The 72,089-nt window shown below is 44.2% G+C and overlaps 3 protein-coding genes across 4 annotated transcripts in view; all 3 read left to right on the top strand.

Moving 5' to 3' along the window:
- The window catches only part of LOC106607581 (acyl-CoA:lysophosphatidylglycerol acyltransferase 1), a 104,731-nt gene extending 93,329 nt beyond the window's left edge, over positions 1 to 11,402 (top strand). For both annotated transcript variants that reach the window (XM_045720686.1, XM_045720687.1), the window contains exons 7-8: positions 7,643 to 7,749; positions 7,999 to 11,402. In XM_045720686.1, the coding sequence (XP_045576642.1) occupies positions 7,643 to 7,749; positions 7,999 to 8,150 (259 nt within the window). In that variant the 3' untranslated portion in view covers positions 8,151 to 11,402. The remainder of the gene's footprint in view (positions 1 to 7,642; positions 7,750 to 7,998) is intronic.
- Positions 11,403 to 17,880: 6,478 nt separating this feature from the next.
- Positions 17,881 to 25,501, top strand: LOC106607573 (serine/threonine-protein kinase Nek2). Its single transcript, XM_014204643.2, has 9 exons — positions 17,881 to 18,269; positions 19,594 to 19,811; positions 21,627 to 21,867; positions 22,407 to 22,489; positions 22,581 to 22,707; positions 22,929 to 23,160; positions 23,544 to 23,598; positions 23,814 to 23,890; positions 24,201 to 25,501. Exons 1-9 carry the CDS (start codon positions 18,174 to 18,176, stop codon positions 24,410 to 24,412), a joined length of 1,341 nt encoding a protein of 446 aa, XP_014060118.1. The 5' UTR covers positions 17,881 to 18,173; the 3' UTR covers positions 24,413 to 25,501.
- A 4,385-nt stretch (positions 25,502 to 29,886) lies between these two features.
- On the top strand, positions 29,887 to 35,205 carry LOC106607574 (zinc transporter 1-like). Its single transcript, XM_014204645.2, is given in 3 exon segments — positions 29,887 to 30,815; positions 33,438 to 33,479; positions 33,482 to 35,205. Coding segments are annotated over 3 exon segments (1,524 nt in total). The 5' UTR covers positions 29,887 to 30,226; the 3' UTR covers positions 34,375 to 35,205.
- Positions 35,206 to 72,089: the final 36,884 nt, after the last annotated feature.

Genomic DNA, 72,089 nt, shown 5'->3' with positions numbered 1-72,089 from the left:
GAGCAGACACATGCACATTTGTGGCCTGCTGGAGGTCATTTTGCAGGGCTCTGGCAGTGCTTCTCCTGCTCCTCCTTGCACAAAGGCGGAGGTAGCGGTTCTTCTACTGGGTTGTTGCCCTCCTACGGCCTCCTCCACGTCTCCTGATGTACTGGCCTGTCTCCTGGTAGCGCCTCCATGCTCTGGACACTACGCTGACAGACACAGCAAACCTTCTTGCCACAGCTCGCATTGATGTGCCATCCTGGATGAGCTGCACTACCTGAGCCACTTGTGTGGGTTGTAGACTCCGTCTCATGCTACCACTAGAGTGAAAGCACCGCCAGCATTCAAAAGTGACCAAAACATCAGCCAGGAAGCACAGGAACTGAGAAGTGGTCTGTGGTCCCCACCTGCAGAACCACTCCTTTATTGGGGGTGTCTTGCTAATTCCCTATAATTTCCACCTGTTGTCTATTCCATTTGCACAACAGCATGTGAAATTTATTGACAATCAGTGTTGCTTCCTAAGTGGACAGTTTGATTTCACAGAAGTGTGATTGACTTGGAATTACATAGTGTTGTTTAAGTGTTCCCTTTATTTTTTTGAGCAGTGTGTGTGTGTGTGTGTGTGTGTGTGTGTGTGTGTGTGTGTGTGTGTGTGTGTGTGTATATATGTGTGTATGTATATATATATGTGTATGTGTGTGTATATATATGTATATATATGTGTGTGTGTGTGTGTGTGTGTGTATATATATATATAGGTGTATATATGTCTTCACAAGGTTTTCTTACACTGTTGCTGGTATTTTGGCCCATTCCTCCATGCAGATCTCCTCTAGAGCAGTGATGTTTTTGGGCTGTCGCTGGGCAACACGGACTTTCAACTCCTTCCAAAGATTTTCTATGGGGTTGAGATCTGGAGACTGGCTAGGCCACTCCAGGACCTTGAAATGCTTCTTACGAAGCCACTCCTTCGTTGCCCGGGCGGTGTGTTTGGGATCATTGTCATGCTGAAAGACACAGCCACGTTTCATCTTCAATGCCCTTGCTGATGGAAGGAGGTTTTCACTCAAAATCTCACGATACATGGCCCCATTAATTCTTTCCTTTACACGGATCAGTCGTCCTGGTCCCTTTGCAGAAAAACAGCCCCAAAGCATGATGTTTCCACCCCCATGCTTCACAGTAGGTATGGTGTTCTTTGGATGCAACTCAGCATTCTTTGTCCTCCAAACACGATGAGCTGAGTTTTTACCAAAAAGTTATATTTTGGTTTCATCTGACCATATGACATTCTCCCAATTTTCTTCTGGATCATCCAAATGCTCTCTAGCGAACTTCAGACGGGCCTGGACATGTACTGGCTTAAGCAGGGGGACACGTCTGGCACTGCAGGATTTGAGTCCCTGGCGGTGTAGTGTGTTACTGATGGTAGGCTTTGTTACTTTGGTCCCAGCTCTCTGCAGGTCATTCACTAGGTCCCCCCGTGTGGTTCTGGGATTTTTGCTCACAGTTCTTGTGATCATTTTGACCCCACGGGGTGAGATCTTGCGTGGAGCCCCAGATCGAGGGAGATTATCAGTGGTCTTGTATGTCTTCAATTTCCTAATAATTGCTCCCACAGTTGATTTCTTCAAACCAAGCTGCTTACCTATTGCAGATTCAGTCTTCCCAGCCTGGTGCAGGTCTACAATTTTGTTTCTGCTGTCCTTTGACAGCTCTTTGGTCTTGGCCATAGTGGAGTTTGGAGTGTGACTGTTTGAGGTTGTGGACAGGTGTCTTTTATACTGATAACAAGTTCAAACGGGTGCCATTAATACAGATAACGAGTGGAGGACAGAGGAGCCTCTTAAAGAAGAAGTGACAGGTCTGTGAGAGCCAGAAATCTTGCTTATTTGTAGGTGACCAAATACTTATTTTCCACCATAATTTGCAAATAAATTCATTAAAAATCCTACAATGTGATTATCTGGATTTTCTTTCTCATTTTGTCTGTCATAGTTGACGTGTACCTATGATGAAAATTACAGGCCTCTCTCGTCTTTTTAAGTGGGAGAACTTGCACAATTGGTGGCTGACTAAATACTTTTTTGCCCCACTGTATATAGCCTAGATTTATATATGTGTAGATATAGCCTAGATTTATATATGCCTCTCTGATTATCCTGTAACTGCAAGGTCCCACCAGGTCTCACAATCGCCATTTTGGATCTTAGAAAGTGGCCTCTGTGTTTTTCTACAATGAGAAACCACTATCTGTTAGAACAGTTTCCTCCTCACAGGACCTGTGGCAGTAGATGGTGTATACAGCCACACGGGTCAAGTGTCAATGGTAAGGTGTGCGTGTGATGTGCTACCATGGTGACAGTGCAGGTCTAGGGGACTTGGAGGAGTCATTGTGGCTGCGTACAAATGACAGCCTATGAGGAGGTGCTCTCTGAACTTGTCCATTCAAGAAACGTTTGTAAGTTTTACGTTGCAAAATGTTCCGTTTTTTTTTCTTCTTTTTTTCCATTTTTGTCATTTTAGCAGATGTTCTTATCCAGAGCGACTTTTCATATATTTTTATACTTTTTCTTACTGGTCCCCGGTGGGAATCAAACCCACAACCCTGGCGTTGCAAGCACCATGCTCTACCACCTGAGCCACACGGGTTAATCTCTGATCTGTCGTCCGTGCGCTAGTCGCAGGATGATTAGAAAGGCTGTTAGAGGTAATCAACAGGAGGAATCTGAGCCCTTCCCAGCTCTGTCTGCATGCACACACACACCCGCACATACAGTACATTCGGAAAGTATTCAGACCCCTTGACTTTTTCCACATTTTGTTACATTACAGCCTTATTCTAAAATGGATTTTAAAAATAAAAAATACTCATGAATCTACACACAATACTCCATAATGACAAAGGTTTTTAGAAATTTGTGCAAATGTATTTAAAATAAAAAACGGATACCTTATTTACATAAGTATTCAGATCTTTTCCTATGAGACTCAAAATGGAGCTCTGGTGCATCCTGTTTCCATTGATCATCCTTGAGATGCCTCTCCTCAATAAAAGGCACATGCCCGCTTGGAGTTTGCCAAAAGGCACCTAAAGACTCTGATGAAACCAAGAGAGATCCTTGATGAAAACCTGCTCAGGACCTCAGACTAGAACGAAGGTTCACCTTCCAACAGGACAACGACTCTAAGCACACAGCCAAGACAACACAGGAGTGGCTTCGGGACAAGTCTATAAATGTCCTTGAGTGGACGAGCCAGAGCTCGGGAACAAATTCTTATTCACAATGACAGCCTACCCCGGACAAACCCTCCCCTAACCATGACGATGCTGAGCCAATTGTGCGCCGCCCTATGGGTCCTTGAGTGGCCCAGCCGAACTTGAACCCGATCGAACATCTCTGGAGAGACCTGAAAATAGCTGACAGAGCTTGAGAGGATCTGCAGAGAAGAATGGGAGAAACTCCCCAAATACAGGTGTGCCAAGCTTGTAGTGTCATACCCAAGAAAACTCTGCTGTAATCGCTGACAAATGTGCTTCAACAATGTACTGAGTAGAGCAAAAAAAAAGAAATATCACATATTTCAGCTATTTCAGTTTTTTTTGCTTCGTCATTATGTGGTATTGTGTAGATTGATGAGGGGGGGGAAACTATTTAATCAATTTTGGAATAAGGCTGTAACGTAACAAAATGTGGAGAAAGTCAAAGGGTCTGAGTACTTTCCGAATGCACTGTAATCAGACACATACTCAGATACATGCTCACAGATACAAATTCATACACAAACCCTCACACACAAACTCAAAGATACACACCCACACACTCGCGTGCGCTCACACACACGCCATGGCAGGGTGTTTCGTTAACTGGTGGGCTGCTGCCAAGTGGGTTAGGGTGGAGAGAGGAGCGCCACTGCCACCATGGCCCTACTCCAGCACACTGCCTGCCTATCAGTGGAGCGCCAACACATCCCTTCAGCACTGGAGTACCCGCTGCGTTACACCCCGCTGCACAGCACAACAAACAGTGTTAGAGCACAGGAGAGGAATTTGTTTTTTGTTTATCGGCATTTTTTTGGCCTCACAGACTCTTTCGCGTTTTATTTTATTTTGGAGGCCTACATTACATTTTGGGATTTTTTTCACAGGAAAATTTGCCCCAGCTAGCCCCCCTCTAAACAGCAGATAATACTTGACTTACTGCAGTGGAGTAGGGATCCACCACACCACCAGAGAAGGATCACCCTACATGGTTATCTTTGCCAGAGGAAAGGGCAGGTTTGTAGCCCCGTTTACCAAGGCCTAAACGCCCAAACCACCCATTCAGTTGCCAGAGCCAGCTAGCTTCTCTTTCCCCTCTCTAGGCTCTATGATTACTGGGCTATCGTCTTACACCGGGACCGGAGAGGGCCTTAGTGATAGTTTAGTTAGGCATGTTACACTGAAACAGGTGCGTGTGGAACCATGGCTGGATGGGCTTGGCTCTCATGTAGCCTATGGTTGCATCCCAAATGGAACCCTGTTCCCTATATTCCACCCAAGTGGGTGCTGCCAAATGGTAGTGCTGGAGGAATAGCATGTTATGTACACTCACTTTGTTTTCTTGAATTTCTTGATGTCTGCGCCATTCAGTTTTTAGGTGCCATGTATACTGAAATAAAACAACTTCTCTAGTGCACTAGTTTTCAATTCAAAAGCAGAGGAAGTATTTAGAGAAACCCAGTTCCATTTTCAGTGTGTGTTTTCTAGTCCACTCTTTAGTGTTCTGGTGCTGGGTTGTGTTCTGTAGGGCACGCTGTCTCAAAACGGCGCAATACATTTCATGTTTCTGTCAGTACAGTGTGTTTACACACACACAGTCAAACACTTAACACACTGCTCAGCTCTGATAGATAATGGTATTGGCCGGTGGTATACACACATACGTCTGCGACTACTCAGACCCTCGTACTGTGGGAAGATGCTCTTAGTCTTAGGGTAGTTGCAATGACAGACCTTTGGTCCAGAATCTCTGTTGTAACTTATAAAATGTAGTTTTGTATGAGTGAAGAGGGGAAAGTGTATGCTTTTGGTTCCATCCCCTGTGACCTAAGCATGTACAGGCCAAATTAGCATCTTCCTGATTTGTTTATCAAGCAGAAGCGGTAGTGGTGGGTTACACTAGAATCTTCAGCCCTAGAGATATATGTTGTGATGTATTATTGGGCTTTTTCCACAGTCTGTTCACCTCGATTGGACTGGGAAGATCAGCCATGCACATTCCACATCCCCAAGTCACCGCACATATTATTTGTGTCTGGGAAAAACCCACACACACACCGAGAGATCCTGAAAGAGTTGACGCTGTGTTTGTGTCTGGAACAGGCCCCGAAACACAACTCTAACATCAGGCTCCAGATTTCTAACCCGTAGAAATATGTGCCTTACTGCTTGCACAATGTAGCATTTCCATAACCGCATCTTAATCAATCACCTCTCAATTTACTATATACTCCACCCCTCCCATTGCTTATCTCCGACATCGTTTTCAGTAGGTCAGTGTAGAAAAAGATTTTGCAATGGAAAAATACAATCTGTATGGTTGTTATTGGACGAGTTCAGGCAGCACCTCCCCATTTTCCAACCATTTTCTCCCTACTTAACACTGCTCTGGTGTCCCTCTCTCTCTGGCAGGGGTAGTGAGTGAGTGAATGAATGAGATTGCGTGGGAAATGATGAATCTCCCCCAGAGGAAACAAGGGTAACCTCCTTTTCTGTCTGAAGGTGATTCTCAGTTGGGTGGGTGTGTGTGTGTGTGTGTGTGGACAGAGAGCAGCCCACTAGGGACACCTGCTGGCCAAGACAGGAACAGCACAGTATCATTGACCCTAGCTCTGGTCCAGCGTGTTCGTGTGCGTTCCTCCACTATTGGAATTGTGGTGGAACGTGCACTATGCCCTGGACCAGAGCTATATTGACTCTTGTCATCTTGTCCAGTACGGTAGATGTTAGTATTGTAGTAGATGAGTTGTGTAGCTTATCTATTCAAGGATTTTGTCATGGGAGATGAGTTGGAGTTTCTGGGTTTTTCACAAAACATGATGGTTATAGTCTGTATGCTTGTTTGTTGACTTTCTGCGTTAGCCTTCTCTTGTTTAGCAGGACTGTTGCCTTGGCTCTGACAGGATTGGATTTGGTATAAGCAATATGGCTGAATCACAGCCTATCAGAGAGCAGGGTCAAGCTACTACCATATTGTTTCTACCTATCCAATCCTCTCATATATACACTCGTGCCTTGGTGGTACAGGCAGTTTTCACACAGGGCCCGCGAAATTGGAACTGACTAATGCAAAAATGGAACAGCACCCCGACCAGCAGGCAGCTGTTTTTAGCCCAGATATAGTCACTTAGTTTGGGGTTTCTCTCATTTGGGCAGGTTACTTATTATTACCTGGTCACTGATCTGTTTGTGCTAAGTTGTCAAGACATTTACATTTTAGTCATTTAGCAGACGCTCTTATCCAGAGCGACTTACAGTAGTGAATGCATACATTTCATACATTATTTTTTTTTTTCATACAAGACCTCCCAAACAAGATCTGGGACCGACCAGGATAGCTGAGGCAGCCCTCTACCAAGTTGGTAATACTGCACAAACAAGATCTGGGACCAGGCTAGGTGAGATAGCTTATGGGCCTTTTTTTTTTACATTGCTGCATTGCTGTTTGCTGGGCCTGCTGTTTTTGTAGTTGGCAAGACCACACAAATAGATCTGGGACCAGGCTAGGTAAGGTCGCCTATATACTGTAGGCCTATTTTACCTTGCAGCATTTCTCTGTTTGCTGGGCCTGCTGTTTCTGTAGCCCTGTGGAGTCAGGAGCAGGACAGGGATGGATTCCTTCAGGCTGGCATCCCTATCAGCACAACTGTCTCCCCTGTCACCATGACTGTCCTGCCTGTTAATGAAGTCTACTGAAAGAGCTGAGGCTCGTGCTGCTCACACACACACACACACACACACACACACACACAGAGAGAGATGGACATGCACACACACACAGAGAGAGATGGACATGCGCACACACACACACACACACACAGAGATGGACATGCGCACGCACACACACACACAGAGATGGACATGCGCACACACACACACACACTGTGGCACACATACACAATACGTCTCAATTGTTTCAAGGCTTAAAAATCCATCCCTTCATCTATAATGATTAAAGTGGATTTAACAAGTGACATCAGTAAGGGGATCATAGCTTTCACCTGGTCAGTCTGTCATGGACAGAGCAGGTGTTCATGTTTTTTACACTGTGTACATGCATACACACAAAGACAGACAGACCCACACACACTCTAACGCACACATTAACCAACTTGGATTGCAGCTCACACCTCACCACACACACAAACACACTGCGTTGTGATAGACTGCTCAGGGAGTGAGGAGGAGATGCCCTCAGTGTGGACAACTGCTTCAGATACCGCTCAATCCAGCCAGCCTTCACTGAGAAAGAACTTCAATAATACTGATATCTCTTTTCTCTTTCCCTCTCTCTTTTTTTTCTCACTTTCCATCTCTCAAGTACTTCATGGAAAGTGTAACTGCATACATACAGGAACATAATAAATCAAGTTAAATCAATCTCTCTCTCAGGGTGTACCCCATAAAGGAGGTTCCGGTGGAGACCAAGCCCCTGACAGACTGGCTGTACCAGAGGTTTGTGGAGAAGGAGGATCTACTGGCCCATTTCTACCAAACAGGTCTGTGTTCACCGCACTGCTTCTTTCGGTTTCTCTCACTCACTCTCTCTGGCCTTTTTCACTCTGAATTCTATCACTCGCTCTCTGGCCTCTCTTTTAATTCTCTCTTTCTTACCTACCTCTTTCTCTCTCTTTCTGCCCTCTCTCTGCCTATCACTATTTTCTCTTCATAAAATCGTGATTGCCCACATTGAGGTGTGATCACAATGAAGCTGACCATATTGTTTCCTGTGCCCCCCCCCATAACAGGAGCCTTCCCTCCGCCGAAAGGCCAGAAGGAGGCTGTCTCCCGGGCGATGACCCTCGACCCTGTGCAGCTCTGCGTCATCCAATTCCTGGCCTTCGCCTCGGGCTACCTGTGGTACAGCGTCCTTCAGTACTTCTACTGCTGTTTGTTCTGAGTGCACTGAGGAGGATGGCGTTTTTAAGGAGGTTCTTTAAAGTGAACCGGATCCTGTTGGCACTGTTCCTGGATCAGCCGATAGCGCACCCTCCCCAGTACCATCCCTCCTCCCTACGATGGATTGAATGTACATTTTGCAAAAAGCAGGAGGGATTGGGAAAAAAAAAAAGATTACGTTGGAGTCTTTTTTTCCCTCCTGGATACATGAATACCTACACACACGGACAGACGGACGGACGGACAAACACACATGATTGAGTGAAGCCCCTAATTTTGAACATGAATCATGTTTACACACTAACTTATTGGATACACACCTGCGCCAATCTAGGTGATGGTCTCTCATTTCTCACACACACTCCCACACACTTTTTCTGTTTACACACATCCTCGTACACTTCAACTGAACTCACCCACACGCCCAGTTTTACTCTCAGATCAAGAATGAGGCTCAGGACTACAACTGAAATTGTTCTCAAGTGGACTCTCTCCCTGGTCTTTAGGTGTAGTTTTACTGTGTGTTTGTGCATTGTGTCTGCCCTCGTACCCCCCCTCTTTTTGGACTTCTCTCCAGGCCTGTTGATTAGATGGTTGGGCCCACATTACAGAGAGAGGGGGCTGTTGTATGTACCCGATCAGCGACTACCACATCTGACCCCTCTCTTCTGGCCTTCATTGCACTAAAAGGATCCATACTGCCCTCTACCCCCCCCCCCGGAAATATTCCTGAACAGTAGCTTTGTTTTTATTTTATTTGTTTTAATTTGCCCCGCCCTCTAACCATCCCCTCTCCCCCTAACAACGACCATTGCATTTGTTATCGTCGTTGTCGTAGTCCACCTACCTTATCGTCTTCGATACTTTACTATGTGTTTGTCTAAGACCTGTATTCTGAGCTGACTGACTGAAGGGGAATCTTCTTGTTTACACTGGCGGCCCCCCGTCTGGGCCTAAAGGGAAGCTGGCAACGATGTCAGGCTCCTGTTAAGACTGTTTCCACAACGTGGGGTGGTTCCGGAACCCGGTGGCACGGGGTGGGGGGGGGGCAGTGCCCAAATGCTGATGACGAAAAACTGATGGCACATTGGGACAGCACTCTGATCCGACCCCCCTCCCTGAAAAATAACTCCCTTAACACCCGTGATGATGCAGATTCTCAACACCCCCTGCCCTCACTCATATACACACACACACACACACACACACACACACACACACACACACACACACACACACACACAGATATGGTGCAGCTACACAGAGCAGAGTGGATCTCTGCCCATATAGGACTGTCTCAGTGAGCCAGACTGAAAAAGGCAGACAAAGCTGAATTTCTCCCATTGGACTCCATAGTTTTACAAATATTTAAGCCATATGCTTAGTGTCATGGGGTGGGGAATGACATAAGAAAAATATACTTTTTATAGGCGGAGCTACCCTAATGCTCGGCATTCTAAAATGTTAATTTTGGCTTACAAACTCGTAGGTGTCATTACTGTAAATTTACAGCGTAACCTGCCTAAGTGAGTGTGTGTGGTTGACTTTTTCCTCCCCTCTTTTTTTTATATATATATATATATATATATATATATATATAATTGGTGTCGCACTGATCTGCGATATCTGAGTTGTGGCGGCAAATCACTCTTAGTGGTCAGTTATTATTTCATTTTTAAATTACTTGAACTTTTGTCCTTATGCCATGAGTATATTTAATCTTGTAAATAACGAAGCTGAGGAAGAAATTCATTGTTGTGAGTGACTGCAACCGATGTTATCTCTCTCTCTTGGTCCGACTATTTCTTATTTGTTTTTAGTTTTGAAATATCATGAATGTTTAAAAAAAAAAAAAAAAGATAAAAAGAAAAATTGTTTCCAGACCTGTCACTTCTGTGTTACTTCCCTGTTCCTTGACCTTTGGTTTGACCACTGACATGGATGTTATTTTATGTGTGCTTCATGAACCTAGAGAGCTCGGCCAGGCTCTCAGCTCCTGCACGTTCACAATGCTCAGTGATACACATATGGCCCTGTTGGGATACATTAGAAATGCATCCTTTCCTTCCTACCTTGAAGAAATCGCAGATCTGAACTGGTTGGATTGGTGTAAGTAACAGGGTGGTTACCTCGTCTACACCTATCCAATCTCTTATCGATATGTGCTTACCTCAACAAAACAAGGAAGGAAGGATGCCTTTCTGAAGTATTAGAACAGGGACAGAGGCCCAGGTTCGAACCAAATCATAGCCCCTCCACCTAAAGACACTGATGGATTCCTAGGTCCAAAAAATACAGGTTAAGACAACATAATAATTCTATGCGGCAATGTTTGAAAATAAACAAATTAATTGGACCAGCACCATTGTTAACTACTTGCACCGTTGCTAACTAGCAAAGCTGGTCCCATTTTTGCAAAGAGTTATGGGATATTAGAATCCCGTTGTCTTAATCTTTTGTCATCTTCAACCTAGGCTGATTCCAACTTGTAGATCTAAAAGGGACTTGATTGGTGTATGCAGTATTGCAAATCTCCTATCTAGACTATTATAGGGCTTGGGGGAGATATTGCCATCTTACTGATCTCCATCTAGCCTTTGTAAATCTTATGGTGGTACCAAGATAGTGTCTAGTGGTAGGGCATCAAGTTTTTTATTTGAAACCTAAAAATAAAGAATTCCAAATCACTCTTCACGTTGGAGGGGAATTCAGTCACAGCCCAGCAATGATGCAGCAGTTCTGTCCCATAATTGTTATTATTACCATGGTTTTTAATGGGAAAAAAGCCACACAGAAGAATTTACAAATTGGATGAACAGCCAAAATCATGATGTTTAAGGAATTCAAACGGAATGGACTTTAGTCGTCACCTCTGAAACCGTGGAAATACTGTACAGTAACAGAGAGGCTGTGTATGAAATGCAGAGGGCTGGCTGGTTCGGGAGATAGAGTCCATTTGGAGATGGGCCTTCAATTTTTAGGTGTCATCTTCATGCCGGTCCCGTGAGATTGCCCTTCAATGTGAGAGAGTGACAGAAAAATGTAGTGTCTCCAAAGAAAGGCAGGGGAAAATAATATTTTCCTAGATATGGTTTTAGGAGAAAAAAATATATATATACTATGTTAGGAATTTTAACAAACAATACTAGAAACTGTCTGTAATTTTCCATTTTGTACTCCTCCCTTTCTTCCTAGCTACACAGCCATTTTACCACACAAAGATCTTGTGCTGGAATAAACTGATGGTCATGAAGTTCCTGAAAGCTTGTCTGGTTTTTCCTCTGCCTCGTGTACTTAGTGTTTGTACTACACAACCGTTGGTTATTGATGTGTGTGACACGCTTCAAAAGGTGTCTGTGACACGCTTCAAAAGGTGTCTGTGCACTTCCCTTCACTTTAAGATGAAACACTTAAACTCCTATTTCTGTTTATGTTCAAACGTCCATACATTTTAATTGGAGACATTCTCTCTCTAATATATTGTAAATGTAGATGGTGAATTAAAGTATGTCACTGTCATAGAATGTGTGATATAATTGTGAGCTCTTGATCTGAACTTATAGTACAGTACATAATGAAACATGAGAAATGTTTTAATGAAGGCCCACCCCCTAATTTGAAAATAAGGACAAAATAATATTAATAGCGCAACATTTGTCAATCAAACATCATTCAAATCTTGTGTTTTAAATGTCTGGGTCGTATGGGTAAGCAAACCCCTGTTTTCCACACCTAAAAACAGCACAATAAATACGTATTGAATTGGGATTTATGGTGCTGTGATTGCTTCTGCCAGGTTTGTTGTCATGCTAACTTCCTCATTTTCTATTGACTCGGGCACTGAATGTGACACCGCTGCAGAGCGGTCTCCAGGTACAGTAACTAAAGCCTGTGTTTGCTTTGGCCTGTGGCCGTTGTTTAACAGTGGCGTCTTTCATTTGGCCACCGAGAGCCAATGGTTTACATTACAGATTCTCTTTCAGCTGTGAAACAGAGGTCGTATTCAGTAGGAAGAAAACGCTTCGAAGCGAGGTGGGAGGTACTACCTAAACTCGTCCAATAAGATCATCGATGTTCCTTTTCTGTTCCAAAAATATTTTGCTACAGTGTGCCAGACTGAACACAGCCCATGTTTGAGGAATCAATGTCACCATGTTTCCTCCTGGGGTGTAACCAGTGAAGTGAAACGTTACAGGACATTGAGGATAAAAATGTCATGAATCGAGCTGACACGATCTCCAATTCTGCATGACAAAATATCATACCTGTTCTACAAAATCCATTTCTATCTGAACATTTTGTAACATTGTACCCTTCTGAACAGACCCCTGCTCTTCAGGATATCTGTCCCCCCAGGCTTCTCTTGATCCTTATAGAGTACCACAGTATGAGTCATAAAACCTAGCGGTCAAACAAGGAAATGTCTCCAATCGTTTTTCCACCATTCATTTTTCCCATAGGGGATTTTAGAAACTTAAAATGAGGGCTGTGTTTGCTGTAGGCTTACCCTTGTGTGACATTTTGATAACTGTGTAAATCCCTCTATTACAAGGTGATGTTTATCAATATATTTACCACCTCCAAAATGAAACGCTAATTAGCTGCTAATGTGGCTATCATAAAGAACTACAAATGCCATAATGATCTGTACGAGGACTGTCAACTCAAAGCAAAGGTAAGAATATCTGGATGAACTATCTGTTAGCTAAATGTAGTAATGAATAAATTGGCAACATTTCTTTAAATTTACAATTCTGTGAACTGTCTTGTGTAAGTTTTAAATTGAAACAATACCTGTTAGCAAAGGTGTCAGCTGGACCTGACGCGCAGGGATTTGTAGTGTTCAGTGTCTACTTTGATGCTAATTAGCATTTTTTAAATCTGAGAGTAAATTCAGGCGAATATATTGACCTTGTACGAGAGAAATGTACATGGTTATCAAAACGCCTCACCAGGGTAAGCCTACGCGAAACACAGCCCTTATTTTAAATGTTTCTAAAATTCCCTATGGGAAAAATGAATGGTGGAAAAAAGAATGGAACCATTTCCCTGTTTGACCACTAGGTTTTATCTGTATTATTACACCTCCACTGTGGGGCTATATAGGCCTACTGTTTGGCATAGGACTGAATTACTAAGATTGTTGCATTTATGTGTTGCCGGTAGACATAAACCATTTTGAGGTTAGGTCATGAATGAGAAGCTTAGCTGCCACTTGTTAAACTAAGCCGCCTGACTGGCAGATGTAGTAAAATGATACATCATGTATAGGATGAGAAGCTGACTACAGCTGAGCGTTCAACACCATAGTGCCCTCAAAGCTCATCACTAAACTAAGGACCCTGGGACTAACACCTTCCTCTGCAACTGGATCCTAGACTTCCTGACGGGCCGCCCCCAGGTGGTAAGGGTAGGTAACAACACATCCGCCACGCTGATCCTCAACACGGGGGCCCCTCGGGTGCGTGCTCAGTCTCCTCCTGTACTCCTTGTTCACTCATGACTGCACGGCCAGGCACGACTCCAACACCGTCATTAAGTTTGCTGATGACAACAGTGGTAGGCCTGATCACTGACAATGATGAGACAGCCTATTGGGAGGAGGTCAGAGACCTGGTCGTGTGGCACAAGGACAACAACCTCTCCCTCAATGTCATCAAGACAAAGGAGATGATTGTGGACTACAGGAAAAGGAGGACAGAGCACGTCCCCATTCTCATCGATGGGGCTGTAGCGGAGCAGGTTGAGAGCTTCAAGTTCCTTGGTGTCCACATCACCAACAAACTATCATAGTCCAAACACACCAAGACAGTTGTGAAGAGGGCATGATGAAACCTATTCCCCCTCAGGAGACTGAAAAGATTTGGCATGGGTCCTCAGATCCTCAAAAGGTTTTACAGCTGCACCATTGAGAGCATCCTGACGGGTTGCATCACTGCCTGGTATGGCAACTGCTCGGCCTCTGACCGCAAGGCACTACAGAGGGTAGTGTGTACGGACCAGTACATCACCGGGGCCAAGCTTCCTGCCATCCAGGACCTCTATACCAGGCGATGTCAGAGGAAGGCCCTAAAAATTGTCAAAGACTCCAGTCACGCTAGTCATAGATGGTTCTCTCTGCTACCGCACGGCAAGCGGTACCGGAGCGCCAAGTCTAGGTCCAAGAGGCTTCTTAACAGCTTCTACCCCCAAGCCATAAGAGTCCTGAACATCTAATCAAATGGCTACCTGGACTATTTGCCCCCCGTACGCTGCTGCTACTCTTTGTTATCATCTATGCATGGCCACTTTAATAACCCTACCTGCATGTACATAATTACCTCGACACCAGTGCCCCCACACATTGACACATTGACTCTGAACCGGTATCCCCTGTATATAGCCCCGCAATTGTTATTTACTGCTGCTCTTTAATTATTTGTTTTCTTCTCTTTTATAATTTTTTTTTTGTATTTTCTTAAAACTGTATTGTTGGTTAAGGGCTTGTAAGTAAGCATTTCACTGTAAGGTCTACACCTGTATTCGGCGCATGTGACAAATAGAATTTGATTTGATTTGAAGCGGGGAACGAGAGAGAGGGCAGCCTGGCATGTCATCGCCATAGCAGCTGGAGTGATGGTGGAAAGGAGGAGGGGAGATGATCTTGGGTCAGTTTTGCATTCCCCCCACTAATGGTTAAGGTTATATTTAGGGTAAGGGAATCTTATCCTAGATCTGTACCTATAGGAGAAACTTTACCCCGTACCTGATGTGAATAACATCTTCATGCTTGTGTGACACTTTTGAATGTGGGTCAAAAGGTAAATAAAGGCCACTGTCTTCCGGTCATCTCTGCCTCCCACTAGCACAGCAGACGGGAGGCTGGGCCCCTAGCGCCCTCCAATGGTCTCTGTTGTTTTGGTTGTCAACTTCACACTCAGCACCCCACCACTCCTGGCTGGCTTACAGACAGAGGGAAACTGCTACCACAATAGCCGTTCTGTAGGAAATTACCTTTGTGGTGACAGACTGACTGTTTCTCACCACACCCTGAGCCCTGCCGGGTCCTCCTGACATGCGTGTCAGCAACTTGTGACAGGAGAGGCGAGTGACACAGGGGTAATTTGAACACGCCTGTCACCGCAGTAACCCCTAGAGGGACTCTGCAGAGGGCTTTTTTGATCACATGACTCCGCTGAGGATGGATACCATGTTTGCTGGATCTCAATTCCTGTTAGCCTCCCCTGTGTGCATGACAGGGCGCCATGGAAACAGCCCTAGTGTCAGTGACCTTTTTGGGACTAGTACATGCACAAGCATAATTGGAATTAGAAATTGTTGCTGCAAACTAGCCTCTCGACGTGAACCCCTGTTGTTCACAGAGAGCATCACAACAGGGAAGATGCTTGGTGATATAATGGCAATGATGTCGTCATTTCACACTGACAAGTTCAGAGTCATGTTCATTAGGCACCAAACAGAAAAAAATGATCTGAAACAGGGAATGATAACCTGAACTTGTAAAATAAGAAAGGCTTGTTTTTGTTCTCTATTGAAGAACATTTTGCCACAGTGTGCAGTAATGAATATGACCCAGGTAAAAGGCTATTGATATCCACGGGTGAAGTGTGATGTCTCTGTATCGAGTTTCAACCACACAGTAATTAAAACACTGCAGATTTCATGGCTGCCTTTCATCTAGCCTTGCTGGCCCACCTACACTTACACTCAATCAATTGAATGGGAAGGATCATTTTCTAGTACAAACTGCAAACAACCTCCCTGGCAATGCAGCCAGTAAATCAATGAGTTGTTCTGTCGTGGGGTATCACCACTTTCTAATGTAGCCTTCGCTATGTGAGGTCAACTGCTAACAATTTCTAACACACTGCTCTCCTAACATTGATTTATGGTACAGAGTGTTATTCATATTCAGCATTGCTCTGGGACCGTGTACAGACAGAGAACTCGGTCTGGCTGCCCAATGTTGTCTCACAACGACAAGCTAAGCAGCAGAAAATTATTCAAGCCAATGAGCCATATGTAAAAACATCCAAGAGGGCTGTCTGTCTCTTGATGTCCACTAGACTGAGAGAAGATGTTTGTTGTTACAATCTTAAAGATGAAAATACTTGTATAGTTCACAAAAGTCATGGTATTTTTTTATTGACACTGGATAGTATAGACCTAGTCAATACATTATTAGATTTGTGGCACCAGGCATTATTCTATTCTGTTCAAATCAAATTGTATTGGTCACATACACGTGATTAGCAGATGTTATTGCGGGTATAGCAAAATGCTTCTGCTTCTAGCTCTGAGAGTGCAGTAATATCTAACAAGTAATATCTAACAAATTACACAACATATACCCAATACACACAAATCTAAGTAGGAATTAATTAATAGTATATACATATGGATGAGCGTTGTCAGAGCTAAACGGACTAAGATACAGTAGAATAGTATAGAATACAGTATATGCATATGAGATGAGTAATGCAAGATATGTAAACATTATTAAGTGAGTGAGATACCATAGAATATTATAGAAAACAGTATATACATATGAGATGAGTAATGCCAGATATGTAAACATTAAGTGACTAAGATACCGTAGAATACTATAGAATACAGTATATACATATGAAATGAGTAATGCCAGATATGTAAACATTATTAAAGTGACTAGTGTTCCATTCCTTAAAGTGGCCAGTGATTTATAGTCTATGCCTATAGGCAGCAGCCTCTAATGTGCTAGTGATGGCTGTTTAACAGTCTGATGGCCTTGAGATAGAAGCTGTTTTTCAGTCTCTCGGTCCCAGCTTTGATGCACCTGTACTGACCTCGCTTTCTGGATGATAGCGGGGTGAACAGGTAGTGGCTCGGGTGGTTGATGTCCTTGATGATCTTTTTGGCCTTCCTCAGACATCGGGTGCTGTAGGTGTCCTGGAGGGCGGGTAGTTTGCACCTGGAAATGCGTTGGGCAGAACGCACCACCCTCTGGAGAGCCTTGCGGTTGCCATACCAGGTGGTGATACAGCCCGACAGGATGCTTTCAATTGTGCATCTGTAAAAGTTTGTGAGGGTTTTAGGTGACAAGCCAAATTTCTTAAGCCTCCTGAGGTTGAAGAGGCTGTGTTGCACCTTCTTCACCACACTGTCTGTGTGGGTGATCCATTTCAGTTTGTCAGTGATGTGTACGCCAAGGAACTTGAAGCTTTCCACCTTCTCCACTGCGGTCCAGTCAATGTAGATAGGGGGGTGCACCCTCTGCTGTTTCCTGAAGTTCACGATCATCTCCTTTGTTTTGTTGACGTTGAGTGAGAGGTTGTTCTATTCGTTTCTGTTCTACTCTATTATGTTCTGTATTGTTCTATTCTAACTTGCATAGATGGACAAGGTGTACTTTTATAGAATAGTTATCAATGTGTGGCACCATTCGGCCATTACTTGTTGTTATTTGCATGGAGGTGGTCTCCTTGGGGGAGGATAAAAGTAGTTTGCTTTTACTGCCACCTTGTGGTGAGATTATAACACACAGAGTAGTGTAATCATAAAGGAAGATCTTAGATTTATACATTGGGTTCTGTGGTGGGTTTTTTTATTACATGAGTACATTTTAATTTTTGACATGCATATCAATTTAAAAGATTCCTCCTCTTTAAACACCCGCGCCAGATCTTGCGGGTTTCAGATACTTAGCAACCTGCAGGTTGTATCTTAATTACAGCCAATCAGAATATTCTAAATGTAGTAGGCGGACCAACCACATTGAAGAATTCAGGCACCAATTTTAAACCGTCATCAACACAAATCACTGTGACTTATAAATAAGTGATCGAAGATATATTGCCAGCAATTACATTTGCTAACATTATTTAAGGAAAGAAAACGTACAAAATATTTTCCATTGCGAGAGTAAAGTTGTAGCTTTCCTTCGCTGAACACCTGCAACTAGCTACAGTCAGTACTTTAGCTAAGTACAGTAACGTTACAGTAGCTACCTTCGATGTAAACTTTGCATTTAGCTAGCTTCGCCAAAATGCCATCTCGTGTTGACGATTATGAGGTGTTGTATACCATAGGATCAGGGTCTTATGGCAAATGTCAGAAAATACGGAGGAAATCTGATGGGAAGGTAAGTGTTTTGCTTTTTACAGCGTGCACTGTACTGTACCTAGGTAGCTAACGTTAGAAGCTAGCACATGTAACTTAGCTACCTGTCTACAGTAACGTTAGCGAATGTGATCGACCAAATATATGGTTCGACTTAGTGTAGCTAACGTTTATGCTTACTAGCTAACTTTAGCTAGCTAGTTAACGTTAGTTAACATGGCCACTAGCTTAATAAACTCAACTCCATTGAGTTCACTAAGTAAGTCACCAGGCCAGGCACGTTTGCCTCTGGGCTCTTGAGACAAAAAGGGGTTCCAAAATTGACAGAAATCCTGTCCAAAAATGACCTCATTAAACAGAAAGGGGCACACCAGACATCCTGATATCTATGAACAAAACTAAATCATAAGTTATGTTGTTTACCTAAAACGGAGGATTTGGTGTCATATAGCTAACGTTACAACATTCGCAGAGTACGACCCTGCCTCACACAGGAAGCAGCGCAGGTCCAAATCCAGGCACTTGTCATCTCCCCGTCTGGATTACTGCAACTCGCTGTTGGCTGGGCTCCCTGCCTGTGCCATTAAACCCCTACAACTCATCCAGAACGCCGCAGCCCGTCTGGTGTTCAACCTTCCCAAGTTCTCTCACGTCACCCCGCTCCTCCGCTCTCTCCACTGGCTTCCAGTTGAAGCTCGCATCCGCTACAAGACCATGGTGATTGCCTACGGAGCTGTGAAGGGAACGGCACCTCCATACCTTCAGGCTCTGATCAGGCCCTACACCCAAACAAGGGCACTGCGTTCATCCACCTCTGGCCTGCTGGCCCCCCTACCTCTGAGGAAGCACAGTTCCCGCTCAGCCCAGTCAAAACTGTTCGCTGCTCTGGCACCCCAATGGTGGAACAAGCTCCCTCACGATGCCAGGACAGCGGAGTCAATCACCACCTTCCAGAGACACCTGAAACCCCACCTCTTTAAGGAATACCTAGGATAGGATAAAGTAATCCTTCTAACCCCCCCTTAAAAGATTTAGATGCACTATTGTAAAGTGGTTGTTCCACTGGATATCATAAGGTGAATGCACCAATTTGTAAGTCGCTCTGGATAAGAGCGTCTGCTAAATGACTTAAATGTAAATGTAATGTAAATGTTATGTATGTGAACCATACAGCATTTGGTGTAAAACAAGTAGCTGGTTAGTACCTAGCCTTCAATGTATATGTTTATTTGCCATCTTTAAAGTATGTTCCCAACGTCATGCATTTCCTGTGAAACCTTAGAAATTAAATAGCATTTGGCCAATCAATAAATGCTTAGTTTTGTGGCGTTTGGGTTTCATCATAGATTCTAGTTTGGAAGGAGCTGGACTATGGCACAATGGCTGAGAGCGAGAAGCAAATGCTGGTGTCCGAGGTCAACCTCCTCCGTGAACTGACGCATCCAAACATTGTGAGATATTATGACCGCATCATAGACCGGACCAACACCACACTGTACATCGTTATGGAGCACTGCAAAGGCGGCGACCTCTCCAGCCTCATCACCAGATGCATCAAAGAAAGGTGTGTGTTTTGTGCTGTCGTGTTTACTTTGGTTTCCTTGTCCATCCATGTATACAGTGCATTCGTAAAGTATTCAGACCCCTTCCCTTTTTCCATATTTTGTTACATTACAGCCTTATTCTAAAATGTATTAAATTCTATTTTTTTACTCATCAATCTACACAGAATACCCCATAATGACAAATCGAAAACAGGTTTTTAGAATTTTTGGCAAATGTAGTAAAACTAAACAAATGCTTTACATAAGTATTCAGACCCTTTGCTATGAGACTTGAAATTGAGCTCAGATGCATCCTGTTTCCATTGATCATCCTTGAGATGTTTCCACAGCTTGATTAGAGTCCACCTGTGGTAAATTCAATTGATTGGACATGATTTGGAAAGGCACGCACCTGTCTATATAAGGTCCCACTGTTGACAATGCATGTCAGAGCAAAAACCAAGCTATGAGGTCAAAGGAATTGTCGGTAGAGCTCCGAGACAGGATTGTGTCGAGGCACAGATCTGCAGCATTGAAGGTCCCCAAGAACACAGTGGCCTCCATCATTCTTAAATGACTTCCTAGAGCTGGCCACCCGGCTAAACTGAGCAATCAGGGGAGAAGGGCCTTGGTCAGGGAGGTGACCAAGAACTCGATGGTCACTCTGATGGAGCTCCAGAGTTTCTCTGTGGAGATGGGAGAACCTTCCAGAAGGACAACCATCTCTGCAGCACGCCACCAATCAGGCCTTTATGATAGTGGCCAGACAAAAGCCACTCCTCAGTAAAAGGCACAGGACGGCATGCTTGGAGTTTGCCAAAAGGAATCTAAAGAACTCTCAGACCATGAGAAACAAGATTTTCTGGTCTGATGAAACCAAGATTGAACTCTTTGGCCTGAATGCCAAGTGTCAAGTCTGGTGGAAACCTGGCACCATCCCTATGGTGAAGCATGGTGGTAGCAGCATCATGCTGTGGGGATGTCTTTCAGGGACTGGGAGACTTGTCAGGATCAAGGGAAAGATAAACGGAGCAAAGTACAGAGTGCTTCTTGATGAAAACCTGCTCCAGAACGCTCAGGACCTCAGACTGGGGCGAAGGTTCACCTTCCAACAGGACAACAATCCTAAGCACACAGCAAGACAACACAGGAGAGTTTCTGAATGTCCTTGAGTGGCCCAGCCAGAGCCTGGACTTGAACCAGATCAAACATCTCTGGAGAGACCTGAAAATAGCTGTGCAGTGATGCTCCCCATCCAACCTGACAGAGCTTGAGAGGATCTGCAGAGAAGAATGGGAGAAACTCCCCTAATACAGGTGTGCCAAGCTTGTAGCGTCATACCCAAGAAGACTCAAGGCTGTAATCGCTGCCAAAGATGCTTCAACAAAGTACTGAGTAAAGGGTCTGAATACTTATATAAATGGGATATTTCAGATGTTTTATAAATTTGCAAATCTCATTATTTTATTTTATTTGTATATTTTTTTTTACTGTTTTTTTTTTTGCTTTGGCATTGTGTGTAGCTTGATGAGGGGGAAAAAACGACGTAAGCAATTTTCGAATAAGGCTGTAATGTAACAAAATGTGGAAAAGGTCAAGGGGTCTGAACACTTTCCGAATGCACTGTACATATCTCCAATGGCCATCCCTCTCTGACACCTAGGTAGCGAACGGCGACTACCCACCCTTTGTGGGTGTTGAACACTGACCTCCCAGCCTGTAGGCAAACTCTGAGGGTTGGCACAACTAAAAAAATATATACAAATTGCATTTGGCATGTTCAAGGTAACCGTGTTGGTTGGTAACTCTGTGTATGTTGTGTTCCTGCTGGCCAGGCGTTACTTGGAGGAGGAGTTCATCATGCGAGTCATGGTACAGCTCACTCTTGCACTGAAGGAGTGCCATCGCCGGAGCGATGGTGGGGCCACAGTGCTGCACAGAGATCTCAAGCCCGCCAATATCTTCCTGGATGTTAAGCAGAATGTGAAGCTCGGTGACTTTGGTCTCGCCAGAATCCTGAACCATGACACCAGTTTCGCTAAGACTTTCGTCGGAACCCCTTACTACATGTCGCCTGTGAGTCAATAGCAAAAGCAAAGGCCATCATACAATTGGGAATCCTATGATTATGGTTTTAAAAGTAAAACATTTTTTTTCAACCAAATACTCTGGTTTGCTTTCTTTTTTGAACACATATTTATTGGATTTTAGTAAATTATAAAGTAGTTTGACAACTGTTTTAAAGCATTTAAATTATATCAAACTCAATCGTTTATCTTTTCCGGTGATGAAGACATGGTGTCTCATGGTTTGGTGGGGAATGCAAAATGGGTCGACTTTGAACACCTATTTCCTGAATGTTTTGGTATTCAGGTCCAAAATGTCACTTTCTGACCACTTCTTCCATGGACAAACATGTATGGAAAGTTATGTTTAAATCAAAAGGGATGCTGTCAAAAAGTGATGCAATTCATATGGATTTGCCCATTTTCAAACAGGACAAATCAACATAATTTGTACAGAAAAATAAAAAAATACAACAGCCCCTCCCTCCCACCCCATACTTAAGTTTTCTAATCAATCTGTCCATGTGTGGACAATTCCATATTTTACAGGAACAAATGAATCGCATGTCCTACAACGAGAAATCGGATATCTGGTCCCTGGGATGCTTGTTGTATGAACTCTGTGCCTTATCGTAAGCTACCTTACCGGTCATCTATATTCTTACTAAATATCCCTCAGTCAATGCCTTAGACTAGAGTCTGACGCATGTTTCTTCCATCAAGGCCTCCTTTCACAGCTTATAACCAAAAAGAGCTGGCAGAGAAGATCCAAGAGGGGAAGTTCAGGAGGATCCCCTACCGGTACTCAGAGGAGCTGAACGCACTCCTGTCCAGAATGCTCCATTTAAAGGTTTGGAATATGTTTCACGGCACAGAAAATCTCCATCTGAAGTTTAAGTCATCTTGTGAGCAACTCCTCACTGCAGCATACCTGTTGGAGATTATTATTGGTCTCCATCTCCAAGCACATTACCATGCTCAAAATACAATTTCAATGTCAAGAGATTTTAATCCTTCCTGCCCACCATTCTACTCTTTGTTGATTTGACTGTTGTTGTGCCTCGTTACCAGGACTACCTGAGGCCCTCGGTGGAGTCCATTCTCCAGAGCAGCCTGTTGGTGGACGTGGTCACCGATGAGCAGAGGAGGATGCAGGCGCGCAACTGGAGGAGGTCGGCTGATCCAGAGAACCCAAAGCCAGCCGGGTCTTCAACCTCCCCGACCGCTGCGGAGCTGAGGCTCAAGGAGCAATTGCTGCGGGAGAGGGAGAAGGCCCTAAAGGAGCGCGAGGAGAGGCTGGAACGTGAGTGTTTACCCTTATCAGGATTAAGCTTAATTTTGTTCTTAATTGAAATTTCAATTCACTTAAGTTGACTGAATTGATTCAACCCCAACCCTGGTCCCTATAATGTCAGAGTCACAGATGATACCCCTCTGGTGTTGAAACACGGATGTTTTTTTGAATCAGTGTTGCTTGGTGTGGACTACTGAAACATCTATAATGATTGTTGTTTGTAGTCAGTGTGTCACTGGCTATGCTACTGAGTGTTTATAGACTGAATTGTTTGTAATCTGTGGAAATTTTATGCTGTAACTCTTGTGAATTAGGCTTACATTGTAAATAAGAATTTGTTCTTAACCGACCTGCCTAGTTAAATAAAATAAAAAAATATATTCCTCCTACAGAGCGGGAGCAGGAGCTTTGTGTTCGCGATAGACTATCGAATGAGAAGCTTGCCAGGTAAACCAAAGCTCCCTTGGATCACTTCACTTGAAATGCAGCAAACTGCTGTTTTTAATGTCACATTAGACTAAATGCTAAGGCTTTAATCCTCCAAGATGTGTTAATGCTACTTTCCTTCACGCTTTGGTGTCATAATCGCATTCCTTGCTATAAAACTGCAAGAGGGTTGGCTATACTCTATTTTGACTCCCAACAATTTATTTTAATTTCAGAGCGGAGAGTTTGTTGAAGAGCTGCAACCTGGTAAAACAGCAGAAGACCCTGCCACCACTCTATTCCAATGACATAGGTATGGGAGTCCAGCGAAAAACCAGGAAAAGGGAAGATACGTGATTTGCTTCTTTATTGAAGTTGAACAATATGATATAGTGTAGCCATGTTTTCAGATCAAATAAAAGGGGAGGGAACACATTTAGGTCACTTTAAGATACCTGTGTTTTTCTCTGGGCAAATTACAAACTTGAGAATTATTTTGGTAACCTGACTAATCACTGAGGCATCATCCTACATATTACGGGAGGGTATTTTATCTGCAAATGATGTCGCGTTCAATAAAACCTTTTCAACATGTGTAACTTTTTGCCATCTTGGCCCCTTAGATGTGGGAGAGGAGAATGTCCCCCCTGAAAAGAAGGTCAGTTTTGCCGGAGACAGCAAAGAGAACCAAAGGCCTGATCAGAAGCAGAGTGAGAAGAGCCAGGAGCTAGGGCTGAAGAGGAGGCTGCAGGCAGCCAACCTGCGGGCCCAGGTCCTGGAGGAGGTGGAGAGGAACTACCAGCTCAAGAGCAGGCAGATCTTAGGCATCCGCTAGCACCAGGAGAGCCTGCTGTTTAGGGCCTGATTTATCAGTGTCATGTGAATGGATGTCTGAGGTATGTCCCAGAAGCTACTGGTCTCTGCTCAGTCTTTCTGACTAATAGACAGTTTTAGAGCTACTGAAAGCTAGTGGTCATACCTTTTAGGGAAAATATGTAGCTTTCATTTATTTGTATCATAGTGAGTGATTTGTACTGTGATGAAATTGCGAAATATTGGATACCAAATAAATGTTTTTTAGTGGTGTGTTTGTTTTTTCCACCTCGACATTTCGAATGTGTTGATGTTAGACTGAATTGCACTGAAGTTATGATGCTTTGTACATACTGTGGCATTAAAAATATATTTGAAGGGCTGTGTTGGTACAGTATCCAGAGATGTATAAATGGGTGTACACTCCCACATACACTGCTGGAAATATGTAAATGTTTTGCAAATATGAGTTTAGGAATTGGGAAGGGTTGGCAAACGTTGAGGCCATTGTTTTCTGTTAAAAAAGACACTGGTGACCCAACAAATGCCTGTTTAGGTGGAATTGTTATCTGATTGACATTTGTCTGTTGTGCTTTGTTGTTCCTTTGCCCTTGGCTTGTCTCCTATTATTCATCTCAAATGGGCATGATGGTTAGGCCTACATGAGGGTCAGCTCTTGCTACACTTTTCTAAATGTTTCATTTTATGTTCTCAGCAGTTTGCAAATAAATGTGACCATGTAAATTATTTGGGAATATAACATGTAGGAAGGAGTGAGTGTCCTCTTGTGGAGGAAGCTATGTAATCAGAGATTGATTATTGTTGAAGAATGTACATTCTCTTTATTTCGAAATTAAAGATTTACGTTAAATGCATTGATCTCATTCTCACCTAGTAAGGTTTATCTGTTGATTGAGTACGGTTACATGCACACAATAATGCCATTATTGTGGATAGTCAAATTAATATAATAGTTCGATTAAAACGTTTACATGCTTTGCAAGAATAACGATTTCCCTAATCCTGTTTACATGGACACATCTGAAATCAGGGTACCAGACAGCACTCTGTTTAATGCACAATGTCGATCAAAATAAACGTTCTAACACAGCGATCATGTTATTTTTGGAAGCATATATGATTCTGAGTTCGGACATATAAAATGTGTATGTGAAAACTACTTAGACGAATACATTCAGTTCCGAACTCATTTCACTCCCACTAAAGTGGAAGGCTCGCTCGGCTCTCTAGCACATGCGGAGATCGAATGCACAGCTGGAACGCCAATTAAGGTGTTTACGTGTCCTAATAATTTCCTCTAGTTATCAACTAGTAGATACAGTGCGGGTAGGCTACCTACATTATGAGATTAATATGGATAAGAGCGATATTATTTGAATTTGTTAAACTGCAGCCAAGCATCGGTCTTCATGTCACCAGAATAAGACAGTCGATATTTATTGGAAAGGAGCGTCAAGCTCATTACTTTGCACATTCACCACCCTGTGAAGTTCAGAATGTATTTCCTCTAGCCAAATACAGGGCTTCCAAAACTCGGTCATGGGGCCCACTCTGGATGCACATTTTGTTTTTCGCCCTAGCACTACACAGGTGATTCAAACAAAGCTTTGATTATTTTTGATCCACTGTGAAGTGCTAGAGCAAAAACCAAAACGTGCATCATGTCGAACGAACAAATTGTCGACATTTATAAAATTGTTCCAGCGTTTCATGTTTTCATCAGCCCGGTTGTGACTTTTTTTCATGAATCAGGTGGCGCAGCAAAGCACTGAATCTCAGTGCTAGAGGCGTAACCACAGACCCAGGTTCGATCCCGGCCTGTATCACAACCGGCCGTGATCGGGAGTCCCATAGGGCCGCGCACAACTGGCACAGCGTCGTCTGTGTTAGGTGAGGGTTTGGCCGGGGTAGGCCATCATTGTAAAATAAAAATGTGTTCTTAATTGTCTTTCCTAGATAAATAAAGGTTAAATAAAAATGAATCAGCATGAATGAAAATGTGCATATTTTCTTTATGGGGATTTTAGAATATTCTATAGCTAGGTTTCCAATTGGATGGAAACCTAGCTATAGATATACACTATATACAAAGGTAAGGTATGTGGGCACCCCTTCAAATTAGTGGATTTGGCTATTACATTTACATTTTAGTCATTTAGCAGACGCTCTTATCCAGAGCAACTTACAGTAGTGAATGCATACATTTCATTTTGTACTGGTCCCCCGTGGGAATCAAACCCACAACCCTGGCATTGCAAACACCATGCTCTACCAACTGAGCCACACGGGACCACCTGGAGTGACAGGTGTATAAAAGCACACAGCCATGCAATCGAGCACACAGCCATGCAATCTCCATAGACAAACAATTGCAGTAGAATGGCTGTGCTGAAGAGCTCAGTGACTTTCAACGTGGTGCTGTCATAGGATGCCAACTTTCCAACAAGTCAGTTATTAAAATGTCTTGCCCTGCCCTGCTAGAGCTTCCCCGGTCAACTGTAAGTGCTGTTATTGTAAAGTGGAAACGTCTAGGAGCAACAATCGCTCAGCCGCGAAGTGATAGGCCACACACAAGCTCACAGAACGGGACCGCGGAAATGCGTTATCTGGAGTGATGAATCATGCTTCACCATCTGGCAATCCGAAGGACGAATCTTTGTTTGGCGGATGCCAGGAGAACGCTACCTGCCCGATCGCTACCTGCCAACTGTAAAGTTTGGTAGAGGAAGAATAATGGTCTGGGGCAGTTTTTCATGGTTCGGGCTAGGCCCCTTAGTTCCAGTGAAGGGAAATCTTAATGCTACAGCATAAAATTACATACAAGAAGATTCTGTGCATCCAACTTTGTGGCAACAGTTTGGGGAAGGCCCTTTCCTGTTTCAGCATGACAATGCCCTGTGCACAAAGCGAGGTCTGTACAGAAATGGTTTGTCGAAGTCAGTGTGGAAGAACTTGACTGGCCTGCACAGAGCCCTGACCTCAACCCCATCGAACACCTTTGGGATGAATTGGAACACCAACTGCGAGCCAGACCTTATCGCTTTAAGCAAGTCCCCGCAGCAATGTTCCATCTAGTGGATAGCTTTCCCAGAAGAGTGGACGCTGTTATAGCAGCAAAGGGGGGACCAATTCCATATTAATGCCCATGATTTTGGAACGAGATGTTCAACGAGCAGGTGTCCACATACTTTTGGTAATCTAGTGTACTCTAGATGTAAAGGGCTGTAGTAGTCAGCGTCTCCCACAAGAGGTAATCATTTCTCCTCATCCTTTCATGTTGGAATGGTTGAACTATCGTTCAAAAGTGTCTGGAGAAATCTGCAGGTGAAGACGTTCCTCCAAAATGAATCCTGTATGGACCGCTGTTTGGGTTATTGCTTGTCAAAAAAGATACACGGCAAATAACAAAATTATATTATAGAATGTTGTGTGTGCTGAATTTGCACGTTGTGTTTACAATACCACGTTGGTAATAAGGCTTTATTTGTTCGACCGAATGGGAAAACATTCATTGATCATTTGAAATAAGAACAGGATCAAAAATGTTAGCAAATATATTTGATACAGATGTTATTAGAAACTCTAGCTAGGTACCCTCCTAGCTAGCACCAATGCAACCAGCCTGAAAACAATGACCAGTAGAAACTGCAGTCATTTTCAATATTCTTAGTATTGATTTAGGAATCCTTGTAAGTATTAGCTAGGTAGCCACTTGTTGTCCTCCTATTGAAATCGAACTTTAGTTCATGAACTAGCACGCCAGCTACTTAACCCTGTTGCCCAAAGCTAACGTTACAAGCAGCCAGCTGGCTTCATCTGGCTAGTGAGGCTTGACCGGACCGTGTTATGAAGCTAGCCACAATAACGACTAGCCACAATAGTGGAATTTGCGGTTCGACTTCAAAATAAAACTCCCTCTTTGAAAGTGACGCAAATGGTTACAATTGGTGGAATCATGCCATATTTAGGCTAGATAAAGTTAATCAAGGTTGGCGTGTTGGAATGTGGAGAAATGACATGGGGTATAAGTCTACTTTGTTAGACTCACAAAACACAACTATCAAGAGTTTACGCAAATATTAGCGTCGTAACTCTTATTGCAGGACTTTGGCTGTGGGAAATCACCTTCCCAGTCAGCCTTTTGTGCATATTGACATTCATATTGCACTGTACAGCCTTATCTACGGATTTGGGATCAATTAAATGGGTTATCAGTCTGCTTAGTACCCAAGTGCTTTTTTCCAAAGTCCTCCTCAGAGTTATCAGACTCCAAAACATCCATGTTGTATTGTTTTTCCTCTGAAAGTGTTCAATACACATAGTAGGTTGACTGATACAATACATGTGGCTCATTTCACAGTGGTTTCATATTCTGTGGGTGTCACTGAGTAGACTGATACCCAATGTCATTGATCCACAATCCATAGGGAAGGCTGTACAGTGAAATAAGTATGCTAAACGAGGTTGGAATGTTGTTATATAAATATATCAAATGCAATTATAAAGTCTAATGCATCCACAGTGTGATTTCAACAGATTTCTCTCAATGTAACTAATTGTCTTTTGTTGAATTTATATGACACATTCCAACCTCGTTTAGCATGATCTATTCTATTATGGCATCAAATTTACTGAGGCTTTTATTTTGAAGGCAAACCGCAAATGCAACTATTGTCGCTAATCCTTATTGTGTCTAGCTTCACATAGGTGGGTCCGACCATCATTAATCAGCCCGATAGTTTGGGGGAGTGTGTCTGTGTTGAAGTGCAGCAGCAGCAGCAGGTGCGGGAGACACAACTTTACCAGCATCATAGCATCATGAAATGCGAGTGATGGTGTAATAACTACGTAAAACAATAATTATGTGTTCAATTATTATGTGACGTCTAGTCATATATAGGTCCTGATTGGTCAACAAGCTAATTTGGTACGTCAAATAGCGTTATTTTATGTGTATCTTTTTTGACACGCAATGACCCAAATGGCGGTCCATAATCCTGTGACTGTGTGATGGCTAGGATGCGTTCTAAATTGTTCAATCTACTTAAGTATTGCTAGGAAATTTTCCCTCGCAAATATTTTTTTTTTTAAAACAGATGGAGAAATAACATGTCAATTTTCATTTAGATCTTTTCAGAGCAGGTGTAGGCTTCTTTTCGGTTTGTAATTGTGCTTAACAAGTAGTCTAAGTAAACTAATGTCTATTGGGTGGAAACAATTTTGTTAGCGAACAAAAATAAGACAACGGGCATTGTGGAGATGCTATACACCATCCTTAAAAACAAGGAGTCACAAAATGTTAGATGATAGATGATTCCAAAAGACGACCTCGAAATATTTGCTTTACGCCTCGGTGCCTATATAGCAACGCTCGGCTCCGCCCATGTAAAATTATTGGAAAAATTGACCAACCAAATTCTACTTTATCCATAATAACCAATAGAAAAATACCAGGGCGTTCCTCATTCGTTGTGGAAACTTTACCGGCTCGGGTGCAAAGTTTCAGCCGTCTGCAAATCAAAGTCTACGCTAACGTTTCTGAACTATACCACCGTCTTCTAATTTTCCCAGTTGGCCGCTTTTGAGGAACCAACATCGTTTTTTGTTGTTGCTGTATCTGGAATTGCAGTCGGTTGTAAAATCGTACAATAATGACGAATTTGTAGCGAGTATATACATATTTACAATACCTGATGGAATCCCATCATATGCTTCCAGTCTCGATTGGCACGCTACAGATAGCTACAGGCATATTGTAAGCTAACTAGCTAGCTAACTCAGTTATCTAGCTAAACAAGTGACCAGCGGAGAAAAAATGGCTTGTGAGCCTAATCGTGTGCGGCTACTATGCATGCTTTCATTGACATTTGTTTTTTTTATTGTGGAGGTAGTCGTCAGTCGGATCACGGCATCTTTGGCAATGCTGTCGGACTCCTTTCATATGCTATCGGATGTCATAGCGCTGGTTGTGGCTTTGGTGGCGGTGCGCTTCGCTGAGAAAACGCAATCGACAAATAAAAACACGTTCGGATGGATCCGGGCGGAGGTGATGGGAGCTCTCGTAAACGCAGTGTTCCTCACAGCTCTCTGTTTCACCATTATCTTGGAGGCCGTCGAGCGATTCACCAACCCACATGAAATCGAGAAACCCCATGTAGTAATCGGTGTGGGGGCTGCCGGGCTCCTGGTCAACCTCCTCGGGCTGTGCTTGTTCCACGGACACGCAGGTGGTGGACACGGGCACTCTCACGGAGGAGGCCATTCTCATGGAAATAAGAAAAACAAGAGGGGTAAAATATGCAAGTCAGAAAGACCGAATGGATCATCAGGAGAGGAGTCCAACAACCTGGTGGGAAACCATAACAGCCCGCCTAACGGCGTGGACACCGAGAGACGTAGACATGGTAAGTTGTGTAATTAATTATTCGTCTTTTACAGTAAGTAGCTATACTGTCAACATAATGTGTGGATGTAGCTACTGTACTTGTCTAGCTACAATCTTTTCACTCAGAATTTGACCCTTTGGCGCCCGGTGATACTGATATATTTTTCACCTCGGGTTCATTGTTCTACTATGAATCCTATCAAGACAACTCATCATTATAATATCAGATATGAAACAACCGCACTAGCCTGTCTCAGGTTTTATGTTTCATCGATTGAAATAAGATGTTATATTATTGGGGAGTGGGGGCAAACAGAGCACACACCCGCATAATCTCACACTGACAGGGATTTTATTCAAAGCACTGAAATTTGAAGGCCTACTCAGTATGGAGTGGTCTTTAATCCAAAGCCATCTCTGTGGTGTTCTCGTTAACCCTTTCATATGTTTGCCTTTGAGGAGAGACATTCAACACAGCCAGTCTCACATGGTCTTGGCTGGGTTTCTTCTGTATTGTAGATGGATCAATATCCACTACCGTCTCAAAGGTGTAACTGGGCTAATGTGGGTCTCCTGACTTGGGCATCATCAGTATATCTATCATATGTTGCCATTTACCAGACAGACCAGTGGCTCACAAAGAGTAATGGTTGGGCAGAGGCACAATGACAGCTGTAGTTTTTAACAGAAACAGTGATAAGGCTATTTTCATTGTAATATTGGTAGGCGTCAGTGACTGGTATCAGCAGTGACTTGATACAGAACAATGTGGGCCATGACTATGCCTATTCTGCACACACCATTTTGAAATGCCTTTTGCAGAGGCCATGAGAGTGCACGACAGACCCTTTTAATTGAATCTATTATCTCAAGGAACTGCCACCATTCTTTTTGCCACTTCAGGAAAACAATTATTCCCATTTCTGGAGAAATATTAACAGGTTCTGCCTCTATGCTTGTCTGTAAAATACACAATGCTTCATAAAACTGTGCCCCCTTTGCATGCTCACCAAGGGTCAGCCTGCAGATGTTTTACATGGTGGCAGACGTGTCATGACTTGTTACAAAACCAAAATTGTGAGAGTCCCAGCCATCCAGATTTTATCTCTCAAATTACATTGAGTATTTGAAGAGAACAGTCCAGGCTTTGAAATCGTGACCTTATCAGAAGACATGTAATCTGTATTGTCACTACTCGTGCTTCTACATCCATAACAGGAAGTTGTCTTCCTTCACAAAACCCACATATTATAAGTGGTTTATATACTACCAAAAAAAGTGGTTAATATAAATCCCAGTCAGAGGCCTTCAGTGATTCTTGTCACCAATTGTTTTATCATATTAACAAGGATATCATGGTGTAAACATGGCAATCCACCAGATTCAGATAATGACCATGATCTCCTTGCTGATACTAGGGTCTGTGAGCTGAGAGCTGCCCTCTGCCTCCTGTTGGGACAGAAAATAGTTAAACCAGGAGACTGTAAGTTTCCCCTCTACAATGGGCCTGTCAGGCTCTGCCAGTTTCAGTAAATGGATCCCATTTCTCCCTCCTCCATATGCACTGATTGCTGCGACCTGGCCATACATCATCTCGAGCAGTGACATGGCCGAAATCCCCCGATTCAGCCACACCATTAGGCCCTGATGAATTACCCCTACGTCACGGAGTGCCAGGACAGAGGCTATTAGCCTAGCGCTGGTTCTGGTGCCATTGGCCATTATGTAGCCGTATGAGTCGTAGCGTAGTGCTAGGCAATCAAGCTGTCTGCAGACATTAATTGAATTTCCTCAAGGTGTTAAGCAAGGGAGTCTGTTGTGGTCAGTTAATTTACTGGCTTCCACCACCATGCCGGTTGTAGTTCATTTCCAGAATGGGAACTGGGAAGGTGATGTACTACGGCCTACATTCTTCTCTACGTTGAAGTAAATGGTTTTAATGAATGTCTTAGCTTCTTATCAAGGTGTTGCCTCGGGCAGCCGTAACTTACGGCACATCGACCATGTCCTCCAAAACCTCTGATGCAGTCATCAATCATTATGGTTTGTTTGGGTCAGTAGTTGGATGAGGCAGCTAATAAACCGCAGCTGGATGTCATTCAAAATTAAGATTTCCAGTCATTCCTCGTCTTTGTAATTATCAGCATTTTCTTTTCTCCATCCCATTGATGCAAGAGTCTCTGCCATTCTTCCTATCATCCTCTCAAATATGTTTTCTCTGTTCAAATACTAGAAATGCATCCGTTGTACCTTCCTTGAAGTAATCTCGGATCTGAATTGGTTCTCATTGAGGATGGTGGTCACCTTGCTTTCACCTATCCAATCACTTATAGATCAATGCTGGTAGCCTAGTGGTTAGAGCGTTGGGCCAGTAACCGAAAGGTTGCTAGATCGAATCCCCAAGCTGACAAGGTAAAAATCGGTCATTTTGCCCCTGAACAAGGCAGTTAACTCATTGTTCCCCGGTAGGCCATCATTGTAAATAAGAATTTGTTCTTAATTTTTTTCATTTAACTAGGAAAGTCAGTTATCTCAAAGTAACTAGGAAGGATGCATTTCTAACAGGGCTGTGCTTTTGCACAACCGCCCCCACCCCCCCCCTTGACTTCTTTAACCCCTTGTCCCTGTCTTTTTCCTTCAGAGATTGTTCGCAACGACGGCGAGGTGCATATGAACGGCAGCGCGCCTACGAGGACATTGACCACAGCCACGACGAGGCTTCACTCAACATGCGCGGCGTCTTCCTGCACGTGCTGGGCGACGCCCTGGGCTCGGTCATCGTGGTGGTCAACGCTCTCATCTTCACCTTTGTGTGGCGGCCGTGCCCGCCTGGCGAGACCTGCTTCAACCCATGCCACTCGACAGACCACCCGCACGTTAACCACACCCTGGTGGACCTGTCCATGGACGGTAACAGTTCTAGCTTTCAGCGGACCATGGTGGGGCCATGCTGGGTGCTTTACCTTGACCCCACACTGTGCATCATCATGGTGGGTATCCTGCTCTACACCACCTACCCACTGCTCAAGGAGTCTGCGCTGATCCTCCTGCAGACAGTGCCCAAACAGATCGACATGCACCGCCTCAATGAGCGGCTGCTCTCGCTGGACGGCGTGCTGGCCATTCATGAGCTGCACATCTGGCAGCTGGCGGGCTCGCGCATCATTGCCACGGCGCACATCAAGTGCCACGACCCCACGTCCTACATGGACGTGGCCAAGCGCATCAAGGACTTCTTTCACGACGAGGGCATCCACGCCACCACCATCCAGCCCGAGTTTGTCACGGTCAATTCCGAGTCAAGCGCCTCCCTCTGTGAGCTCTCCTGCCGGACGCAGTGTGCCCCCAAGTTGTGCTGTGGCGCTGCAGACAAGCAGGGTGTTGCCGGCACTGGTCCGGCAGGCGAGGGGAAGGTGCTGGCGGCCTCTGCAATGGAGGTGATCAGCGAGACCCCAGAGGGAGCAGCTGGAGCCGGAGCTTCAGTTCTGGAGCAGGCGGCTGCTGCAGTCGTCCAGGTGGTCCCCCGGACCCCGGAGCCCGAGGTCATTATCACCCGAGAGGTGGAATCTTCTCTGTGAGACAGACCGGACACAGTCGGAGGAATGATAGAATCACTACTAAGTGGATGGAAGTTTTTAAAAAGTGCGGGCCAAAGTCGACAGTGGGTTGTCGTGTGTACAGCGCTCTCTGATTCTGGAAACACTGGTAGGAAAATGGCTCCACTACCGCGGTCTTGTTCGAAGACACCCTTTGTCCCAGCCCTTAACCCTCCCACTGCCTACCCACTGCCAACCCCTCGCCACCTCCTCACCTCTGACCCCCTCAACTGACGGGGACGCGGCCTAGTCTGGCCTGCTGCATGTGTATCCTTCCCCACATTAGCGCCGTGTTGTGATGCGTCACTGTCGTCCCATCCCTCCACGGTGTCTCTGTGCCAAAGCTTCTCAATGCAGGACAGAAGGGAGACTCCCCTCAAGTACCATGAGCTAACACGACACCTGCTAGGCCAAGCACACCTGTCTACTCCGCAGGTCTTTTTGTTGATCTATGGACTTTTTATGCATAATTGTTTTTATTTTTTGGGGATAGGCTTTGAACATCAATTTTCTTAGCCTTGGCCCCACAATGGAAAAAAGTTATTACAATTTTATTTTATTTAAGTTATTAGTAATGATGTATAATTTTCTCTGTAGATGCATTTATAATACACTGCTCAAAAAAATAAAGGGAACACTAAAATAACACATCCTAGATCTGAATGAATGAAATAATCTTATTAAATACTTTTATCTTTACATAGTTGAATGTGCTGACAACAAAATCACACAAAAATAATCAATGGAAATCCAATTTATCAATCCATGGAGGTCTGGATTTGGAGTCACACTCAAAATTAAAGTGGAAAACCACACTACAGGCTGATCCAACTTTGATGTAATGTCCTTAAAACAAGTCAAAATGAGGCTCAGTAGTGTGTGTGGCCTCCACGTGCCTGTATGACCTCCCTACAACGCCTGGGCATGCTCCTGATGAGGTGGCGGATGGTCTCCTGAGGGATCTCCTCCCAGACCTGGACTAAAGCATCCGCCAACTCCTGGACCGTCTGTGGTGCAACGTGGCGTTGGTGGATGGAGCGAGACATGATGTCCCAGATGTGCTCAATTGGATTCAGGTCTGGGGAACGGGCGGGCCAATCCACAGCATCAATGCCTTCCTCTTGCAGGAACTGCTGACACACTCCAGCCACATGAGGTCTAGCATTGTCTTGCATTAGGAGGAACCCAGGGCCAACCGCACCAGCATATGGTCTCACAAGGGGTCTGAGGATCTCATCTCGGTACCTAATGGCAGTCAGGCTACCTCTGGCGAGCACATGGAGGGCTGTGCGGCCCCCCAAAGAAATGCCACCCCACACCATGACTGACCCAACGCCAAACCGGTCATGCTGGAGGATGTTGCAGGCAGCAGAACGTTCTCCACAGCGTCTCCAGACTCTGTCACGTCTGTCACATGTGCTCAGTGTGAACCTGCTTTCATCTGTGAAGAGCACAGGGCGCCAGTGGCGAATTTGCCAATCTTGGTGTTGTCTGGCAAATGCCAAACATCCTGCACGGTGTTGGGCTGTAAGCACAACCCCCACCTGTGGACGTCGGGCCCTCATACCACCCTCATGGAGTCTGTTTCTGACCGTTTGAGCAGACACATGCACATTTGTGGCCTGCTGGAGGTCATTTTGCAGGGCTCTGGCAGTGCTCCTCCTGCTCCTCCTTGCACAAAGGCGGAGATAGCGGTCCTGCTGCTGGGTTGTTGCCCTCCTACGGCCTCCTCCACGTCTCCTGGTAGCGCCTCCATGTTCTGGACACTACGCTGACAGACACAGCAAACCTTCTTGCCACAGCTCGCATTGATGTGCCATCCTGCACTACCTGAGCCACTTGTGTGGGTTGTAGACTCCGTCTCATGCTACCACTAGAGTGAAAGCACCGCCAGCATTCAAAAGTGACCAAAACATCAGCCAGGAAGCATAGGAACTGAGAAGTGGTCTGTGGTCTCCACCTGCAGAACCACTCCTTTATTGGGGGTGTCTTGCTTATTGCCTATAATTTCCACCTGTTGTCTATTCCATTTGCACAACAGCATGTGAAATTTGGACAGTTTGAAAAGTGGACAGTTTGATTTCACAGAAGTGTGATTGACTTGGAGTTACATTGTGTTGTTTAAGTGTTCCCTTTATTGTTTTGAGCAGTATATTTAGTTTGGATGATAGTTTTAATTTGTGAAATTTTTCTGAATATTTGATGAACCATCTATGCTGTAGACTTGTTTTTGAAACTATGTTTTTAAAAAAAAAATGAATTCTTCTCAGACTTTTTTTCTGGCCTTGAATCTGTTTCAATGGCAGTTGTTAGTTGAAGGCAGATGCTGTGTAAAAACCTCACCACGCCTATAATTCAAATTGCTTTGAAATAGCACTGAGTACTGTTCGCTAAGTACTGTAGGTTATCTTGTATCAGCAAACTTCAGCAACCGTTTTATTCAAAAACAACAAAATCGGATGCCTTGCAAGCCTGGGGGTCTATCACTGAAGAAAATGTGCACTACAAAATGTCAAACAATATTCTGTTTTAAATCTCTGCTGGAGAGCCATCGGATGGGTTGTTGAAATTCATACTAATATTCCTCATGAATGTGTTGGGGAAGGGACCTAGTCAAAATCCATCCTGAATGTTTTTACAGTGTCCAGAGTGCTTCTGCTGCAACTTTGCATGACCAAACTGAAGTGTGTTCTTTCAGCCACAGAGCTTCAAAACGAGCCAACACTGCTACAAAACAGTAGCCCACTTCCTTGTTTTCTCAGATAGCGAGAATAACTTTATAGATTAAATGAAATGTCACTGAATCTATTCCTTTCTTTCTAGTGAATGGATTTGTGAGGCTTTATGTGCCGATGTAGAGTTATCTTAGTGGCCTTTTTAAATGGGAAATCTGATGGAAGGAAATTCCCTCATTCATTATTATCAACACAAAGATATCATTTATATGTTGATTCAAGGATGCATTTCAGATTTCCACTCAAAGTAAATGTGTATGCAATATAGAATAATTGTATTGGGAAATGTATTTTGACACGTTCCTTTGTTTTGGAAATGTCTGGTTACTTTTATTGTGTCTTTTGAGACTCAAGCTCTCTGTGCAAATTGAGGTATGTGTCATTCGTTTTTTCGGATTTTAAATATGACATGTCTGCCGATGTGTTTTTGATATATTACAGTACCTGTCGAAATGTGCCATTGTGAACATTTTAAAATGGCTGTTTGGTACAGTTGTTAAACTGTTGTTTTGCGTAATTTTTAAAAATGGGTTTTTAGATGTGGTTTCTTTGGACATTAGGTCTACCCTTAATCTCACTCCCAGAAACCTCTGCCCAAATGTGAGTCAAACTTGGCATTCGTTAGCCAATACAGAAAGATTTGGAGAAACTCCCGGCGCATAGGCATCGCTTAATCCACCAACCAATCATCTCCCACAATACCTTCTCAGTATACTAGCACGCCACAATCTTCTGAGTCGCTAAAATAATGACAAGTAAGATCACTCCCATAGAATTCTATGGTCGATCCCACAAAGGCCCACTTTGAATTGTTTATGGAAATGTGTCTTCTGCATTTAACCCAGCCCTTCTGAATCATAGAGGTGCGGGGGCTGCCTTAATCGACATCCACTTCATTGGGGCCAGCCTTACTGTTTATGTATCAGACGTGCGTGCACAATAGCCTGGGGAAGAGGTTAGTTCTACCCTTAAAGAGCGACTCCCCCTAAAAAGCAACTTCTCCTATGTGGCATCATTGAGTCGGAAACATTTATTGTAGTGTCAATTTGTTTTGTTATTCAATATCCCTATGGGGCTAGTTAGGGACAATCAGTAAATGACAATGTACACGGGCTATCCAATGTCAAACCAACTTTGTCACGGTCGCACTTCAGCCGGCTGAAGCTAATTGGCAAGTTTGTCTAGCACTAGCCTAGGCGACTTCAAGACACAATTCCTGGTTAGACTTTGAAGTTATCTGGAAGTGTGAGTGACTAACTGTGTACTGTTATGTCAGAGTGAATTAAGAAATGCTTGTCACGTGCACACACACACAAGACACCCACATTCCCCTCCCCCCAATACAACTCTCGTTTGGCTTTAGTCATGGCCGCTACATTTTCTTAATGACCAAGGCACAAAAACTAGGCCAAATCAGGAAGTTGAGCCCCCATTTAGTACATTCAAACTCATTGAACATCTGCGTTGATAATAATCCATCAGACTTGTCTAGAAGGTAATGTCAACATGAGATATTTCACAATGATTATGAATAGTTGAATAGCACCACTGGATGGCCATAATGCTTGAAATGCCATCTACATTCATAGTGACTCTACACTACATTTGAAAATGAATCTACTTTTGAAAGTTAATCTACAGTGGGAACAAACTTCATTGGTTCAGAGTTGACCGAGCGGTAGTTAGCAGCCAGACAGGGCAGTAAGCCATTAGCCCTTGGCCTAGCGCTGTAGCCCGGTGCAAAGTCCTCAGCCAGAGGGCCTTACGCACAGTAGTAGGCCCCTTGGGGAGCATTCCACTCAGCCACACTGCTCTAGTAGTCTACACGGCATTCCAGCGTCTTGCCCCGCTCTCCTCTCTCTTTCTTCCCTTGTTACCTAGCCTGTTTAAACCAGACTGAACGCTGCCCTCACCATTGTTTCACTTCACTTACGTTTGGGTGCCAGGCTACAGCTCATAGTTGTAAAGAAAATCATAGTGATTTTCTAAGGGTGCAGAGAGGTGGGGGGTTGGCATGTCCCTATTGTCTGTTTATGAAAAGTGTTTTGTTTCTGTTGCACCTTTACAATGGGGTATTGTATGCATTGAAATATAATCTCTAGAAAGGACAAGGCCGCTCAGACGGTAATTTGGAACATTGACTTGAATGGAGATACCGGTTCTATAGATTCTCTTTCTATGATTGTATGTTAACTTTGGCCATCCGTATAGGTGAAAGCTTACCTAGCATTAATGCTGCTGACTTGCTGGTTTAATCTGTTCAGACCCCTTTCGGAGGATGGTTCCCTGATCTCCTTTTGAATAGCTATAGTTACCTATTGACTAGGCTAGCTATTAGTTTAGCTTTTGTTGCATATATTGACGATGTAGCCTGTGCTGGCGAGGATTAATCCTTTTTAGCTTCAGCTTGACCTTTTCTAACCCCTGTGAACTTCGGTCCACTTGCTCTAGCCTTTTTTAGAGAGTATTCAATTCAGCCCTGGATGACGCCTCCTGTGTTCCCCCAAACCCCCTTTTCCACCAACCCTCACCACACCCACCCCTCACCCAACCGAGCTGTAATCCAGTGAACAAAGCCAGTGAGACAGATGGTCTACTCTGGTCATCCATGGACACAATGACCAGTCCTCCCATCCTCACCCCATAGACCGCCATGTGGAGCAACCCAGTGCTGCAGTGAGGCCTTGTGAAGCAGAGCCCAGTGGTGGAAAAAGTACCCAAGTCATACTTGAGTAAAAGTAAAGATACCTTAATAGAAAATGACTCAAGTAAAAGTGAAAGTCATTGGTTTTAAATATACTTAAGAATCAAAAATAAATGTAATTGCTAAAATACACTTAAGTATCAAAATTAAAAGTATAAATCACTTCAAATTCCGTACATTAAGCAAATCAGACGCCCGGATTTTCATGTTCTTTTAATTTACACATAGCCGGTGGCACGCTCCAACACTCAGACATACTTTACAGATGAAGCATTTGTGTTTAGTGAGTCTGCCAGATCAGAGACAGTAGGGGTGACCAGGGATGTTCTCTTGATAAGTGTGTGAAATTGGACCATTTTCCTGTCAAAATGTAATGAGTACTTTTGGGTGTCAAAAGTACATTTATTTTCTTTAGGAATGTGGTGAAGTAAAAGTTCTCAAATATAAATAGTAAAGTACAGATACCCACAAAAACTACTTAAGTAGTACTTTTAAAGTATTTTTAACAAAACAAAATAAGAAGGGAACTGAAACTTCCGTTTTTGAAGTCATTGAAAGTTGGTTCTGAATCAGAAGGTTTAAGAAATAATAGTGTACAAAATATTGAAGACACCTGCTCTTTCCATGACATAGACTGACCAGGTGAATCCAGGTGAAAGCTATGATCTCTAGTTGATGTCACTTGTTAAATCTACTTCAATCAGTGTAGATGAAGGGGAGGAGACCGGTTAAATAAGGATTTTTAAGCCTTGAGACAATTGAGATATGGACTCTTTGTGTGTCATTGTGGGTGAATGGGCAAGACAAAATATTTAAATGCCTTTGAACGGGGTATTGTAGTTGGTGCTAGGTGCACTGGGTTGGGCCAATGCCACGCTGCTGGGGTTTTCACGCTCAAAAGTTTTTAGTGTTATCAAGAATGTTCCACCACCCAAAGGACATCCAGCCAAGACACAAATGTGTGAAGCATCGGAGTCCACATAGACCAACATTCCTGTAGAACACTTTCGACACCTTGTAGAGTCCATGCCCCAATGAATTGAGGTTGTTCCTATAAATAGATTAAATCTAACTATTTAATGACTTTCTCCATTTGTAATAATAATGTCCACAGTGTGAACCCTTGGTGTATGACACTGCGTCTGGGTGAGGGATCGGGTGAGATTGTCTGCAGCAAGTCGGAGTGATGGTTGTCAGTTTTGAAAGTGGGATGCTTGGGAATGACGATGTACCAATGAATGTCCTAGAATGTCAGTGATATTGTCCAGCTCGTAAGAATAATCTGGGTTGGGAATGATCTAGGCTGGGAGGATGTAGAGTGAAAGATGGGTAGAGATAAAAGCCTAGTGGGAAACTCGATTTCATTTAGGCGGGTCAACACCAAAGGATTATAAAGAAAAAATAACTGCCCCATTAAACGGGATTATACCACAATGCAACCTGGTCTCAGAGCATTTCGTATTATTCTGTATGTAAATACGAGACACTCCATTTAGTATGATCTGTTACGTTTTGTATGGTATGTATTAATTTGTGGATGTCCATCACCCATTTCGTATGATATGTTATGATTTACAATTCGTATTATATGTTACGAATTTGAAAAATGTATGACATTTTTGATAGGTGGTTAATGTTGGCTAGCTGGCTAACGTTGGCTAGCTGGCTAACGTTGGCTAGCTGGCTAACGTTGGCTAGCTGGCTAACGTTGGCTAGCTGGCTAACGTTGGCTAGCTGGCTAACGTTGGCTAGGTTAGCGGTTAGGGTTAAGTTTAGGAGTTAGGTTAAAGGGTTATGCTTAGGGGAAGGGTTTGGTTAGGGCAAGTGTTAGCTAACATGCTAAGTAGTTGCTAAAGTGTCCGTGATGAAATTCAAACTCTCATCATTTGGGTTGCTAGATGTTCGTGTTATACGCCTACCCATCCACCCCGACCAACCATCCACTTTCGTTTTTGCCTTAAGTAACCATCTATCTTATGATACCATATCAAACATAACATATCACAGCTTTACATTTACTATTTTGCGTCTAGTCTGAGACCAGGCTGCAAAATGCCCAACACACTTCCCACAGCCCCTTCCTCAAAGTCCGATCACATTACAACTGTGTAGGCTGCACACTTGTACTGAGAAAAGAGCTGTCCCATCCATGGGAGATTAGGGAATGTTGCATGTCAAATGATGCTGCTCACCCTGGAAGGCTCACATGGTGGCCAACTGTGACACAACACAGAAATTACACTCTTAGCTCAAATCTCTGTCACACGTTTGATGTTTTGTCTCACTTTATGAGATAAATGTTTGGGTAGTATATGGGCATTTCCATCTAAAAGGACCCATGACCACAAGTGAAGTTCATAGGAGCATGTCAAATGAAAGCTAAGAGTCTATATTTTTTAGAAAATAAGGCATATTGCTTATTCCAAATATTTAGGATGGAAAATAGTTAAAGGTTTTGATTTCTGGTCAAACAGATGGAAAAGGGGTCATAGACAACATCTACCAGAAAAGGCTTTGAAAGGTTTTAGAGATGCATCACAACACAATGTTGAAGCAAAGACCCCTGCCAAATATTAAGTCAACACTTATAGTGCATTTGGAAAGTATTCTGACCCCTTCACTTATTCCACATTTTGCTATGTTACAGCCTTATTCTAAAATTGATTACATTTTTTCCCTCATCAATCTACCCACAATGCCTCATAATGACAAAGTAAAAACAGGTTTTTACACATTGCAAATGTATAAAAAAAACTAACGGATACCTTATTTACATAAGTATTCAGACCTTTGCTATGATACTCAAAATTGAGTTCCGGTGCATCCTATTTCCATTGATCATCCTTGAGATGTTTCTACAACGTGATTGGAGTCCACCTGTTTTAAATACAATTGATTGGACATGATTTGGAGAGGCGCACACCTGTCTATATAAGGTTCCACAGTTGACGGTGCATGTCAACCCAAGCCATGAGGTCTATGGAATTGTTCCAAAAAAAAAAGAACACTGTGGCCTCCATCATTCTTAAATGGAAGAGGTTTGGAACCCTCAAGACTCTTCCTAGAGCTGGGGAGAGTCTTGGTTATTGGTTATGGGAGAAGGGCCTTGGTTATGGAGGTCACCAAGAACCCGATGTTCTCTCTGACAGAGCTCCAGAGTTCCTCTGAGGAGATGGGAGAACCTTCCAGAAGGATAACCATCTCGGCAGCACGCCACCAATCAGGCCTTTATGGTAGAGTGGCCAGACGGAAGCCACCCCTCAGTAAAAGGCACATGACAGCCCGCTAAAGGACTCTCAGACCAAGAGAAACAAGAATCTCTGGTCCGATGAAACCAAGATTGAACGCTTTGGCCTGAATGCCAAGCGTCACATCTGGAGGAAACCAGGCACCGCTCATTACCTGGCCAATACCATCCCTACGGTAAAGAACGGTGGTAGCATCATGCTGTGGGGATGGTTTTTCATGGGCAGGGACTGGGAGACTAGTGAGGATCAAGGGAAAGATGAACGGAGCCAAGTACATAGAGATCGTTGATGAAAACCTGCTCCAAAACGCTCAGAACCTTAGACTGGTACGAAGGTTCATCTTTCAACAGGACAACGACCCTAAGCACACAGCCAAGACAACGCAGGAATGGCTTCAGGACAAGTCTTTGAATGCCCCAGCTAGAACCTGTTTGAACATCTCTGGAGAGATCTGAAAATAGCTGTGCAGCGACGCTCCCCATCCAACCTGACAGCGCTTGAGATGATCTGCAAAGGAGAATGGGAGAAACTCCACAAATACAGGTGTGCCAAGCTTGTAGCGTCATACCCAAGAAGACTCGAGGCTGTAATCGTTGCCGAAGGTCCGTCAACAAAGTACTGAGCGAAGGGTCTGAATACTTATGTAAATGTAATATTTTTTTTTCTTTTTATACATTTACAAAATGTTTTGCTTTGTCATTATGGGCTATTGTGTGTAGATTGAGGGGGAAAAAACAATGTAATACATTTTAGAATAAGGCTGTAACATAACCAAATGTGTAAAAAGTCAAGGGGTCAGAATACTTTCTGAATGTGCTGTATATTTAGTTTTTAATTATTTGTAAGTTTAAGAAATATTGCCTTGTGCCTTGTATTTCCGTTACCAAAAGCCCACATCTTTTAAGATAATTAATGTTTCCTAAACGTTCACAGATGTTGCAACTAAAGGTAGACATACCAATTAGTTTGTATATTTATGAATTATTAAGTGATTCACTTCTAATTCTTCTACCAAATCGGTAACATAATTACTGCAATTGAATTGGATACATTGGGAAATTGTAATTACAGCACAGTTGTCACCTGCTACTGTCCTCCTTTCCAGACACACTGTTCTGTTTAGGTCATAAGTTATTTTTTTGAATTTTTTTTTGCTGTTTGTTGTCTGGTGGTCAAAGCAAGACTGTGAAAACCAGTCTTGTGTGTGTGTGTCCAGTTAATGTCACCTCCCAGGTCTTACTGACACCAACCCTCTTTCCATTCACTGTAACAAGACTCCTCACCCACTGAGAACCGGATGTCAATGGACGTGGAAAAGTAGTTGAAATTTGGTCTGTCTGCCATTGCCGGACAAAATCTAAACCAATCACAGACATCCGTTTCACAAGTTTGGACAGTACAGTAGAGCTCAGAGAACAGCACTGTAAAGTAGTGTACAGTACAGTAGAGCACACGAGATCAGAGTACAGTGTAATGCACTGTCTTGTGCTATGCTGTGCTGTACCCTACTGTGTTTTACTGTGCTGTACTGTTTTATCCAAACTAGTTCAACAGAAATCTATGATTGTTTCAGATTTGGTCTGGTCTGTGTCAACAAATGTGGTCTTGTTTGGGGGTGGAGGTCATTACAATAATAATATACAAATATGCAAAAGAAGGATATTACATATTTCTACCTTTTGTGTACCTATTCAGGATTCATCACCATGATTATAATGATATTCATATCCATAATTATGCATTTCTGTATAGTACAGATCAGGGACACATGATGTAATTCTGTTACTGTAATTCCGTTACCAGATGTAAATCCACTTCACCTACTGTAGTTCAATAACCAAAATACTTTTTCAAATTCAAGGTGTCATGTCATAGCTGACACTCCATTTTTGTAATCTTAATTCGGAGCAGATATTGTTTTTGGAAAATATGTTTTATGTGAACAATCAGATTTTATCATTCTCTTTGGCATACATTTTAAATGTGAAAAATCTGAATCAAAGCGTAATTCCTTTATCATGGAATTGCCCATATAAAAAGGAAGAAACTCCAACACACTGGTGAACTCCACAAAATATTTAATACACCTGGAAATATGATAGGTGGGGGGAAAAGGATGAAAAGGATGAAGAGAACAAACAGGGAAGGAATGGGTTAATGTCCCCTCCCCGGGCTAAGTATACTGTATGCCTCATGCCTCACTCACCAATCTCTCAGACTTTGATCACAGTTGAGTTGAGTGGGGTCAACCTGCAATAATGAATGCCTCACTGATAAACCAACTGCCAACAAGACTGAATGAGACAAGGAGAAAGATCAACATGACACAGGCGTGATACTCTCCCTCTATTGTGTAATGAATAGACAAAGCTATAGTGAAGGCAAAACATCTTAAAATAACATATTATGGCATATGATCAATTGGCCCATGTGAAAGACATGCAACTTCGTCAACTACTTAATGTAATGACAACAACATTTGTACAGTACCAGTCAAGTTTGGACACACCTACTCATTCAAGGTTTTTTCTTTATTTTCACTATTTTCTATATTGTAGAATAATAGTGAAGACATCAACACTATGAAATAACACATATGGAATTATGTAGTAACCAAAAAAGTGTTAAACAAATCAAAATATATTTTATATTTGAGATTCTTCAAAGCAGCCACTCTTTGCCTTGATGATAGCTTTGCACACTCTTGGCATTCTCTCAACCAGCTTCATGAGGTAGTCACCTGGAATGCATTTCAATTTACAGGTGTGCCTTGTTAACTTAATTTGTGGATTTTTTTCCTTAATGTGTTTGAGCAAATCAGTTGTGTTGTGACAAGGTATGGGTGGTATACAGAAGATTGCCCTATTTGGTAAAAGACCAAGTCCATATTATGGCAAGAACAGCTCAAATAAGCAAAGAGAAATGACAGTCCATCAGTACTTTAAGACAGGCCTGCCCAACCCTCTTCTGGAGATCTACCATCCTCTGGGTTTTCAGTCCAACCCTAATTTAACACACCTGATTCTACTAATTAGCTGCTCAACAAGACCTTAACTAGCTGAATCAGATACGCTAAATTAGGGTTGGACTGAAAACCTACAGGACAGTAGATCTCCAGGAAGAGGGTTGGGCAGCCCTGCTTTAAGACATGGTCAGTCAGTCAATCTGGAAAATGTCAATCATTTTGAAAGTACTTTTGACTGGTACTGTATATAGCGAAGGATCTATTTCACTCAACATTCCATGACATACACTAAGGCATTGTTGGCAGAATAGATGGATGCAGTTCAATGCATGATTAATATAATTCACCAATACATTTCTTCGTAGTCCAAAAAATATTGCTATCAGGTTTTAAATTACAGCTGGCCTGGTACATTGTTTGCTGCATTTTCGGTTTCAATATTTTGGACAGAAACGGACAAATGTAACTAAGGCTGAGAATGTCAATACAATGAAGGGCAATGATCACAAGTCAATCATAACGTGGCTAATAGGCTAGCGTATGTATTTATGTAGGAAGCCAACATTAGCTAGATGCTAGGAGGATGTCATGTCATTTTAGGAGTGAGTATACGCTGCTAGAGATGCAGGTGTCATTTGGTTAGCTAGCAAGATCTTAACCTGAGTGAATTTGAGAATGCAAGAGATATGCGATCTACTCCGATTTCAGAGCACTTTCATCTGTGTGCCAGAGGGCAGAAGAATTGAATTTATGAATATCAAATCAAATCAAATGTATTTATATAGCCCTTCTTACATCAGCTGATATCTCAAAGTGCTGTACAGAAACCCAGCCTAAAACCCCAAACAGCAAGCAATGCAGGTGTAGAAGCACAGTGGCTAGGAAAAACTCCCTAGAAAGGCCAAAACCTAGGAAGAAACCTAGAGAGGAACCAGGCTATGAGGGGGGGGGGGGGCAGTCCTCTTCTGGCTGTGCCGGGTGGAGATTATAAGAGCACATGGCCAAGATGTTCAAATGTTCATAAATGACCAGCGTGGTCAAATAATAATAATCATAGTAGTTGTCGAGGGTGCAACAAGTCAGTAACACAAGAGTAAATGTCAGTTGGCTTTTCATAGCCGATCTTTGAGAGTATCTCTACCGCTCCTGCTGTCTCTAGAGAGTTGAAAACAGCAGATCTGGGACATGTAGCACGTCCGGTGAACAGGTCAGGGTTCCAGCAGGTCTGGGACAGCAGGTCTGGGACAGGTAACACGTCCGGTGAACAGGTCAGGGTTCCATAGCCGCAGGCAGAACAGTTGGAACTGGAGCAGCAGCACGGCCAGGTGGACTGGGGACAGCAAGGAGTCATCAAGCCAGGTAGTCCTGAGGCATGGTCCTAGGGCTCAGGTCCTCCGAGAGAGAGAAAGAAAGAGAGAATTAGAGAGCATATTTAAATTCACACAGGACACCGGAAAAGACAAGAGAAATACTCCAGATGTGACAGACTGACCCTAGCCCCCAGACACATAAACTACTGCAGCATAAATACTGGAGGCTGAGACAGGAGGGGTCAGGAGACACTGTGGCCCCATCCAATGAAACCCCCGGACAGGGTCAAACAGGTAGGATATAACCCCACCCACTTTGCCAAAGCACAGCCCCCACACCACTGGAGGGATATCTCCAACCACCAACTTACCATCCCGAGACAAGGCCGAGTATAGCCCACAAAGATCTCCGCCACGGCACAACCCAAGGGGGGGCGCCTACCCAGACAGGAAGACCACGTCAGTGACTCAACCCACTCAAGAGATGCACCCCTCCCAGGGACGGCATGGAAGAACACCAGTAAGCCAGTGACTCAGCCCCTGTAATAGGGGTAGAGGCAGAGAATCCCAGTGGAGATATGACTGGTGTCCGTAAACGTAGGCAAAAAAAGTTATAGTTAGCCACGAATGCTCTAGACCAGTGGTTCCCAAACTTTTTATAGTCCCTTACCCATTCAAACATTCAACCTCCAGCTGCATACACCCTCTAGCACCAAGGTCAGCTCACTCTCAAATGTTGTTTTTTGCTATCATTGTAACTCACCACAGGTTAATGAGAAGGGAGTGCTTGAAAAGGATGTACATAACTCTGCAATGTTGTATTGGAGAGAGTCTCAGTCTTAAATCATTTTCCACACACAGTCTGTGCCTGTATTTAGTTTTCATGCTAGCGAGGGCCGAGAATCCACTCTCACATAGGTACGTGGTTGCAAAGGGCATCAGTGTCTAAACAGCGCGATTTGCCAAGGCAAGAAACTCTGAGCGCAGCTGTATCCAGAAATATTGCAGTGGCTTCTGATTAAATTCAATTTTCACAGAACTGCTTGTGGCAATTTCGATGAGGCTCTCTTGTTCAGATATCGGTAAGTGGACTGGAGGCAGGGCATGAAAGGGATAAAGAATCCAGTTGTTTGTGTTGTACGTTTCGGGAAAGTACTTGCGTAATTGCGCATCCAGCACACTCCGGTGCTTCGCTATATCACATTTGACATTGTCCGTAAGCTTGAGTTCATTTGCACACAAAAAATCATACAATGATGGAAAGACTTGTGTGTTGTCCTTGTTAATTCAGACAGCAAAGACCTCCAACTTCTTAATCATAGCCTCAATTTTGTCCCACACATTGAATATAGTTGCGTAGAGTCCCTGTAATCCTAGATTCAGATCATTCAGGCGAGGAAAAAACATCACCCAGACAGGCCAGTCGTCTGAGAAACTCGTCATCATGCAATCGGTCAGACAAGTGACAATTATGGTCAGTAAAGAAAACTTTAAGCTTGTCTCTCAATTTATAAAAAAAACGTGTCAATACTTTGCCCCTTGATAACCAGCGCACTTCTGTATGTTGTAAAAGCGTTACATGGTCACTGCCCATATCATTGCATAATGCAGAAAATACACATGCCTTGCTTTAACAAAGTTAACCATTTTCACTGTAGTGTCCAAAACGTCTTTCAAGCTGTCAGGCATTCCCTTGGCAGCAAGAGCCTCTCGGTGGATGCTGCAGTGTACCCAAGTGGCGCCGGGAGCAGTACTTAAAAAATATCCTCTCATGTTGTGCTGGTTTCCAGTGGTTTGCAGAAGAGGATGTCTTCTTTAATTGACCACCCATGAACGTAACGGACATATACCAGGAGCTGTGCCAGGCCCGCCTCGTCTGTTGACTCATCCAGCTGTAACGCGTAGAATTCACTGGCATGTATGCGACGCAGTAATTGTTTCAAAACATCTCCTGATGCGTCGTGAAACAGTGTTTGATGAAGATAGTCTGTGTAGTTTTTTGGGGCCTTTTCCCTCCAGTATTGTCCCAGCCATATCTGCGGCAGCAGATAGTATGGGGCTTGCCTCTCCTAGCCACTCAGTAGCTCACCATATAAGATGCTTCTAGGCCCTTATTAATGGTATCTGTTGCTTTTATACATACTACTCAAAAGTAGTCTTTATTCTCGTAAAAAAAACTATATTATTCAAATATGCGTACCCCAGTTTGGGAATACCTGCTCTAGATATCATGTAAACAGCCTAACCAGCTCTGCTAGGGCGAGTAAAATGGTCAGAGTGAGATGTTCTCTCATTTGTGTCTAGAAGTAGCTAGCTAACCAACTTTAGCCAGATAGCTTGGGTGCTTGGTTGGGACAAGCATGCATCATTGGCAGGCAAGCTGCAAAAGGAATAGTAGGCTACAATTCCCCAATGTTTATCAGTACAATTTTGTCGGCCAACTAGCTGAAAAAGTTTGAGAGGGTTTATCTAATGGTCCTTCATTACATTTTAGTTCATCTTGCTCTGGCTAACATTAGTTGTTGATCTTGTTGATGTGCATAACTGAGGGGGAGAGAGAGCGTAACTTTTTTATTTGATAAATAGGACTGTAAAGTTCCCAAATGTAAGAGGACTCCTGTGGTGTTGACATATTTGCAGAAATCCATTCAGGTCTATTTTGTGGCTTTTTGCGAATGCGTTCTAATGATTTAAAGTCGTGATGTTGTAACTTTATTTTTTGTTTATTTATTTAACTAGACAAGTAAGTTAAGAACAAATTATTGTTTATAATGACAGCCTACACCAGCCAAATCTTCCTCTAACCCGGACAACACTGGGCCAATTGTGCCCCGCCCTATGGGACTCCCGATCATGGCCGGTTGTGATACAGCCCAGGATCGAACCAGGGTCTCTAGCACTGCGATGCAGTGTCTTAGACCGCTGCGCCACTCGGGAGCCCAGTTCAAAGTGAATGATGGCATGCCTGTGTGGCAAATGGCTTGTTTGCATAAAGGCCTACTGTAGCTCTGATTGGCTATGGCGCACCGGTCTGCATAGACTCCGGTCCTGGACGAGACAGATGTTTTTATGAGGTTTTGTCCAGCTAGAAAGAATAATCTGTGTTGGGAATTATCTAGGCTGGGAGGATAAATAGTGAAAGTTGGGTAGAGATAATGGCCTAGTGGGAAACTAGGCCATTATCAGCACCAAAGGATTAGAAATGAAAAAATAACTGCCCCATTAAACTGGATTATACCACAACGTAACCTGGTCTCAGAGCATTTCATATGATTCTGTATGTAAATCCGAGACACTCCATTTAGTATGATATGTTACGTTTCGTATGGTATGTTTTAATTTGTTGATGTCCATCAACCATTTCGTATAATATGTTACGAATTTCCCAAACGTACAATATGTTACGAATTCGCAAAACATACTATATGTTGTGAATTTACAAAATGTATGATATTTTATGAATTCTGGCTAGATGGCTAACGTTATCTAACTGGCTAACGTTACCTAGGTTAGTGTTAAGGTAGGAGTTAGGTTAGGGGAAGGGTTATCTAAAAGCATTAAGGTTAGGGGAAGGTTTAGCTAACGTGCTAAGTAGTTGCAAAGTAGCAAAAAAATAGTAAATTGAAAAGTTGCTAAAATGCTCACGTTGTCTGTGATGAGGTTCAAATTCACAACCTTTGGGATGCTAGACATTCGCGTTATACACCTACCAATCCACCCCGACCATCCACCCTACTTTAGTTTTTGCCTTAAGTAACCATCTATCTTATGTAACCATACCAACATAACATATCACACTAATCTGAGTGTCCCAGATTTACATTTACTATGTTACGTCTAGTCTGAGACCAGGATGTACTGCCACATGCCCATAAACTTGACACCTGTAACAACATAATGGATTTGGCACAACAGCTCATATGGGATAACTGATATAGCCTAACATTACTTTGCTGGGCAAAGAACCAACTTTGAAACTCAAAAGAACAGACAATGACTCTTCTGTTTCACCACTCATGCCACACTGTACGTTTTGCACCAAACAACCATCACCACAAACAATGGAAATCTTCGCCTTCAGTTGGTCCACTTTCACATTTACCTCTACCACTCCTTTAAATGTCACCCTTTTCTTGAGAGCAAAACAAGTCACAGCAGGGGTCCACTTTCTCCAAAAATGTCACTCCTTCCGTCACAGACTCATCTTTATTCTGACCATGAATTAATTGCTATATTGTAATTACTTCGCCACCATGGCCTATTTATTGCCTTACCTCCCTTATCCTACCTCATTTGCACACACTGTATATAGACTTTTCCTACTGTATTATTGACTGTATGTTTGTTTATTCCATGCGTAACTCTGTGTTGTTGTATGTGTCGAACTGCTTTGCTTTATCTTGGCCAGGTCGCAGTTGTAAATGAGAACTTGTTCTCAACTAGCCTACCTGGTTAACCTCTATGGGCTAGGTGGGACGCTTGCGTCCCTCCTACTCAACAGCCAGTGTAATCCCGTGGCGCGTTATTCAAATACCTTAGAAATGCAAAACCTTCAATTTTTCAAACATATGACTATTTTACACCATTTTAAAGATAAGACTCTCGTTAATCTAACCACACTGTCCGATTTCAAAAAGGCTTTACAACGAAAGCAAAACATTAGATTATGTCAGCAGAGTACCCAGCCAGAAATAATCAGACACCCATTTTTCAAGCTAGCATATAATGTCACATAAACCCAAACCACAGCTAAATGTAGCACTAACCTTTGATGATCTTCATCAGATGACAACCCTAGGACATTATGTTATACAATACATGCATGTTTTGTTCAATCAAGTTCATATTTATATCAAAAACCAGCTTTTTACATTAGCATGTGACTAGCATGTGACTAGCATTCCCACCGAACACTGCCGGTGAATTTACTAAATTACTCACGATAAACGTTCACAAAAAGCATAACAATTATTTTAAGAATTATAGATACAGAACTCCTCTATGCACTCGATATGTCCGATTTTAAAATAGCTTTTCGCTGAAAGCACATTTTGCAATATTCTCAGTAGATAGCCCGGCATCACAGGGCTAGCTATTTAGACACCCAGCAAGTTTAGCACTCATCAAAGTCAGATTTACTATAAGAAAAATGTTATTACATTTACATATTACATTACATTTAAGTCATTTAGCAGACGCTCTTATCCAGAGCGACTTACAAAATGGTGCATTCACCTTATGATATCCAGTGGAACAACCACTTTACAATAGTGCATCTAAATCTTTTAAGGGGGGGGGTTAGAAGGATTACTTTATCCTATCCTAGGTATTCCTTAAAGAGGTGGGGTTTCAGGTGTCTCCGGAAGGTGGTGATTGACTCCGCTGTCCTGGCGTCGTGAGGGAGCTTGTTCCACCATTGGGGTGCCAGAGCAGCGAACAGTTTTGACTGGGCTGAGCGGGAACTGTGCTTCCTCAGAGGTAGGGGGGCCAGCAGGCCAGTGGTGGATGAACGCAGTGCCCTTGTTTGGGTGTAGGGCCTGATCAGAGCCTGAAGGTATGGAGGTGCCGTTCCCTTCACAGCTCCGTAGGCAATCACCATGGTCTTGTAGCGGATGCGAGCTTCAACTGGAAGCCAGTGGAGAGAGCGGAGGAGCGGGGTGACGTGAGAGAACTTGGGAAGGTTGAACACCAGACGGGCTGCGGCGTTCTGGATGAGTTGTAGGGGTTTAATGGCACAGGCAGGGAGCCCAGCCAACAGCGAGTTGCAGTAATCCAGACGGGAGATGACAAGTGCCTGGATTAGGACCTGCGCCGCTTCCTGTGTGAGGCAGGGTCGTACTCTGCGAATGTTGTAGAGCATGAACCTACAGGATCGGGTCACCGCCTTGATGTTAGTGGAGAACGACAGGGTGTTGTCCAGGATCACGCCAAGGTTCTTAGCACTCTGGGAGGAGGACACAAGGGAGTTGTCAACCGTGATGGCAAGATCATGGAACGGGCAGTCCTTCCCCGGGAGGAAGAGCAGCTCCGTCTTGCCGAGGTTCAGCTTGAGCTGGTGATCCGTCATCCACACTGATATGTCTGACAGACATGCAGAGATGCGATTCGCCGCCTGGTTATCAGAAGGGGGAAAGGAGAAGATTAATTGTGTGTCGTCTGCATAGCAATGATAGGAGAGACCATGTGAGGATATGACAGAGCCAAGTGACTTGGTGTATAGCGAGAATAGGAGAGGGCCTAGAACAGAGCCCTGGGAGACACCATTACCTTTGCTGTCTTCGTCAGAATGCACTCCCAGGACTTCTACTTCAATAACAAATGTTGGTTTGGTTCAAAATAATCCATCGTTATATCCAAACAGCGGCGTTTTGTTCGTGCGTTCAAGACACTATCCAAAAGGGTAAATAAGGGTGACGAGCATGGCGCAATTCGTGACAAAAAAATTCTAAATATTCCATTACCGTACTTCAAAGCATATCAACCGCTGTTTAAAATCAATTTTTATGCCATTTTTCTCATATAAAAGCGATAATATTCCGACCGGGAATCTGCGTTTAGGTAAACAGACAAAAGAAAAGAAAGCATTCGGTCGACTCGGGCACGCGCCTAAGCCCATAGTACTCTGAGCGGCCACTTGCCAAACGCGATAAAGTGTTTCAGCCAGAGCCTGCCACGATATCGTTCAGCTTTTTCCCGGGCTCTGAGAGCCTATGGGAGCCGTAGGAAGTGTCACGTTATTGCAAAGATCCTCAGTCTTCAATAAAAAGAGCCAAGATGAAACACAACTTCTCAGACAGGCCACTTCCTGCATGGAATCTTCTCAGGTTTTGGCCTGCCATATGAGTTCTGTTATACTCACAGACACCATTCAAACAGTTTTAGAAACTTTAGGGTGTTTTCTATCCAAAGCCAATAATTATATGCATATTCTAGTTACTGGGCAGGAGTAGTAACCAGATTAAATCGGGTACGTTTTTTATCCGGCTGTGTCAATACTGCCCCCTAGCCCTAACAGGTTAAATAAAGGTGAAATACATTTTTTTTAAATGCAAGCCTCGGGTTCCAAGAACTTCACAACTGCCACCTCCGATAATTTGACTTCATTCACTTCCATTTCGCCTCCAGACCTCAAAACTGCGTACGGCTCACTCTGCTTACACTTTCCACCATTCTTCTTCGATAAACCATGTCCCTTTTTCGGCCATCTTCAACTGATTCAAGCTCACCCTCTACCTCCCTCACTCCCTTGGACCGCCTCCGTCTGTCTCTTTTTCCCTCCATTCCTCCTCCGTATTCCAAGTATACGTCTCCTTATGATAATATTGCACTCCACCTAACATACATCTCGTTCTTTCCCTCTCAAGGGACGCCATTTTCTTTAACTTTCCTCCAGACCTATCTTCAACCCGTTGTGATGGGTCTTCTTCGATGGGGTTTAACAGTGGTTGGTGTCCAATGTTAATGGTGCATTACCACCACCAGCTGGATGGGGTATTGAACGAGAAAAAGGACAGTAGTATGGATGAAGTTAATATATTTTCTCCATCCACCACACCTGGTCCCGTGTGGCTCAGTTGGTAGAGCATGGTGTTTGCAACGCCAGGGTTCGATTCCCACGGGGGACCAGTACAGAAAAATAAAAAAAATGTAAAATAATGTATGAAATGAATGCATTCACTACTGTAAGTTGCTCTAGATAAGAGCGTCTGCTAAAATGTAAATACGGGTCAGTCGACGTGCACCAACCACTCCATCTATGTCTTCAGTTATATTATCTGCCTTTACTTCTTGCGCCACCCCAGAAATAACCCCCGAAGCCTGCTTTGAAAATCAAAATTGGAAACATTCCTCTACAGCTCAGTTGGTAGAGCTTGGCGCTTGCAATGTTAGGATAGTGGGTTTGATTCCCAGGACCACTCACATGTAAAAAAAATGTATGCACGCATGACTGTGAGTTGCTTTGGATAATAGTGTCTGCAAAATGGCATTTATTATTATAGTATTCCACTCTGATATCTTTTTGAGGCTTAATGCTTCTTCTGCATTACATTCCAGATTTTCCTGGATACGATAGACGGATTTCCCAGGTAGTATTGGTCCAAAACCCTCACTCTGACTAAACAGCTCTAGGGGTTTCCTTGTTTCCACCACAACTGTACTTATCTTGTTTCCCTTCTTTCTCGCCACTGTCACTCGTACAGTCTTCTAATCGTCTCCAATTACCCTAGGCCATGCCCCTTTCCTCCACACCAAAAACACCTCTTCTATGCCTTTTACAACCCTTTCAGTTCCCTATTTAAGCAGCGTGCTCCTTCCTACACACTAGAATAGTTTGCTTGGTGATGCCACGTGGTGGCCCCATCCTTCCTCCCATTGTATGTGATATGATTTAACCACCACATCAATCCAATCTCCAAGGCCTTACAAGCCACATCCTAATATCCATTCATCATTCCATATCCCTTCATCATTCAAACTGCAATAATAAAACTGCACCAGCCCATTCAACTGCAATCCTCCTCTCTGTTTTAATGGATACACCACCACGATAGCCCCAACTCAAACCAGCAACAGCTACATCAAGATACAGTCCTTTTACCACCACAACTCTGATCATTTTTTACATACAGTAATCATTATACATTGTAATGTAGTATAGGTTATGGACAGATGCAGTGAAGTGGAAGGATGGGTGGAGTGCATTACACTATTCTAGATATGTCTAGTTTGCCTCAACCCAGCTAGTCAAACATTTGGCATATGACATGGAGTACAAGGAGTGTAATGTTAGCTAAACAAAGACAGGTACCCAATAACTACAGGCAGATGTGAGATGCAGGAGGTTTGTACTCTTCTCATACCACTCTGTAGGCTACTAAAGTGTGCAATTGCTGAATTTATGTAGATATTCTAAACAACATGTTTTGATAACTTTAAAATGTAACAGTTCCATGTAGAATAAACTATCCTTCACATCATATACAGTGCATTCGGAAAGTATTCAGACCCCTTGACTTTTTCCACAATTGGTTTCGTTACAGCCTTATTCTAAAAAATTATTACATCGTTTTTTTTCCTCACCAATATACACACACAATACCCCATAATGACAAAGCAAAACAGGTTTATAGACATTTTAGATTTGTTGTTTTTTTACTGAAAAATGTCATAAGTAAGTTAATACAGGATTAAGATTGAATCCTACTACACCGGCTCTGACGCTCGTCGGATGTGGCAGGCCTTGAAAACTATTACGGACTACAAAGGGAAACCCAGATGCGAGCTGCCCAGTGACGTGAGCCTACCAGATGAGCTAAAGTCGTTTTATGCTCGCTTCAAGGCAAGCAACACTGAAGCATGCACGAGAGCACCAGCTGTTCTGGATGACTGTGTGATAACGCTCTCGGTAGCTGATGTGAACAAAACCTTTAAACAGGTCAACATTCACAAAGCCGCTGGGCCAGACGGATTACCAGGAGGTGTCTTCACTGACATTTTCAACCTCTCCCAGACCGAGTCTGTAATACCTACATGTTTCAACCAGAACACCCCTGTGCCCAAGGAAGCAAAGGTAACCTGCCTAAATGATTACCGCCCAGTGGCACTCATGTCGGTAGCCATGAAGTGCTTTGAAAGGCTGGTCATGGTCACATCAACAGCATCCTCCCAGACACCATAGACCCACTCCAATTCGCATACCGCCCCAACAGATCCACAGATGACGCAATCTAAATCGCACTCCACACTGCCCTTTCTCACCTGGACAAAAGGAACACCTATGTGAGAATGCTGTTCATTGACTACAGCTCAGCGTTCAACACCATAGTGCCCACGAAGCTCATCACTAAGCTAAGGACTCTGGGACTAAACACCTCCTTCCGCAACTGGATCCTGAACTTCCTGACGGGCCACCCCCAGGGGTTAAGAGTAGGCAACAACACGTCTGCCACACTGATCCTTAACACTGGGGCCCCTTGGGGGTGTATTCCCTGTTCACCCACGACTGCAACACCATCATTAAGTTTGCTGACGACACAACACTGGTAGGCCTGATCACCGACAATGATGAGACGGCCTATGGGGAGGAGGTCAGAGAACTGGCAGTGTGGTGCCAGGACAACAACCTCTCCCTCAATGTGAGCAAGACAAAGCAGCTGATCGTGGACTACAGGAAAAGGCTGTCCAAACAGGCGCCCATTAACATCGACGGGGCTGTAGTAGAGCGAGTCGAGTTTCAAGTTCCTTGGTGTCCACATCACCAATGAACTATCATGGTCCAAACATACCAAGACAGTTGTGAAGAGGGAATGACAAAACCTTTTCCCCCTCAGGAGACTGAAAAGATTTGGCATGGGTCCCCAGATCCTAAAAAGGTTCTACAGCTGCACCATCAAGAGCATCCTGACCGGTTGCATCACTGCCTGGTATGGCACCTCCTCGGCATCTGACCGTAAGGCGCTACAGAGGGTAGTGCGAACGGCCCAGTACGTCACTGGGGCCAAGCTTCCTGCCATCCAGGACCTATATACTAGGCGGTGTCAGAGGAAAGCCCATAAAATTGTCAGACTGCAGTCACCCAAGTCGTAGACTGTTTCTCTGCTACTGCACGGCAAGCGGTACTGGAACGCCAAGTCTAGGACCAAAAGGCTTCTCAACAGCTTCTACCCCCAAGCCATAAGACTGCTGAACAATTAATCAAATAGCCACCCTTTGCCTTGACAGCTTGGCACACTATTGGCATTCTCTCAACCAGCTTCATAAGGTAGTCACATGGAATGCATTTGAATTACAGGTGTGCCTTGTTAATTTGTGGAATTAACAAGGTTGGGGTGGTATACAGAAGTAAAAGACCAAGTCCATATTATGGCAAGAAAAGCTCAAATAAGCAAAGAGAAACGACAGACCATCATTACATTAAGACATGAAGGTCAGTCAATCTGGAAAATTTCAAAAACTTTGAACGTTTCTTCAAGTGCAGTCGCAAAAACCATCAAACGCTATGATGAAACTGGCTCTCATTTTATTATTTAATCTTTATTTAACTAGGAATGTCAGTTAAGAACAAATTCTTATTTACAATGACAGCCTACACCCGCCAAACCCGGACAACGCTGGGCCAATTGTGCGCTGCCCTATGGGACTCCCAATCATGGCCATTTGTGATACAGCCAGGAATCAAACCAGGGTCTGTTGTGACACATCTAGCACTGAGAAGCAGTGCCTTAGACCGCTGCAATACTCAGGAGCTCATTAGGACCGCCAAAGGAAAGGAAGACCCAGAGTTATCTATGCTGCAGAGGATAAGTTCATTTGAGTTACCAGCCTCAGATTGCAGCCCAAGTCAACATCAACTTTTCAGAAGAGACTGCGTGAATCAGGCCTTCATGGTCAAATTTCTGCAAAGAAACCACTACTAAAGGAAACCAATAATAAGAAGAGACTTGCTTGGGGCAAGAAAAACGAGCAATGGACACCGTGAAGCATGGAGGACGTGTGATGGTGTGGTGGTGCTTTGCTGGTGACACTGTTGGAGATTTATTTAGAATTCAGGGCACACTTAACCATCATGGCTATCACAGCATTCTGCAGCAATACACCATCACATCTGGTTTGCCCTTAGTCCCACAATCATTTGTTTTTCAACATGACAATGACCCAACACACCTCCAGGCTGTGTAATGGCTATTTGACCAAGAAGGAGAGTGATGGAGTGCTGCATCAGATGACCTGGCCTCCACAATCACCCGACCTCAACCCAATTGAGATGGTTTGGGATGAGTTGGACCGCAGAGTGAAGGAAAAGCAGCCAACAAATGCTCAGTATATGTGGGAACTCCTTCAAAACTATTGGAAAACCATTCCAGGTGAAACTGGTGGAGAGAATGCCAAGAGTGTGCAAAGCTGTCATCAAGGCAAAGGGTGGCTACTTTGAAGAATCTAAAATATATTTAGATTTTGTTTAACACTTTTTTGGTTACTACATGATTCCATATGTGTTATTTCATAGTTTTGATGTCTACACTATTATTCTACAATGTAGAAAATAGTCAAAATAAAGAAAATCCCTTGAATGCGTAGGTGTTCTAAAACTTTTGACCGGTAGTGTACGTTTGGCAGTGACTACAGCCTCGAGTGTTTTTGGGTATGACGCTACAAGCTTGGCACACCTATATTTGGGGAGTTTCTCCCATACTTCTCTGCAGATCCTCTCAAACTCTTTTGGTTTGGACGGGGAGCATCGCTGCTTTTTTCAGGTCTATCCAGAGATGTTCGATCAGGTTAAAGTCTGGGCTCTGGCTGGACCACTCAAGGATGTTCAGAGACTTGTCCCGAAGCCACTCCTGCGTTGTCTTGGCTGTTTTCAAAGGTGAACCTTCGCCCCAGTCTGAGGTCCTGAGCACCCTGGAGCAGGATTTCATCAAGGATCTCTCTGTACTTTGCTCCGTTCATCTTTCCCTCGATCATGACTAGTTTCACAGTCCTTGCCTCTCAAAAACATCCCCACAGCATGACGCTGCCACCACCATTCTTCACCATAGGGATGGTGGCAGGTTTCCTCCAGATGTGATGCTTGGTATTCAGACCAAAGAGTTCATTCTTGGTTTCATCAGACCAGAGAATCTTGTTTCTCATGGTCAGACTCCTTCCAAGCAGGCTGTCATGTTCGTTTTTGTGAAGAGGTGCATTTGTCTGGCCACTCTAACATAAATGCCTGATTGATGGAGTGCTGCGGAGATGGTTGTCCTTCTGGAAGGTTCTCCCATCTCCACAGAAGAACTCTAGATCTCTGTCAGAGTGACCATCAGGTTCGGTGTCACCTCCCTGACCAAGGCCCTTCTCTCCCCGATTGCTCAGTTTTGCCGGGCGGCCAGCTCTAGGAAGAGTCTTGGTGGTTCCACACTCTTCCATTTAAGAATGATGGAGGCCACTGTGTTGTTGGGGACCTTCAATGCTGCAGACATTTTTTGGCACCCTTCCCCAGATCTGTGCCTCGACACAATCCTGTCTCGGAGCTCTACGGACAATTCCTTCGACCTCATGGCTTGGTTTTTGCTCTGACATGCACTATCAACTGTGGGATCTTTATCTAGACAGCTGTGTGCCTTTCCAATTCATGTCCAATCAACTGAATTTTCCACAGGTGGACTCCAATCAAGTTGTAGAAACATCTCAAGGATGGAATGGAAACAGGATGCACCTGTTTTTGCTCAAATTTCTGAAAAACCTGTTTTCGCTTTGTCATTATGGGGTATTTTTGTAGATTGATGATTAACACATTGCATTTAATACATTTTAGAATAAGGCTGTAACGCAACAAAATGTGGAAAAAGTCAAAGGGTCTGAATACTTTCCGAATGCACCATATGTTGTTTTCAATCAGAGAAGTTGTTTGTTGCCTACAGTTGCTCTTTAAACCTTGAATACACTACAAGTTTTCTTACACAACAGGGTGACCACATTTAGATCCTACACTTGTATGTCGCCATACTCCACAGCTGCCGTGTGGTATATTCTGCTTGGATGGCAGACTGCTTGGCTGGCGTATTATGGACCACATTCCATACCCCTCAACCCCCCATGACCTCACTGGATTTTCTGATAGACCCGTTAAGCCCTAGCTGAATAGAGCTGGCAGCAGACTGGCTGGAGGGAGCAGGCAGACTATGGGTGCCATGCCACATTCTCTACCTCATTGCTTCCATTTGAGAGGCAGATTGGACAATAGGATAAACAAAAGATGTAAGAAACAAAGGAAGCTAAACTTGACCTGACTGATTATCTTCTGACTGAGTTGTGCAAATATCTGTGTGAAGTTTGCACCACTTTTCCCAAAGGTCTACAAAAAGACAACAGGTTATTTACCATGGGTTTTTTTGTTTTATTTTGTGGTGAAAAGGTTAAGTTAGTGCATCAGGCCCAACAACTGATAACCTTTGACCAAAGCTATAATGTTGGAGTGCTGAGATGAGACAAGCATCTTCCCTTATACAATCATATTACTACAGCAAATACATTATAATGTACAGTTGATAAATGAGTTATCGTTTCAATCATTTGTCGTGGAAATTCTTACACAGGGACACTCAAAGTCAATCTTATATGAATCGTTGTTTATTGTCAGCACACTGGAGAGGTTCCAACAAACTTAATGCACCATAGTGAACGTCTGTCAGAAGCTCTGCTGGGGCAGTCCCACACGTACGTCTACGAGTGGGTGTGCAAGTTGTATATTATTATTATAATAATGTTACTTCATCAGATCATCATAATAACCCATTATACTCAATATTATTATCTCTAGTAACCCATAGTTTTTTACTAGTCAGTTAAGTTAGTTATTTACAATGACAGTCTAGGAACAGTGGGTTAACTGCCTTGTTCAGGGGCAGAATGACATATTTTTACTTTGTCATCTTGAGGATTCGATCTAGCAATCTTTCGGTTACTGGCCCAAAGCTCTAACCACTAGGCTACCTGCTGCCCCAATATTGGAGGGGGCAGGCGGGGGGGTTATACATTTGTTACATCACAAATTCCTCCTCTACACCAATGTTCTATTCATACAGGGGTTTAAATATATACACTAGTTGTTCTATTTAACAGCATATTTGGAAATATTTATCTCTCCTTTCATATCTCACACACATAATAACATATCACACTCCAGTGATGAGACATGTTATCGTCATATAATCAAAATGAGTCATGTTACCCTCAGAGATGTTATCCTCGTTACTAATCGAGACATGTAATCCACACATGTTATCCTCATTACTAATCAAGACATCCCCTGAGACATGTTATCTCTTATGAGATTTCTGACACATGTTATCCTCTACCTGTGGATAACGTAGATCAGCTCACACAGAACTGGAAAACTCAGCTCACGCAGAACTGGAAAACTCAGCTCACATTCACTCCATATCCACACTTACTAGTCCCCTGACAGCTCTCATTCACTCAATACTTAATAGCTGAATTTCAATCAGTTTATTATCCAGATTTCAATCATAATAGTAATAATTTCAATCCAGTTATGATCCAAATTTCTATCAGCTTAATATCAAAGTTCAATCTTATTCTCCACATTACAATCAGTTTAATATGTCATATCACACAACTTTCACATCCACATTCACTTAGTACTATTCCCAAACACACTCAGTAATCTTCTCATTACCCCATGTGTCACGACTTCTGCCCAAGTCGGTCCCTCTTCTGGTTCTGGCGGCGTTCGGCGGTCGTCGTCACCGGCCTTTTAGCCATCGCCGATCCACCTTTCATTTTCCATTGATATATACAGAGAAAAGAGTCCACCTGAGAATTTAACCCTGTGGCACCCCCATAGACTGCCAGAGGTCCGGACAACAGGCCCTCCGAATTGACACACTGAACTCTGTCTGAGAAGTAGTTGGTGAACCAGGTGAGGCAGTCATTTGAGAAACCAAGGCTGTTGAGTCTGCCGATAAGAATGTGGTGATTGACAGAGTCGAAAACCTTGGCCAGGTCGATGAATACGGCTGCACAGTATTGCCTTTTATCGATGGCGGTTATGATATCGTTTAGGACCTTGAGCGTGGCTGAGGTGCACCCATGACCAGCTCGGAAACCAGATTGCATAGCGGACAAGGTACGGTGGGATTCGAAATGGTCGGTGATTTGTTTGTTAACTTGGATTTCGAAGACCTTAGAAAGGCAGGGTAGGATAGATATAGGTCTGTAACAGTTTGGGTCTAGAGTGTTTCCCCTTTTTGAAGAGGGGGATGATCGCATCAACTTTCCAATCTTTGGGGATCTCAGACGATACGAAAGAGAGGTTGAACAGGCTAGTAATAGGGGTTGCAACAATTGTGGCAGATAATTTTAGAAAGAGAGGGCCCAGATTGTCTAGCCCAGCTGATTAGTTGGGGTCCAGATTTTGCAACTCTTTCAGAACATCAGCTATCTGGATTTGGGTGAAGGATAAATGGGCACATATGGTGTCCAGGGCACTGCTGGGCGCTGAAGGTGGTCTATAACAAGTGGCAACTGTGAGAGACTTGTTTCTGGAGAGGTGGATTTTTAGAAGTAGAAGCTCGAATTGTTTGGACACAGACCTGGATAGTTTGACAGAACTCTACAGGCTATCGCTGCATTAGATTGCAACTCCACCCCCTTTTTATATACGGCTATACACAGACAAGTTATATTTGCATAATTAATTAATCATTACCGTTTTGTTTCATTCATGTGACCGACCAATATTGGTTCATAACATGTGACAGACCAATACCTCACGAGGCTTCTTCTCTCTAAGCTGAGACCTTGAAATTGAGATACCTTTCGTTCTCAAAACAAAGGTCTGGGCGTACTGCCAAATTGCAGCTACTGATAGTGAGTATTCGTTCAGTCAATCACTGGCATGAACACAGAAATTGGTTTATAGAAAAGCACAAACATAGAACATAGAAATTGGTAAATAGAAAACACAAATATAACATTTCCATCACATTCATTTTTTTTTTATTGCGCTTTTAACAAACCATCATAGGTATTTATAATCTCTCCTTCGCCCTCTTCTCCCTTGTTCAAAGAGCCTTGGGGATATTCAGTGGCTCCTTTATCTGAGGAAAGCAAGGATGAAGCCATTCCAGAAAACACACGTGCATGCACACACACAAGCATGCACACATATACACACAAACACACACGCACGAACACTCTTTGTCACGGGGATGTGCAGGAGAGAAACTCTTAGGAGATACAAACAACACACTGCGTATCAAATGGCCTCTCACTCACTTTGCCACAATTTACCGGAAGCTCTCACAACAAAAGAAACATCCATACGCAGTCGTAAAATATGTCCATTGTTGAGCAACAATGGACATATTTTCTGGACACACACACGTACTACTTCATAATTGACTGTGATGACTGATTAAGTGTTCCATTAGCTAACACAATGTTAACTTCAACAATCCGCATCACTATTAATTCATGCCTTTAAAACCATAGGCTGTAGTATGACTAATCTTGGTAATGCTCTCCTTTATATTTTCCACTGCTAAATCTTGAGATATAGCCCAATAAGCCTGTGCAACACACACTCAGCTCAACAGCTGACAGACCAATGCTCTGATGGTTAAATGCACTTTTGAACAAAGCTAATTACCCTGGTGGCTTAACTCTTTCAGCTTCAGCTAATCCAAGGCCTATCTACACTTTTCCCTCACATTAAATATAGCTAGTCATTTTGGCTATGGAAAGGAGGTTGTAGGTTAGGAAAAGTTGGGTGAAAGTAACCTTTCATGGAAAAAAGGGGGGAAAAGGAAGATTACCAGGTCAACGAGTAAACAACTGGAGGTTTGTAAACAATTGGAGGTTTGTACTGTATCTGCAAGAGAAACACCCTGGAGGGGTAAAATAAGCACATGAGCCAGTGCTCAATATTAGGAAGGTGTTCCTAATGTTTTGTATACTCAGTGTAAGAATATCTATGCTCATAAACAGCTGCTCTTCATGAAATCAAAGGGAAAAGACATGCAGTTAAGTAGAACGGTGGGATGGATTTCCACGTTTGGTCACAATGTATTCACGTGTCTAAATGATTAGGTTAACAAAACATTATTTTGCTCTTTGGGATGTATCTATTGCCCGTGGAAAAAGACAGTTCTCAAAACCAACCTAGATTCAAGGTGCAGCCGACATCTAAACCTCCCACATCAAATAGGGGTGCTTATATTTGTCCAACCTGTATGAGTGTGAGGTGTTATTTGCATACCCCGACACCCTCAGAGAGTGGGTCACGGCCAGGAATCAGCCATTATTGACAGCTACCCTGGAGCAATTAGGGTTAAGTGCCTTGCTCAAGGGCAGATCGACAGATTCTTCACCTTGTCGGCTCTGGGATTTGAACTAGCAAACTTTTGATTACTGGCGCAACGTTCTAACTGCTAGGCTATTTGCCATCCATATTTGTATTATTTTTCAAGATATTATGCTTGATTAAAAATATTTATTTTATGTTGAACTTTCTTGTGTCAGTCATCAAATCCAATTTCTTAATAAAGCACTTTTTCCATCTACAGATGTCACAAAGTGCTTATACAGAAACCCAGCCTAAAACCCCAAACAGCAAGCAATGCAGATGTAGAGGCACAGTGGTTAGGAAAAACTCTCCAGAAAGGCAGAAACCTAGGAAGAAACTTAGAGAAGAACCAGGCTCTGAGGGGTGGCCAGTCATCTTCTGGCTGTGCCTGGTGGAGATTATAAGGCCAGATTGTTCTTCAAGATCTTCATAGATGACCAGCAGGGTCAAATAATAATCACAGTGGTTGTAGAGGGTGCAACAGGTCAGCACATCAGGAGTAAATGTCAGTTGGCTTTTCATAGCCGAGCATTCAGAGGTCGAGACAGCAGGTGCGGTAGAGAGAGAGGGAGAGAGCGGGTCGAAAACAGCAAGTAGCATGTCTGGTGAACAGTTCAGGGTTCCATAGGTGCAGGCAGAACAGTTGTGGCTGTGTCCGATGATACCCCCGGACAGGGCCAACCAGTCAGGATATAACCCCACCCACTTTGCCAAAGCACAGCCCCCACACCAACTTAGTACCCTGAGACAAGGCTGAGTATAGCCCACAAAGATCTCCTCCACCACATGAGCCTGAGGGGGCGCAAAACCGGACAGGAAGATCACGTCAGTGACTCAACCCACTCAAGTCGAGTATAGTGAAAAAAGCCTGGCATGACGTGACGCACCCCTCCTAGGGACGGCCTGGAAGAGCATTAATAAGCCAGTGACTCAGCCCCCCATAATAGGGTCAGAGGCAGAGAATCCCAGTTGATAGAGGGGAGCCGGCCAGGCAGAGACATTAAGGGTGGTTCGTCACTCCAGTGCCTTGCCGTTCACCTTCGCAGCCCTGGGCCAGACTACACTCAATCATAGGACCTACTGAAGAGATGAGTCTTCAGTAAAGACTTAAAGGTCGAGACCAAGTCTGCGTCTCTCACATGGATAGGCAGACCATTCCATAAAAATGGAGCTATACTGGAGAAAGCCCTGTCTCCAGCTGTTTGCTTAGAAATTATAGGGACAATTAGGAGGCCTGCGTCTTCTGACCGTAGCGTACATATATGTACACTACCGTTCAAGTGTTTCGGGTCACTTAGAAATGTCCTTGTTTTTGAAAGAAAAGCCCCAAAAATGTGTCCATTAAAAAAAACACCAAACTGATCAGAAATACAGTGTAGACATTGTTAATGTTGTAAATGACTACTGTAGCTGGAAACAGCAGATTTTTTTTATGGATTATCTACATAGGCGTACAGAGGCCCATTATCAGCAACCATCACTCCTGTGTTCCAATTGCACGTTGTGTTAGCTAATCCAAGTTTATCATTTTAAAAGGCTAATTGATCATTAGAAAACCCTTTTGCAATTACGTATGTTAGCACAGCTGATTTAAAGAAGCAATAAAACTGGCCTTATGCATATGCCTTATGCAGCCAAAGAATGGCTCCATATTAGGAATTTTCCCAACAGCTTCATCCCTTGGTGACAGACAATCTTGGACAACTTTGCAGCCAAAGAATGTTTCCATATTAGGAAAGGCCCCAACACAGTTCACACCAATCAGTAAGAAGCCTATTGGTCTATTGTTCATTCATAATAAGTCATCAGATGTAAGCCATTGGCAATCCAAAAGTGGTTGTACAGCTCTAAATTGATGTGCGAGTTCATTCAATATTGTCCAATGTTTTTGCAGGAAATTGAACTGAAAATTTAAGAGGTCACAACGTACAACCCTGAGGTATTCCTCTTTAAAGAATCCCCAAAACCAAGGCACTTTGATGGAGTATTGTAACGCCCTGGCCATAGAGAGGGGTTTTTTGTTCTTTATTTTGGTTAGGCCAGGGTGTTACATTGGGTGGGCGTTCTATGTTCCTTTTTCTATGTTTTGGTATTTCTTTGTTTTGGGCCGTGTGTGTGTGGCTCCCAATCAGGCACAGCTGAAGCTCGTTGTTGCTGATTGGGAGTCACACATAAGGAGCATGTTTTTCCTTTGGGGTTTGTGGGTAATTGTTTCTGTTTTGAGTATTTTCCTAACAGGACTGTTTGCTGTCGTTTTTGTTCATTTTGTAGTGTTCTCTTGTTTATTTGAATTAAAATTCTAATGATGAACACATCCTCTGCTGCACCTTGGTTCCCTCTTCCAGACAGCCGTTACAGAATTACCCACCAACAACGGACCAAGCAGCAGAGGAAGGAGTAGCACAAGGAGAGGCACCAGGAGAAAAGCTATCTGGAGTCATGGACTTGGTAGGAAATCCTGGACGGGAAAGGACCATGGACTCAAGCTGGGGATTATCGCCGCCCACAGTGGGAGATCGAGGCGGCGAGAGCTGAGAGGCGCTGGTATGAGGAGAGGGAGCGCAACGGACACGGGAGGCAGCCCCACAATTTTTTTGGGTGGGGGGCACACGGGGAGATTGGCGGAGTCAGGTGGTAGACCTAAGCCAACTCCCCGTGCTTACCGGAAGCAGCGTGGTACTGGTAAGACACCGTGTTATGCTGTGGAGCGCACGGTGTCCCCAGTGCGCGTTCAAAGCCCGGTGCGCTACATACCAGCCCCCCGCAAGTGCCATGCGAGTGCAGGCATCGAGCCAGGGCGGATGGTGCCAGCTCAGCGCGTCTGGTCTCCAGTGCGCCTCCTTGGTCCAGGTTATCCTGCGCCGGCGTTGCGCACTGTGTCTCCAGAGCGCTGGGAGGGTCCAGTTCGCCCAATGCCTGCTCTTCGCCCGTGCCGGGCCAAAGTGGGCATTCAGCCTGGAGTGTGGGTAAAGAGTGTCCGTACCAGAACTCCAGTGCTCCCCCACAGCCCGGTTTATCCTGTGCCTCCTCCTCGGACCAGGCCTCCAGTGGGTCTCCCCATCCTGGTCCATCCTGTGCCACCTCCCAGGACCAGGCCTCCAGTGGGTCTCCCCATCCTGGTCCATCCTGTGCCACCTCCCAGGACCAGGCCTCCAGTGGGTCTCCCCATCCTGGTCCGTCCTGTGCCACCTCCCAGGACTAGGCCTCCAGTGGGTCTCACCTGTCCAGAACAGTCACCAGAGCTGCCCGCCAGTCAACAGTCGTCAGAGCTGCCCGCCAGTCAACAGTCGTCAGAGCTGCCCGCCAGTCAACAGTCGTCAGAGCTGCCCGCCAGTCAACAGTCGTCAGAGCTGCCCGCCAGTCAACAGTCGTCAGAGCTGCCCGCCAGTCAACAGTCGTCAGAGCTGCCCGCCAGTCAACAGTCGCCAGAGAGGTCAGACTGCGCTGAACTGCCGGAGTGGCCAGACTGCGCTGAACTGCCGGAGTGGCCAGACTGCGCTGAACTGCCGGAGTGGCCAGACTGCGCTGAACTGCCGGAGTGGCCAGACTGCGCTGAACTGCCGGAGTGGCCAGACTGCCCTGAACTGCCGGAGTGGCCAGACTGCCCTGAACTGCCGGAGTGGCCAGACTGCCCTGAACTGCCGGAGTGGCCAGACTGCCCTGAACTGCCGGAGTGGCCAGACTGCCCTGAACTGCCGGAGTGGCCAGACTGCGCTGAACTGCCGGAGTGGCCAGACTGCGCTGAACTGCCGGAGTGGCCAGACTGCGCTGAACTGCCGGAGTGGCCAGACTGCCCTGAACTGCCGGAGTGGCCAGACTGCCCTGAACTGCCGGAGTGGCCAGACTGCCCTGAACTGCCGGAGTGGCCAGACTGCCCTGAACTGCCGGAGTGGCCAGACTGCCCTGAACTGCCGGAGTGGCCAGACTGCCCTGAACTGCCGGAGTGGCCAGACTGCCCTGAACTGCCGGAGTGGCCAGACTGCCCTGAACTGCCGGAGTGGCCAGACTGCCCTGAACTGCCGGAGTGGCCAGACTGCCCTGAACTGCCGGAGTGGCCAGACTGCGCTGAACTGCCGGAGTGGCCAGACTGCGCTGAACTGCCGGAGTGGCCAGACTGCGCTGAACTGCCGGAGTGGCCAGACTGCGCTGAACTGCCGGAGTGGCCAGACTGCCCTGAACTGCCGGAGTGGCCAGACTGCCCTGAACTGCCGGAGTGGCCAGACTGCCCTGAACTGCCGGAGTGGCCAGACTGCCCTGAACTGCCGGAGTGGCCAGACTGCCCTGAACTGCCGGAGTGGCCAGACTGCCCTGAACTGCCGGAGTGGCCAGACTGCCCTGAACTGCCGGAGTGGCCAGACTGCCCTGAACTGCCGGAGTGGCCAGACTGCCCTGAACTGCCGGAGTGGCCAGACTGCGCTGAACTGCCGGAGTGGCCAGACTGCGCTGAACTGCCGGAGTGGCCAGACTGCGCTGAACTGCCGGAGTGGCCAGACTGCGCTGAACTGCCGGAGTGGCCAGACTGCCCTGAACTGCCGGAGTGGCCAGACTGCCCTGAACTGCCGGAGTGGCCAGACTGCCCTGAACTGCCGGAGCGGCCAGACTGCCCTGAACTGCCGGAGCGGCCAGACTGCGCTGAACTACCGGAGCGGCCAGACTGCGCTGAACTGCCGGAGCGGCCAGACTGCGCTGAACTGCCAGAGCGGCCAGACTGCCCTGAACTGCCAGAGTGGCCAGGGTCGCCCGCCAGCCGGGCGCGGCCAGGGTCGCCCGCCAGCCGGGCGCAGCCAGGGTCGCCCGCCAGCCGGGCGCTGCCAGGGTCGCCCGCCAGCCGGGCGCAACCAGGGTTGCCCGCCAGCAGGGCGCAGCCATCGCCGCCCGCCAGCCGGGCGCAGTCAGCGTCGCCCACCAGACCTTCGGCGCGGCCAGGTGTGCCACCTAAGAGGGCGACGCCAAGGGTGGAGCAGAGGCCACGTCCCGCACCTGAGAAGGCCCACCCGGACCCTCCCCTTCAGAGTCAGGTTTTGCGGCCGGAGTCCGCACCTTTGGGGGGGGGGGGGTACTGTAACGCCCTGGCCATAGAGAGGGGTTTTTTGTTCTTTATTTTGGTTAGGCCAGGGTGTTACATTGGGTGGGCGTTCTATGTTCCTTTTTCTATGTTTTGGTATTTCTTTGTTTTGGGCCGTGTGTGTGGCTCCCAATCAGGCACAGCTGAAGCTCGTTGTTGCTGATTGGGAGTCACACATAAGGAGCATGTTTTTCCTTTGGGGTTTGTGGGTAATTGTTTCTGTTTTGAGTATTTTCCTAACAGGACTGTTTCCTGTCGTTTTTGTTCATTTTGTAGTGTTCTCTTGTTTATTTGAATTAAAATTCTAATGATGAACACATCCTCTGCTGCACCTTGGTTCCCTCTTCCAGACAGCCGTTACAAGTATTGGCTGCCACAAATCCACAGTCCTCCACTTTCCCCTTCCCTCTCTACTGTAATGGCTGTGTCCTCTATCATTGCAACAGTCTGAGGGAGGTCATCAACCCTAGCACAAACACCAGGCTCTGAAGCATGGCAGTGAGACAGATTGTGGGAAAGGCCAGGAAAAAGACAGTAGTCAGTTACAAGGCCCAACACATTGTTATTTTGAAGCTTTCCAGAAATCACTTAACCAACTTTGTCAGTGTTATGCTCCCTTGGATAACTGAAGGCTAACCTTTCGCAAAAGCAATGGAGTAAAACATTTTTTGTTTGACTATCCAATAATTAATCAGAACACAGCCATCAGAACTCAGACACAATTGTTTATAATTATTTTAATTTGTTTATCTTACCAATACCACATATTTACATGGTAGCTCATCCATGTGACATATGAAACCTCTTGAGCAATGTTTCTATTATGAATATTTCACATATTTTCATCTTTGACCCTGCAGCCAACCCTGTGGTCACTGGTCACAAGACTGAATTTGATTCCTCTTTCATTTGGGCCCACTGGTGAGTCACCTGCGGTGTGTTGTCAGAAGCACTGTAATCCTCTAGTGTGAGAGGCTGTGTGGGCTGCTGCCATTCATTTGTCAGATGATGCTGGGATTAAAGAGACAGGTTCCTTTGCACTCAGCCCATTTTTCTAATGGACCGACATAGCTCCTGTGTGTGTGTGTGTCAGATGGATTGAATCAGAATAAATGAGGTAAACTGAAGTGACTAATGCAGCTCTTTACATTCAGTAGGTGGGCCTGTTCCAAGGCCTAACAGTAGAGCATTTGATGGATAGATAATTTACATGACATCTGATTTACACTGACAAAACAACAACAACTGATGTGATTGTAAATCTTGTCACCACAACGGGAACTTTGGATGGGTGTCACAATGGAGTATCTTTCCAACAATTAGCCATAAACATTAGGCCAATTACCTTTAACATGGCAAGTCAGCGAGATAATACTGCATACGGCAGCAGGGAAAATGTATTGTGTATATGCTGAGATACTTGTTATCAGTGAATTTATGACTTCATTTCAGTACATTTCCAGCCATCTGTTCTTATCTGGGTTTGCTCATGTAACAGGCTGCGATATGGGCCTCGGGGACTCCATCATAAACAGATGCACTCTGACTAGGGCAAGCTGACCTGGCACACTGTTTTCCACTCAGAAAAAATTGCCTATCTGCAAAACAAACTAACAGAGAAAGATATTTTGCACTAATCTTCAATTTTGTACATGCCAGATACAGTAGTTAACGTTGATGTTTTAGCAGATTCATTACTTCACTACAGGGACGGACTAGGACCAAAAATCAGCCCGGCATTTCTAACACACCGGCCCATTTCCCATTCGAGGGCTCCATTATTAGACACATAATGATAAATATGTGCAACACCAATTTA

Source organism: Salmo salar, chromosome ssa06, assembly GCF_905237065.1.
Source record: "Salmo salar chromosome ssa06, Ssal_v3.1, whole genome shotgun sequence".
Taxonomy (NCBI): Eukaryota; Metazoa; Chordata; class Actinopteri; order Salmoniformes; family Salmonidae; genus Salmo; species Salmo salar.
Note: the sequence above shows the minus strand (reverse complement) of the source record. Positions and strands in the feature narration are given on the sequence as shown.

What these genes read in the sequence shown, in the direction of transcription:
- LOC106607573 (XM_014204643.2), top strand. Translation starts at nt 18,174, where the DNA reads ATGCCATCTCGTGTTGACGATTATGAGGTGTTGTATACCATAGGATCA. An exon ending in GGAGGAAATCTGATGGGAAG is followed by an intron (nt 18,270 to 19,593) that starts GTAAGTGTTTTG and finishes GTTTCATCATAG; the next exon opens with ATTCTAGTTTGGAAGGAGCT. An exon ending in ACTCTATTCCAATGACATAG is followed by an intron (nt 23,891 to 24,200) that starts GTATGGGAGTCC and finishes TTGGCCCCTTAG; the next exon opens with ATGTGGGAGAGGAGAATGTC.